This window comes from Cnephaeus nilssonii (genome assembly GCF_951640355.1).
Source record: "Cnephaeus nilssonii genome assembly, chromosome: 16".
In the NCBI taxonomy this organism is placed as follows: Eukaryota; Metazoa; Chordata; class Mammalia; order Chiroptera; family Vespertilionidae; genus Cnephaeus; species Cnephaeus nilssonii.
The window spans coordinates 36382317-36434668 of NC_137087.1; the positions used below are offsets into that span (position 1 = coordinate 36382317).

Below are 52352 nucleotides of genomic sequence, written 5' to 3' on the forward strand. Positions count from 1 at the left end.
TATATTCCCACCAACAAAGCACCAGGACTCTCTTTTCTCCACATCCTCAATGGCATTTGTTATCTCTTGTTTTGTTTTCATAGCAGTCATTTTAACAGGTATAAGGTGATTTCTCATTGTGATATTTTTATTTGTATTTCCTTGATTGTGCTAATGGTGAGCACCTTTTCATGTATCTGTTAAGCCATCTGTATGTCTTCTTTAGAAACTGTCTGTTCAGATTTTATGCCCATTTTTTAATCTGTGTGTGTGTGTGTGTGTGTGCGCGCGCTATCAAGTTGCATGGGTTTCTTATATCTTTTGGGTATTAACCCCTTATCAGATATATGGTTTGCAAGTATTTTGCCCCATTCCACAGGTTGCCTTTTCATTATGTTGATTGTTGTTGTTGTTGTTGTTTTGATGTGCAGAAGCTTTTTAGTTTGATGTAGTATCGCTTGTTGATTTTTACTTGTATTACTTGTGCTTTTGGTGCCATATCCAAAAATCCATTGCCAAGATGGATCATATCCAAAAGGTCATTGCCAAGACTGCTCTCAAGGAGCTTTTTTCGAACCATAGAGTAGCGAAGGAAGCTAACAGGCTGTCCCACTAGGGGGCGAGCTTGGCTTACTCACCTGCCCGGCCTGAGCTGGTCTGTGCTGGCCAGTCTACCTCTTCCACAGAAGCTGCCTTCTTATATCCTCCATAAAAGTCAGTGTTTAAAAAAAAAAACACACAAAAAAAAAAAACCAACACCATTTTTCTTTTGTGTTTCTTATTTGAAAAAGAACACACAAAAACTTTAGAAAATACAGAAAACATCAAAGAAAATAACAAAATTGCCCACAGTTTCAGAACACTGGGATTCCTTTAGCAATTTAGTGTGGAAGGAATTGAATTTTCTTTTTTAATTAAACTAACATCTGGCATCCAAATTCTTCTTTGGGAGAGAAGTTTTTTTCATATCTATTTCCATTGCTTTTTTTTCTCTCTTTTTGAGAAATATAAACTGACACATGTTCAGGATTCAGGGTAAGAACATGTCCCTTGGCATAGGAAGGAGAGAGAGGGAGTGTGGGGGCTGGGTGTCCTTTGACAAAGGGGCTTCAGAACTCCTCTTACCTCATCTTTGCAGCCCAGCGGGAAGCACGCTGTCCATGGCTTTATGAGCACATGATTTCGAGTCAATGGGCAGACATACACAATGGAAGTAAGCATGGGGGCTCTTCCCCATCCAGCTTCCCCCATTCTGAGGAAGCAGCATTCTAAGCTGACAGTTAAATCTGCTCCCACGCTGCTTAGATGAGCCCCAGGGAAGGTGAGCAATCTTGATTCCTCCATCCAGGTAACTGGACTCACATAGATTCTTTTCATGTATGACACCCACTGGGTTTTGCAAGAAGTATTTTGTATCAGCCACTGTTCTGCTTTCTGAAGCAGAAAGTGAGTGTGAGGAGGAGTGGAGGAGATGCGAGAAGGAGGGGACACGCTGAGCTTTTCCATGGCATGCCCTGGACCATGAGAAGATACTAAAGAAAGGAGGATGGGTTCTAGGCCTCCCTATAGGCATGCGCCTTTCCATGTCTGATGGGAGGGAGGTGAGTTCCCCGGGGACAGACTGTGTTAGAGCCCCCTTCCCCTCAGAACACACATAGACGCAGAATGACCCGGTTCGCTGGTGCTGCTGTTATTTTTAGAAGAGGCTTCGGGTGCTATGACTTCTTCTGCCATCTTCCCAGAAATCAAGACTGCATTTTATTCTTCTCCACCTTCTTCAGCTCAAAGGGCTTTCCATCTGCGGGTGGCCCAGCCCTCAGGCTCACAGAGCAGAGACTCGGTTAGGCAACAGCAGCATTGAGTGGAAAACTGTGGGAGCTTTGTACTGTGTCCACGTGGTTAGGCGGAACTGTGTCTCCCAGAACTTTCTTCTTTGTCTGATTCCAGCCAGGGTGAGTCAGGGGACATTTTTGCATGTGGTTTGGAGAGTGGAAAAAGACGCATTCATTTTGCTTTTTGTGCTTGGAATGGGAGGACGAGCGTTTTTGCAGCTCATGGCTGACTGTTGCTGATCTCCTGGCTCAACCCCTGGGTGTGCCTGGCCTACCACTGCTGCACCTCCCCCCGGACCCTCCTTCAGTGTCTCTGAATCCTGGGCCGCTGTGTGTTTAGCTCCGTGGTGAAGGGTACCAGCTTCTGCAGAGCCCACATCATCCGAGTTGGAGGCAGTGAGAGCTGACTTGCACTCCTGCCCACTGTTGTGGGGATGCGCACAGCCCGTGCTGTGGTCCTGCTGTCTTTGTTCTCCCACATCACCTCCACCTCCCCTTCTCCACGGCCTGCTGTGGACTTGAAGCTCGAGATCAGACAGGGAGACAACAGTCTCACAGACACTGCTTAGCCAGCTCCCCAACTGCATAAAACCAAAGGCCTGTAAGCAATACATGTACATTTCTCCTAGTGGCTCTTCTTCTCCCACCCAACCCTAACACACAAATAAAGATACTTCCTGCAACTGGGAATTAGTGATCTCGTTTTATTTCTGCTAATTCTGGTTCTGTCACTCTGTGGGAATTCTTTTATCCTTTTGGGACTCAGTTTCTTTAAAGTACAGGAGTTTGACCAAGTGATCCCGTTCCAGCTCCGGGGCTATCAAATGACGTGATGGTTCTTTGCCAAGCATACCAGACCCTGCGTAAATAGCTCTCTAGTTACAATATGCGGAGATTACATTACGACCTTATTTATTAACTTCTACCTTATCTCCAACCCTTAACTACACAGTTTGTGTGAACAATGCCAGTTCAGGTCAGAGTGTGACCTTTCTGCTTCGTGGTATGATTTTGTAGAGAATGTTAACCTGCAAAGGGCAGGTTTCACAAACATGGGTGCTGGACCCAGACAAGGCAGGGTAAGGGGAGAGAGGCACCAAGGGCACATCATTTAAGGAGACACTCATTCTCACCGCCATGTAAGTGCAGGGTCAGTGTTTATACCACCCTGAAAGCAAGTGTCCTTTTAAATTTCACACCCTAGGTGCCTCACTCACCTCACTCTAGCGCAGTGGTTCTCAACCTTCCTAATGCCGCGACCCTTTAATACAGTTCCTCATGTTGTGGTGACCCCCAACCATAAAATTATTTTCGTTGCTACTTCATAACTGTAATGTTGCTACTGTTATGAATCGTAATGTAAATATCTGTGTTTTTCGATGGTCTTAGGCGACCCCTGTGAACGGGTCGTTTGACCCCCAAAGGGGTTGCGACCCACAGATTGAGAACGGCTGCTCTAGTGCTACGTCTGGTTCTGGAGCCAGACTCACGGGTTGGAAGCACAGATCCAGCACTTGCTAATGTACAATTTTATGGAAGTAATTTAATCCCTTTGAGTCTGTTTCCTGGTCTCTAAAATGAATCACAAAGTGTATCATAAAGCTGTTTCAGAGATTAAAACACCATAGTGTGTATAAAACAGCTAAAACAATTCCTAGCACATAGTTATGGATCAATTAACATTAGCTATCTTTATATTTCTATTATATTCAAACATTAGAAGCATAGAAGAGTGTCTGGCATGTAGCTGAAATATAATAATCATTGAGTGAATAAATGAAGAGAGATAATGGATGGATAGACAGACGAACAAAATATTTATTCTGAGTTCAGCATCCCTAAATTTCCCCTCAGCTATTCAGAAAAATACAAATAAAACAAAGGGAACAATCACTGATAAAGTATTTTTTAATATATTTTATTGATTTTTTTTACAGAGAGGGAGAGGGATAGAGAGTTAGAATCATCGATGAGAGAGAAACATTGATCAGCTGCCTCCTGCACACCTCCCACTGAGAATATGCCGGCAACCCAGGTACATGCCCTTGACCGGAATCAAACCTGGGACCTTTCAGTCTGCAGGCCGATGCTCTATCCACGGAGCCAAACCAGTTAGGGCCACTGATAAATTATTAGTGATTGTTTTTAAACGAAGGAAACTATTTAAAACAACCTCTACTGATCATGATTGAGTTTAGGGAAATGACTGGGTTAGTGGCAGTAAGATGTCTTCATTCATTCATTCATTCTCCAAGTAAAGAAAGCACAACTCGCAGTTTGAATGCCTCCAGTGTCTTTTACTCTATGGTTTCTTTACACAAATAATAACCCCCTTCCCACTGTCTTTATAGAAATACCAGAGGCCTGGTGCACGAAATTGTGCATGGGTGGGGTCCCTTGGCCTAGCTGGTGATTGAGGCCGATGGGGGAAGGGACCACAGGAGGTTGGCCGGCCACGAGAGATTGGCTGTGGGAGCGACTGACCACCAGGGGGCAGCTCCTGCATTGAGCGTACAGTGTGCGTCATAGCAACCAGTCAACCGGTCGTTTGGTCACTTATGCGCATATATATATCTCCCTGTTTTTTTTATTTTGGTTTTGGTTTTTAAGTATCCCAGACTCACTTAACTTGAAAATACAGAGTGCTATAAAAATGTGAAGGACAAGAGATGACATTCTGTTGTTTGGGGAACCTGTTATACAGCCCTGCCTCTTTCTTCCCTCTCCCTCTCTTTGATCAGAATAAGTGCTGTGAATCGGGCTCAAGGTCAAAGTCCTGGTGAGGCCCCCATCAGAGTGACAACAGGAGAAAGAACCATTCGTACTCAAATAATTTCCTGAGTTTCTTTTCGGGAAGTATAAGGAGGATGGTTTCCTTTCCTCCGTTCTATTGGCTTCCTATCTCTGCTAAAGGAAAAGGAACAGGTGACAAGGCTAGTGATCTCTTTACACAAGACTTTTGACAAACAAGAGAAGCCATAGCTGGACTGATTCCAAAAGCTAAAGTCCAAAACAAGATTAGTTGGGATTTGAGTCACTGTGCCATAAAAGCTGCAATATAGACTTGTGAGGTAAGCCTCTCTCTGCTACAGTGTGTCAGAGAGGTGTGGAGAAAGTACACAATGACCAAGCAATAATATTTGTAATTAACTCTTATGAATAGTTTATGATTTGTCAGGCTTATGATTTGGGGCTTTTCTTGGTTTATCTTATGTAATCCTTCCAACAAATAAATGTGATAGAAAGCAGAGGCAGAGAGGTCAAGTAACTTTTCCAAAGCCACACAGCTAGCAAGTTGCCCTATTTTACTTCAGAACTGGAGAACTTGACAATTTAAATTGTTAGTTTAGAATATTGGCCCCAAAAAAAAGTATAAAGAGAGGCTCCAAAGAGTGCTTTATGCTTTGAAAAAGCAAGGAATCTCATAACATATCATTGAATTGTAAAAAATATAAAGTCTTAAGTTTAGATTAAAAACGTAATAATAGAGGCACACAGAATATATATTACTGATACATACACTCCTCATACAAATTTTATAGAATATATAATAGGATATTATATGATAGAATATATTATTTTATATATGACATAGAAAAAAGTATATAATATATAAATACTGTGTAATATTATTGATATATTTTATTATATTTATGTTATACTTAAATATTCTTTTATATATTTACATATTAATATTTATACTTTATAACATAACATTCATTATATGTTTTATAGAATGTAATTTAAAATAATATATAAATTATTTAAATATATAATAAGTATATTATAATAAATAAAATATATTACAGAGGAATATATGTACACATGTATAATGAAAACACAGAATGGGAGAGATTTTTGTCAACAACTGCTTCACTGAAGCTCATATAAAATACACTTGAGAGAATGTCTTCTGTGAACAATCAGTTGTTATCACAAAGAACCCCCTTTTGGCTACATTAATAGAAATAGAGTTGTTCAAAAAAAGGGAGAGGGTAAGTGTTCTAAGCTTACTGGCCATGAGATTCTGTTTGATGTGATGTGTCCATGTGAGACTCCAGGGCTTTAAGGATGAACCCAAACCTGACTCTCCCACCACCTTCCTGCCTTTTATGATAGACCCCATCTTCCTCCCTTCCTCTTAGCTTAATGAGTTTAATCTCCAATGAGTTGAGTCAAAGGAGACTATTCTGTAGAAGAGGATGGATGAAGAAATTGGGGGAGAGTTTGGAGAAGCATCCAGGATGACCTTTCTATCTGAGTGGTAAGTGGTGGAAAACAGGGCAAGATGGGAGTGGAGAAGGCTCCCACCTTCAGGAAGGATCTCAGATTTCCAGATGCACTGGTGTGAGTCACCTGCCATGGCCCTGGCTTGGAGCCCAGGGCTTCTACACAAAGCACAAGAAATGATAGAGAGAACCAACGGAGAAATGCCCCCATTTCCTGAGAAGGGGCTTTGAGCTGAATCCTCACAAACAATACATTTTCTTGGCCTTGAAACTTTAGAAGAAGGATGAAGAAACAGAATAGAAATGCCATTCACAGAGGCCTTTTAGCAAATCCCACAACTACAAGAATATTTTACAATGCAGGCAAATTTTAACACAGGACAGAAAGTCTGGAAAAGGCGCTGAATTATTTATAAAGGTTTATGAATTCTCACCAAAAATTGCCTACTTGCTTCACCAGGTCTAAGACTACTCTGGGGGAAAATTCAAACAAATTCAAATGCAAAAGCATATGAATCAAATGGAAAAGAATAAATCATACAGACCCTAAGGAGATATGCTACAAATTCTTTTTCTAATAAGATGCCTTCATTTTTATTTTTTCTTCCAGTTTTATTGACATATAATTAACAAACAATATTGTTTAAGTTTAAGGTGTACAGCATAATTACTTGACTTACATACATATTGTGAAATGATTACCACAATAAGTTTAGTTAAGAACCATTACCTCATATAGTTACCAATAAAATAGTTTTCCCTTATGATGAGAACTTTTAGGATCTACTTCCTTAGCAACTTTCAAATATACCATACAACATTGTTAACTATAATCACCATGCTGTACATTACATCCCCAGGACGTATTTATCTTATAACTGGAAGTCTGTACTTATAACCACCTTCACCAAGTTCCCTTGTACCCCTGCCTCTGGCAACCACAAATCTGATCTGTTTTTCTTTTTCTTTCTTTTAACATATTTTTATTGATCTCAGAGAAGAAGGGAGAGAGAGAGAGAGATGGAAACGTCAATGATGAGAGAGAATCATTGATCGGCTGCCTCCTGTACATCCCACACTGGGGATCGAGCCTGCAACCCAGGCATGTGCTCCTGATAAGGAATAGAGCTGTGATCTCCTGGTTCACAGGTCGGTGCTCAACCACTGAACCACGCCAGCCAGGCTGATCTCTATTTTTTATAAGTTTAATTTTTTTCAGATTCCACATATCAATGAGATCATACAATATTTGTTTATTTCTGTCGACTTATTTCACTTAACATAATGCCCTCAAGTTCATCTACATTGTCACAAATGACAGCATTTCCATTTAATTGCTGAATAATATTCCACTGTGTATATATAAATATGCCATGTTTTCTTTATTGCTCATTCATCCATCTATTGGCGATTGCATGTCTTGGCTATACTATGTAATAAAAGACTAATATGCAAATCAACCAAACAGTGAAATGACTGGTCGCTATGCCATGCACTGACCACCACGGGGCAGACGCTCAATGCAGGAGCTGCCCCCTGGTGGTCAGTGTGCTCCCACAGGGAGAGCGCTGCTCAGCCAGAAGCCAGGCTCATGGCTAGGGAGTACAGCGGCAGTGGTGAGAGCCTCTCCCGCCTCTGCAGCAGCGCTAAGGATGTCCGACTGATGGCTTAGGCCCACTTCCCATGGGGAGGGGGTCTATGCCGTTAGTCGGATATCCCCCAAGGGCTCCGGGACTGTGAGAGGGCGCAGGCCGAGCTGAGGCCCGCCCCCCCCCCCCCCCCCCCCGTGCATGAATTTCATGCGCCAGGCCTCTCGTTGTAAATAATGGTGCAGTGAGCATGGGGGCACAGATATCTCTTCAGCATAGTGATTCCCTTTCCTTCTGAGGTACACTCAGAAGTGGAATGGCTGGATCATCTGATAGTTCAATTTTTAATTTTTTGTCTGTTTTCTGTAGTGGCTGTACCAACAGTGTGTACGTGAACCCATGGAGCTCAGACCCAGAGCGTCCTTGCTCTTAGACTCCACAACTACAAAAGTGAGTTTCTGTAGTCGGTCAGACCTGGCCTTGCCTCCGTGAGCTTGTTGCTTACGCTCTCTGAGTCTTCTCTTAGTCCTAGAGTAAACGGCCGCCTCTCACATGGGCGTCGGATGGAATAAATTAGACCCATCCTCTAAGCCTGGAGCAAAGATTAAGATTCTCAAGCAGAAGCTAGGGGTGTTCCCGGTGAAAGCAGCTCTCCTGTAGCCACACAGGTCCAGTGGTCATTTGGGTTTCTCGTTCTCTGAGTGCTACCTTTGTGGTCCTCCCTCTAGTAAATTTTCCTCTACCTTCAACTTCCTTCCACAGGCTTCCTGCAAAACATTTTGTTCCAGTTGAAATCACAACCAGAAAGATCAAAGTTCCTCTTGCTAAAATTTCCTTTTTCCCCAGCCCCAAACCAGGGTAGCTGAAGGTTTGCTGTGCTTGCCAGGAAAAACGTCCATGTCCTATTCGCAAGGACACATAAAGGTATCCTTCATCACCAGCTCTGTGCTTCCTCTCCTCAGGACCTGCAGTCAGCTCAGGCAGACTCTGAGCAGCAACCAGCCTCCGCCAGACACTGCAGGCCAGCCCTTGGCCTACAACCATGAGATAAATGGTTTTTATCTTGTATTGGTCCCTTGAAATTGTGTCTAGTGTCTGAAAATCTTAAGGCAGATTTTTCTCAGGTGCTTGATTTTAGCATCTGCTTAAATATTTAATGTACTTTCATCTAGATACTAATCATTTCAGGAATTTAAAAGTCTGTAGCCCTTCCTGACTCACACGGGCTCTCCCTAATGGAAGCTTTTAGAAACCCTAACCAGCCAGTGGCCAGAGGCTGAAGTAGGAAGAGATGGGAAGATAGGGTGCTGGTGTGGGCAGCTTTAGGGGTGGGGGAGGGGCGAGTTTATTTCATTCTGTTGTGGGCAAATTTTATCAGTTAAGGATGCAAACCAGGCAGAAATTGTTCTTATAGGCTTTTATTTTTCTGTTTATTTGAAAGGAAAAGTTGGAGTTTGGGGTTATCTATCTATATAAAACCCTAATATGCAAATAGACTGAAAGGCACAATGACTGGTCACTATGACATGCACTGACCACCAGGGGGCAGACGCTCAACACAGGAGCTGCCCCTAGCCCACAGGCCCCAGACCAGCAGTGCCAGAAGTGAGGGGCGAAGCCAGTGAGTGGGAAGCGCCAGGCCAGCCAAAGTAGGTGTGAGCACCCCTTTCCCCCCCTGATTTCCCCACCAGTCACCCCACAGATCAGCTCTGATCACCGGCCAGGCCTAGGAACCCTACCCATGCACAAGTTTCATGCACCAGGCCTCTAGTTTAATTATAATTTTTAAAGGAAAGGTATCTCCTTATCAGAGCTCAGCAGTGGCTGTCCTAGTAAAGGGTGGATTTAACTCACTTTCTCAAAGAACCACTGTCAGGCACTAACCCTAATGCACATCTCGAAGAACCAAGTCCTGCTTCTCTAAATATTTAGAGAAGTGCCCATCCTCCCTTTCCTATTTTGTTTTTAAGCCTTGATGAGCTTTAAACAACAAAAGAACACTCATACAACAACAACAAAACTAAAATTATGAAAATCATTTCTAAGGATAAAAATACTATAAGTACACTAAACCCTCTGGAAAGGTACCAGCTAATATAAGGGGGGAAATTCATATCATCTACTTTACATAACCAACCAGAACTAAAACATCTCAACATTTATAAAATAGACGTGGGGGAATTTCTTTTAACTTTAGAGTGCATATTATTTATAGTTTCATCTTGTCTTTTCACTTAACATTGTTTTGTGAAAATCTTCCGGTGTTAATATATTTTTTAAAATACTATGATTCGAAGGCCTCAGAATAATGTTGCAAAGTATGGATGCATCATGATTTCTTTCCCTTTATTCTTTCTTCCCTCCCTCCATCCTTCTTTCTTTCTTTTCTTTTATTCCTCATTTTCTCTTTCCTTAGTTCTTTCCCTCATTCCTCCCTTCCCGATTTCTTCTTTTATAGTCTAATCAAATTTACACATTCACACCATTGAAATAGTCAACATGATCTACAAGGTAGGAGAAGTAACAGCCCTTCACCGTATTTCCCACTCCCTAGAGGCAACCATTTATAATTCTTTTAGTGGCTATTGTGTTATTTCCTTGTACTAAATAATATGCTTATCTTGGAAATTCTAGATATTTTAAAAATGGTTAGGCATTATGTATTGGCTTTCCACCCCTGAACTGCCTCCCCCAACACACACATGCACACACAGCGCCGCTCCCACATCCTCCCCTGCCAACGGCATTGTCTTAGATTAACATCCAGTATTTAGATTATTACAACCACATGAATGCTATTGACAACTGAGCCATGTCTTGTTCTACAATGACCTTTGTTTTCCTGTATTTTATTTCATGTTTTTCCCAAGTTAAAGGAAACAAAAAAAACAAAAAAGTAGTTGTGTTGTTTCCTTTCTTTCTTTCTTTCTTTCTTTCTTTTTTTTTTTATGGTTTCTAAGTAATGGTCAGTATCTCAGCCCCAACCAAACTCTCCTCCAGTTGAATAGATCTCCTCTCCCCATTTTCAAATACTAGGTAAGCTGACATTTTCACATTTCCGTGGAAACCACTCACAGGACATGTGGCCGGCTCCTGTCTACACTGGTTCCTCTTGAGATCTGTGGCAAGGATTTCCCTTCCCCCTCATTTAGGGTTTCCCTTCACCTCCCTCAGGTCCTGGACCGCCCCTTGCACTGTATCCTGTGCTTCCTAAATCCCATTTCTTTATTTCCCTGGGTTAACTCCTACTTTTGATGGGACGTCTCCTCCCAGCTTCCTGAGGAACCGTACATATAAAGTAAATATTTTACTTTTATGTATACAAGTGTCTTTATTTTTTCCTCCCATTATTTGGCTATATTTAGAATTCTAAGTTAGAAATTGCTTGCCCGCACTATTTTGATGACATTTCTCCCTTGTCTTCTAGCTTTTACTATAGTTGTTGAGTCCAAAAACATTTGGGCTTTATTTTATAAATCCCACCACCACCCCCGCCCCCAGCTCCAGAACATTTAGAATTCTCTTTGTCATTAGTGTTCTAAAAGCTTACTTTGTAAAGGTTTATTTTTTCCCACTTGGAAACTTACAGCTTTCAATCAGGGAAAATATATTGGATATTTTCATTGGCTTTTTCATGAATATTTTTTCTTTCTTTCTTTCTTTTTTTCCTTCTTTTTTTCTTTTTGTTCTCTGTAGAACTCCTACTATTCAGATATTGATCCTCATAGACTGATCCATGCCATTAATTCCTGAGCCTTTGGTGTATTCTGCAATCTAAATTGGGTTGATTCTTGGACTTCCCCCACTGCTGACGGATGTATTTTTCTCAAGTTTAGTACAGCATGAGGAAATTACCGCTTGTCTAGCTCTTTCAGAGTTTCCAAGATTTTGTTGCCCTTGTGTTCTCTACTATTCTCTTCTCCTTGAGGATTTGATTTGAGGAGAAAGCTAAAACAAACTCATGTGTTCAACTGATAGTCCCATAATGCCTTTAAGTATTTTTTATGAACCATCATTTAGTTCGTTTACATTTTTAAGCAGTTGTAACTAATCCTGCAATAAACATCCTTTGTTCATAAACCTCTGTATCAGTCAGGATTCAACCAAAGAAGCAGAAGCAAAAAGATGTATACAGTAAGAGATTTAATGTAAGAAATTGGCCTATTCAGTGGTCGGCAAACTCATTAGTCAACAGAGCCAAATATCAACAGTGCAATGATTGAAATTTCTTTTGAGAGCCAAATTTTTTAAACTTAAACTTCTTCTAATGCCACTTCTTCAAAATAGACTTGCCCAGGCCGTGGTATTTTGTGGAAGAGCCACACTCAAGGGGCCAAAGAGCCGCATGTGGCTCGCGAGCCGCAGTTTGCTGACCACGGGCCTATGCGATCGTGAGGGCTGGTTACACAAGTCCAAATCCATAGGGCAAACCGTTAAGAAAGGCAGGCTGGGACTCTGGGGCATGGGCTGCCGCTGCCGTCCACAGGCAGCAGCTCTACATCAGGGAAGCCTCAGCTCTTCTTCAAGCCTTTCAACTGATTGAACCAGGCCCACCCAGGTTATCTAGGATGATCTCCTACTTAAAGTGAACTGATTATGGCATTTCATCACATTTGCAAAATACCTTCACAGCAACATCTAGATTAATGTTCTGACTAACCACAAAATAATAGTTGTGGTTAAGAGGTCAGGGAGAGCACACACACACACACACACACACACACACACACACACCTGGTTAATTGATATGGCACTGTACTTATTGTGTAAGAGACTCTGTCTCTCAATTTCTCATCTGTAAATGGGATACCACCTGGCTCCTGGGGCTGCTGTGCATACTAAATGAGATGATTCCTCACCTGATTAATGTTTAATTGTTGCTCCACATAATGATAATACTAATAAAATCACATTTTCAGATGCTTCCTATGTGCCAGGAAATGTTAGAGGCACTTCTCAGGTGTTATTTCATTCAGTCCTCAGAAAAGATAGGAGGAATCTAATCTCAGAAAGACTAAACAGCTTACACCGGGTCACAAAGAGAATACCCTAATTTCATCTGCCTATTAGTCCTCAGACCCTGGGTGTTTTGGGTTTTTTTTTTAATATATTTTTTATTGATTTCAGAGAGGAAGGGAAAGGGAGAGAGAGAAACATCAATTAAGAGAGATCCATCGATCCACTGCCTCCTGCACGCCCCCTACTGGGGATCGAGCCAGCAACCCAGGCATGTGCCCTTGACCGGAATCAAACCCGGTACCCTTCAGTCCACAGGCCAACGCTCTGTCCGGCAAACCAGCTAGGGCTGGGTTTTGGTTTTTAAGGTTTCCTCTTTTTTTTTTTTTTCTGTATGTCAGGTTCCTGGAAGGAAACTGATGTGAAACTCAAGTTGAGTAATTCAAGAAAGTGGACTATAGAGGTGGGTTGGATTTAGAGACAATACGAGATTATGCAATACTCTGGGGCTAATGACACAGGCAGCCTGAAGGAGCACGAGAAGGGAGGAATTACAGGACCACTCTGTAGCTGATGCAGCTGCTCAATGGCCTTTGCTCATTCTGGGAACAGCAAACAAGGTCTCTCTCTCCCTTAGTCTAGGACAGGTTGAGACAGGGGCAGCCTTAGGTCCAGGTAAAGACAGACAGGAATATTCGCAATAAGCAGAGTAACAGGAACTCTCGCTGTTTCGTTTTCCTCAAAACAGAAACAATTGCCAGGAGAGAGTTGGTTTTCCTCTCAGTTTTCCTCAGTTTCTATTTTGCAGTCACACCATGTACTCTCACTCTGGCCCGGCAGCCAGAGCAGGTGACTCATCCCTGCTGAGGTGGATCACACACAGACTCTGGCCATACAGACTCGGGAAAGGTGGATCCGTACATCTAGGCACGTCACAACACAGGGACCACGTGCTTTCTCTGAGCTTCTCCCCACCCAGCACCTTCAGGAATAGGATTGAAACAGACATGTCTATCTAACAGTTTCCTGAGTGCCAATTCCAAATAATAATAATAATAATAATAATAATAATAATAATAATAATACAAAACCCACAGTGTTCCTAGTTTCCTATTTCAGCACTTCTTGCACATTTAACAATACATTTCTATAAGTACAAAAAAGAACTTGTAAATAGAAGTGAGACCTAAAAGTACTGATTTCCAACTGGGATAGGCTTAGCTGTGTAGCCTAAAAAAGGGTAGAGGATTGTCAAGAAGCATAGTTTCCACCCAGTCCTGGGCAGAAAAATGTGCAATAAATCACACTTCCTCCAAGTCCCAACCACCTGGCTGGTCAGCCTCAGTCTGACGGGAGCGCGTGTTTCTGTGTAAGTTCCCGGCCTCAGAGAAGCCGGTGCTATTAGCTTCCCCTCCTTGGGTCTCTGTACATGGTAATCCCTGTGGGATTAAGGGTATGAATAAGGAAAGGGCAGAGAAGGTACACTTCCTCTATCATGACACACCGCTCCGGCTGCCCATTGCGATGTGGGGGTGCAGAATACCAAGGTGACCCACGAGGGTTTGCAAGGTTGGGGAGCTCAGCGAAGCCAGCGATGTGTAGAGAGGTCAGGAACTGTTAGCCTTGAGTCAGTGACAATGATGGGTCATGAGATGCCAGAGGGGAGAAAGCTCTGGAAAAAGCAAACGTCGCAAGTTTCCCTTCTGGTCTCTTTGGTTAATGTGCTGAGTTATTCATTAAAATAAAAACTACTAACATGTACTACCCTGACCGGTTTGGCTCAGTGGATAGGGTATCAGCCTGAAGGGTCCCGGGTTCGATTCCGGTCAAGAGCATGTACCTTGGTTGCGGGCACATCCCCAGTAGGGGGCGTGCAGGAGGCAGCTGATTGATGTTTCTAACTCTATCCCTCTCCCCTCCTCTCTGTGAAAATTCAATAAAAAAATATATTTTAAAAAAAAAACACTACTTTTGAATGCCTGCCGTGAGCCATGTATTGTAAGAACCGGAGGTTCGGCAGTGAATGAAACTGACAAAAGACCCCCTTCCCATTGGAGGTTACCTAACCGCTCCTGGCCGGGGCCGGCCAGTCCTGTGGGCGACCAGGGAGGGCTGGGTGAGGGTGGGTGCCCACTGCACTGAGGGGGCAGGGGCCTTGGCAACTGGATCCTCCCCGACGGGCTCCCTGGATGCCAGCTGATGCAGAACATCAACACAATTCACCAAGCGCCGTTCCCTCTGACTCACCGCCCAGGAGGAGGGCCCCCGGCTGGCTCTTCCTCAAGCTTCCTTTCCGCTTAGAGCCCTGACTAGTTCACTTTCCAGTTTCAGTTTCTCTTTACCCAAGCCCTGGGCCGGGAAACGAGGGGAAGGCACGGGGGCGGGGGGGGATGCCTGCACACATAAGTGTCCTCAGCACCGATTGCAGGCGGAGGAGGAAGGCGCTGAGGAGCGAGCACCGCAGCCCTACCGGCAGCCGCACAGCAGCACCGCTGAGAAGGGGCGGCGACCATGAGGTAGGCAAGCCCTGCGGCTGGAAAGCCTGCCCAGTCTTGGGGTGGAGTGCAAATCCTCAGCGGCGCTCCCCAAAGGCAGGGGCCCCGCAAGCTTTGGCTCCGGTTTGTTTACAGCCTCTGCCAGGCTCCCGTCTCCAGGCTGCTGGCTAGTTGACTCCCGAGTCGGTTTTCTGGGAGCTGAGCTCCTAAGGGAGTGAGGGAGGCGGGAGGGAGAGGACGGGGGGGGGGGGGGGGGGTCCTCTGGCAGGTTGTTCACTTAAACGCGGGTCCCGCGATTGCTCCTGGAGACTCCTTTTTGTTCCTTTATTTGAAGAACTACGTGAGGAGTTTTTAAAATATATATTTTATTGATTTTTTACAGAAAGGAAGGGAGAGGGATAGAGAGTTAGAAACATCGATGAGAGAGAAACACCCATCAGCTGCCTCCTGCACACCCCCCACTGGGGATGTGCCTGCAACCAGGGTACATGCCCTTGACCGGAATCGAACCTGGGACCCTTCAGTCCACAGGCCGACGCTCCATCCACTGAGCCAAACCGGTCAGGGCTACGTGAGGAGTTTTTCATACGATTCTTACTTTAACAAAATAAGAGCAGTGTTTAGAGTGTGTGGGCAGTGGTTGTTTTTGTTGTTGTTTTTGTTGAGCAGAGTTTAAAATGCACTCAGGGTAGCAACCCACTTCATGTGAAGGTGGAATTTATTTACTTTTTTGTGTTCAAGTTCTGTTATGTTTGTTTGTTCGTTCGTTGTTAATACATCATTCGTATCCCGTATGCCCTCTCCCACCTTCCCCCTCCTCTCCAATCACCACAGTATTGTCTCTGTCAATAAGTTCTTTCCCTTTTTTGCTCAATCCCTCTGCCGGCCCATCCCCCATTCCTCCCCCCCCCGCCCCCCCCCCCCCAGCTGTCAGCCGGCTGGCTATGAGTCTGTCTCTATTTTGCTTGTTGGTTATTTTGTTCATTACATTCCACATATGAGTGAAATCATATGGTAATTGCCCTTCTCTGTGCTTACAATTCATCTCAGTCTGCATCAGGACAGACAAAATGCATTCATTCATTCAACAGAAATAGAATCCACCCCCAAATTCAGCTGATTGGCTAGAGTCATTCTATCTGAAGTATGAATTGGAGATGATCCTCAGAAACAGAAGTTTGCCCTGAGGAGGAAGTACTAGCTTATTGGGTAGGAAGAGAGCTTTCTTTTTTCTCCAGTCTGAGGACGGGGTGACCAGACGGGACGCCCCAGCCTCGTTCCTGGGAGCTCCAGAATCCAGGGACACCGGCCCCAGCATTCCTTTTGGAGGTCACATTGCCATCCTTCTTGAAGTTTCCTGGTCTCTCTTCTGGAAAGATATTTTTTTCTGTTAGTCTCCATGTTTGCCTGATAGAAAAAAGAAAAGATTTGAGACATTTCCAGAATTTCAGCGTGGTCTTCTCATCGAATCTTTCTTATGATAATACAGGCCCATCAGTCTCTCTTCTCATTTGATTTTTAGCTATAGGCACCCTCACCAGGCATTGCCCCCACCCCCCACCCCCGTGCTCTAAGACAGTGGTTCCTGTATTTGAGCTCGAATATGAATCATCTGGAGAGCTTGTTAAAGAGAGACTCCTGGGCTCCACCCCCAGATTCTGATTGGGTCGAGCTGGATGAGGGCCAAGGGTGTGCATCTCTAACCGGGTCTTCCTTGGAGGGGCTGCTACTGCTCTCATTCACTGCGGGGCAGCACGCGCTCTGGCCTGGCGAACAGTGTCCTGTGGATTTCCTCCAGACCAGAAGCAGGGCGAACAAATTGTTGTGCTGTAAACACTTAGGACTTCCAGGGGCATTAGGAGCATACGTCGCAAGCATAAGTCTGGGAAGCAAGTATTGGGACCAGCTTCTGATTTACCGGTGGACAAAGTAATCCATAATTATGCAGTGAAATTGGTTGCCTTTCAAAGGGCTGCTCAAAGGGATTGTATGTAAGTGTGTACATTAACTGTCTCTATCCTGCAAATGCACAGCTAACTCTATGTCTGAGATCATTTCAACTGTAGTCATTCTCTGTGTTTCTGTTATAAAATGAGAACGGAGCTAAGAAAGCTCATGTGCTTAAGGAAATCTCCCTGTGATCTCACTGAGAAGGAAGGCAGGTGAGATTGGACGTCAGCGTTCCAAAGGGAGGCTGCTGCCATTACAATGCAGCCGCCAAGCAAGTCACTCTCCTGGGCTCTGCCCCACCCTCCCCGTGTTACACAGGAGACTCAGACAACTAGCCCTTCGCTAAGACCCGCCTGGTTCCTTCCCTGAGAGGAAATCCCTACCCACTTCCCTCCTATATTTTGTTTATTCTACTTGGGGTAGTTAAGTTTCCATTTGCTTCAAGTAACAGAAATGAGCAGGTGCTGATTTTAAAGTTCCTGGAATGACTCCCAGAATTCCACACAGAGGACCATAGCAACCCCAGGAGGACTAGAACAGGACACTGGGGCGCTTGGGGGACCCAGACTCTGTCCTCTCCACATGCATCAGAGTCCCTCTCTGCAGTACCTAATGCAGAATGTGGTCCCATCAGACCCCCAGCATGCACAGCTCCCTTCTTAATGTGTGAAAACCGCCTCAGGCCCCCTCGTTCCCTCTCAATTCCATTCCCAGCTTCCCCTTGAGTCTGGGTACCCAGCCATGGTCCAATCAAATTGTGGGGTGGAAGGAGTTATACAACGTGAAAGCTGGGGGACAGGAGCAAATGAGGGAATATAATCTTTCATTGGGGCAAATGTTTCAAAAGTGATCGATCCTTGCCACATTACATGACTTCCCATATTGTCTATTGGCTGCTCATGTGAAAATCCATACTATTTAGAATATCAGCTCTTTGATAAAAGGGCCAGCAAATATATATCATAAAAAAATTTTTTAAGTGAGAAAAAGCAACATTTCAGAGACTCCAGTGTCTAGGCAATGTAGAAAAACAATTTGATGCTATTAGTGAGTTATAACCTATTCATTGGCGAAGTTATTCAAGACAGGATTTTTTGTCTGTTTGCTGTTTCTGATTGGTTGGGTTTGTTCATTTGTTTGTTTGTTCTAAGGACCAACACTACAGGGAATGAGAAATGTTTCTAGAAGAGTTGGAAGGGTGCCCTAAGTGAAAGAGAGCCTTTCCTGTGAGAGAAGAAGCTGGCTCTTTTGTGAGCCTCCTCTTGTAGCCACACATCTAACACCTTGTCATGAAAGCAAACCACAGAAGAGTGAAAGTAAAATTTCAAAAGAAAATTATTAAACAACAAATGCAAAATTATTACTAAATCAACTCAACAAAACATGTTAAGAACAGAAATCAACAACCTAAGAAGTTGGGGGTGGGAGTGATTATCTTTATTCCACAATATCAGTTTAAGATATTGCTAATATATATACTAGAGGCCTGGTGCACGAAATTCATGCACGGGGTGGGGTTGGGGGTGGGGTCCCTCAACTCAGCCTGCACTCTCTCCAATCTGGAACCCCTCAGTGGATCCCCAGAGGGATCAGGCCTAAACCGGCAGTCGGATATCCCTCTCACAATCCAGGACTGCTGGCTCCTAACCGCTCGCCTGCCTGCCTGCCTGATTGCCCCTAACCGCTTCTGCCTGCCAGCCTGATCGCCCCCTAATCACTCCCCTGCCAGCCTGATTGCCCCCAACTGCCCTCCCCTGCTGGCCTGATCGCCCCCAACTGCCCTCCCCTGCTGGCCTGATCACCCCCAACTGCTCTCCCCTGCCGTGACCCGCATCCTCCACACGAGGTGGCGGAGATGCCAGGCCCTGCCTCCGCTGTGCGTGCGGCCATCTTGTGGTGGCCATCTTTGTGGTGGCCATCTTGTGGCGACATTGCACGCGAGGACCACCTAGGCTTTTATTAGTTTAATCAGGTTAGAAGGTAAAAAATACAAATGTAGGGGAAATGAGTAAAAATTAAGAATGGTTGAAATTAAGCCTGACCAGCATGGCTCAGTGTTTGAGTACTGACCTATGAACCAGGAGGTCATGGTTCAATTCCTAGTCGAGGCACATGCCTGGGGTGTGGGCTCAGTCTTCAGTGTGGGATGTGCAGAAGGCGGCCCATCAGTGTTTCTCTCTCATCATTATGTTTCTTTCTCTCCCTCTTCCTTCCTTTCTGAAATCAATAAAAAAATATTTTTAAAAGAATGGTTGAAATTAAGATTTAAATGGTTAAAAAGGAAAATTTCAAAACAAGACTATAGAATGTCAAAATAATAAGACAAAACTGATTTGATCTAAAGGTTTGGCTTAAATAAAGAAACTCAATTAAGTATATATGAAAAGCTCAAATAATTAGGCAGGAAATAGAAAGGAATAGAGATTAAAAAAGACAAATTAAGGGAAACTAAGGAATTAAAAGTGTAGATGCTAATATAGCATTGAATCTCAGAGGAGTAGCCAAGATTAAAATCAGGATGGCAAACATTAAAAGAAGAGAAAATTATAGCTACAGTTCAAAAGTGAATGTCAGCCCTAGCCGGTTTGGCTCAGTGGATAGAGCATCACCCTGCGGACTGAAGGGTCCTGTGTTCCATTCTAGTCAAGGGCACAGGCCTGGGTTGTGGGCTCGGTCCCCAGTGGGGGGCGTGCAGGAGGCAGCCGATCAATGATTCTCATCATTGATGTTTCTATCTCTCTCCCTCTCCCTTCCTCACTGAAACCAATTATATATATATATATATATATATATATATATAATATATATATATATATATATATTTTTTTTTTTTTTTTTAAGTGAATGCTAGGTAGGAGGAAGAACAGAAGCAAACAAAAATCAATTACCTAGCCTTCCCAGAAAGTACAGGAAGCCTCCACTGGAATCAGTTCCCAGCTTTGGCCCCCCAAGAAGAGAGCAGAGCGCTGGCCAACCTGACAAGCTGCCTTCCTTAGGGAAACCTGCCCACTGCCCTCTCCCTAATTCTCCCGTTGCCCAGTCACCTGATTCCTGCTTCCCCGTGCTTGAACACATATGCCAAAATACAGAAATTAAAAAAAGAAAATGTTTTTAAAAAACTATTTTTATTGATTTCAGAGAGGAGGGGAGGAGGAGACAGAGATAGAAACATCAATGATGAGAGGAAATCATTGATCGGCTGCCTCCTGCCCGCCCCACACTGGGGATCGAGCCTGCAACCTGGGCATGTGCCCTGACCGGGAATCGAACTGTGACCTCCCGGTTCATAGGTCGACGCTCCACTACTGAACCACACCAGCTGGGCAATGTTCTTTTTTCATTGGGGCCCACGCCCTTCCGGAGGAGGAGAACTGCGTCTATCTTGCTCCCTGCTTTGTGCCGGGTGAGTCTGTGCTGTGTCTCACACGTCCGTCTCTGCTTTCCCCCACAGCGAGGCCACTGAGAACTCCCTGGAGAGCAGCCTGCGGCGGCTGAAATGCCACTTCACCTGGAACTTGTTAGAGGGAGAGAGTTCCTTGGATGATTTCGAAGACAGAGTGTGTCACCAGACGGAGCTGCAGAGTGGGGAGTTCAAAGCTACAGCGTGCAACTTGTTGGCCTACATTAAGCACCACCGGGGCCGAGGAGAGGAGGCGCTGCAGTGCTTGCGGCAAGCTGAAGACTTAATCCAGCAGCAGCACCCTGACCAGGCAGAACTCCGAAGCCTGGTCACCTGGGGCAACTACGCCTGGGTCTACTATGGCATGGGCAGACTCTCCGAAGCTCAAGTCTACGTGGACAAGGTCAGAGAGGCGTGCCAGAAGTTTGCCAGCCCCTACCGAATGGAGAGTCCCGAGCTGGACTGCGAAGAAGGGTGGTCACGGCTGAAGTGTGGAAGGAAACACGAGGGAAGGGCAAAGGTGTGTTTTGAGAAGGGTCTGGAAAAGTGCCCGAAGCACCCAGAGTCGGCCTCGGGACTGGCGATTTGCAGCTATCGCCTGGATGAGTGGCGAGTGCCCAAGAACCCCATGGATGCGCTGAGGCAGGCCATTCGGCTCAATCCGGACAACCAGTACATTAAGGTCCTCCTGGCTCTGAAACTGCAAAAGATGCAGGAGGAAGGTGAAGCAGAGAGGTTAGTGGAAGAAGCTGTGGCGAAGGCCCCCTGTGCCGTAGACGTGCTTCGCGGGGCAGCGATGCTGTATCGGAAAAGAAACGACGTGGACAAAGCTATCGAGCTGCTTACGAGGGCTGTGGAGTGCTCGCCGGACAACCCCTACCTGCACTGCCACCTCGGGGTGTGCTACAGGGCCAAAGTCCTCGAGTGTGAGAAGAGAGGCCAGCGTGGACGGTACGGGGAGAGAGAGGACTACCAGGAACTGATCAGACACGCCGTGGGGCATTTGAAGAGAGCTGATGAGCTCAACGGAAGTCTCGCCAATGTGGGCTCCTTTCTGGCCTGCCTCCACTTTCAGGCGGGCCGGTACGAAGAAGCAGAATATTACTTCCAGAGAGAATTCGGCAAAGAGCTCACGCCTGTAGAGCGGCAAGTGCTCCATCTCCGCTACGGCAACTTTCAGTGGTTTCAGAAGAAGTGCGAAAGCAAGGCCATCCACCACTTCATGGAGGGGGTGAAAATAAACCAGGACCCCAAGGCCACAGGAAAGATGGAAAAAAAGCTGCGAGGTATTGCCAAAACCAGGCTTATCAGAAACGGAGACGACGATCCCGAGGCTTTGCGCATCTTGGCATGTCTTCGGGAGCTGAATGGGAAAAGGCAGCCAGCAGATGAAAACTCTGAGAGGGTCGTGAGCTCCGGACGCCTCAGCCCTTCAGCGCCTTTAGGGGAGGAATGAGGAATCGGGGTGTGGCGCCACCGGGCTACTCCTGGGAGGGAGGCAAAACCCCTCCTTGCAGTTGGTATCGAAATATTTAACTACGAGTGTGGCATAGGCGTGGACTAAGAGAGTGGCCACAGTACTGGATTGGGTTGAGTTGCTCAGGGAGTTCCAGAAGAGGGACTAAATTGGGAGGTGGGGGGGGGGGGGGGGCGGGCGGCGGAGCATAAGGTCCTGTGGCTTGGTAAAGGGGCCATTTCCCAATTGACATTGGTAACACTGGTCCATTTTTGCAATGCTTTTCCATCACTGGTGTCATTTGAGATCCTCTACAGGAATGTTCTAGGTTCATCCAAAGGCTGGGGACCAAAGCTTAGATAGGGCTGGGTTTCTCTCTCTCTCTCTCTCTCTCTCTCTCTCTCTCTCTCTCTCTCTCTCTCTCTCTCTCTCTGCCTTCCACTGCCCCAGGTTATCCTTAATCTAGATTGCCCTACATGACAGCAGTTCAATCGTCCTATTAGCTGAGGTGGTACCATAGTTTGAAAACTAGAGAGCAGAGAATAAGTCAAATCCAGAAGGGACATATCTCCGAGAAGTAATGGGGTCAGTCAATCACACTACAGCAGTTCGAGAGGCTCTTGGGGGAGATTTTGCCTTCACTCTGCTCTCCCTGTAATCGAAATACAACATGTGGAGAATTTTTTTTTTAAAGGGATTCTGGCCCTCGTCAGTGTGGTATCGTCTCATGCACTGAAAGTTGCTGGTTTGATTCCCCATCAGGACACTTGCCCAGGTTTCCGGCTTGATCCCTGGTGGGGGCATGCAAGAGGCAGCCAATTGATGTTACACTCTCACGTCGCTGTTTCTCTCTCTCCCTCTCCGTTCCTCTCCAAATAAATAAATAAACAAACTACTCTTTTAAAAAAGGATTCTGTACAGTATGCTAGAAACCAAAATAATACCTTTCTTTAAAAATAAATGTCTCACCCATGGGGATAGGAACAGGGTAGGCAAAAGAGAGCAAGAGAGAGGAATGCTGGTTTGTCGTAGATTGTAATCATATGGAGAAATTTTAATTTCCTTAGCCACTATTAGGAAAATTTATTTGCTTTGTGTGTTTTTTTAAAATGCTTTGATGACCCCCAGGTTCAAAATGATAGGAAAGCAGAACAGGGAATCATTTGGTGGCTAAGGAGCTATTGAAAGGTCTTGGGAAATTTCATCCGTAAAGGAAGGGTTTCCCACTATTAGAAATGTAAATTTGGTTATATAAAAGTTCTCTTAACCCTGAAAATTTTTATGAAAACACCCAAACTAATGGTATGTTTGGAGCAATTGGAATTTTCTAGGTAGATACTGAATAGCCTGCATGTCAAGTTTTGTGTGACCCAAAACAGAATAGCCTGCATGTCAAGTTTTGTGTGACTCAGCTGACCCAGCACGAGACCATTAGTTATTCTCTGGGTTACAAAATGTTTGTCTGTTTGAATTCCTTCAAATTTAAAAGATGGTTATCTGGGGCTGGGGGTGGGTGGATAGAAGAGATGCTGTTTAAGGGTACAAGCTTGCAACTAGTAGATAAAGAAGTTCTGGAAATCTAATGTACAGTGCAGTGAACATACACAATAATATTGTGTTATAATCATCAACCTTGTTAAGACACTAGATCTTAATTATTCCCACCACAAAATATGTCAAACAATTGCAATCATATTACAATATAGAAATATATCAAGTCAACATGCTGTACACCTTAAACTGACACACTGTTATATGTCAAATATGTTTCAATAAAATTAAGTCTATATTAACATGTTTATCCAGCAATTAAAACATTATATGTAAATCAAGGTTCTTTTTCTATTAAAATTTCCAACTACTGTAACAATGGCTTTTGTGTTATTTTCTGTATCAGAAATAATGTGTGCCCTGAGACCATCTGTATGCACAGTATGGATTCCTAAAAAAAAGTCATAGATTTAATTAATACATAATGTATATGTGATGGGACATAAAGGGGTGTTGTGGTTTTTCTGAAAGTTTGGTGTACCTTACCACTTCCAGACTCAGGTACAGATAAATGAAATGTCACACTGGGTATGAACTGGCTCCAATACCCTAGGCTGGTCTCACATCACAGCCACTGAAAAGAACATTTTCCCCTACAGCTTTCTTAAAAGAGTCCAGGACTTCAGCTTACACCCTGACACCCACCACCATGCACCCTCGTGCACACAAACACCTGCCCCCACACTGACGGGGGTGGGGGGGGGGTGCTGCCTTGCTCTCTGTTAAATCTTATTAACATCTTCTTCTATCCACATTCTCTCTCCTTGTCTGACTCCATCATGAGAAATGAGGAGGTGCCCCTGATGCTGTGTTATGCCCCACCCTGGAGGCAGTCTCAAGAGATAATACATAGAGGTTTTTTTGATAAGTAAAGAATACAAAGAAACACGAAGCCCTGAGTCTCTCCTGTTTTTCAAGGGGCCCCTCTGGTGGAAAACATGATTCGTACCAGCTGCCAAGGTAAACTCCTTCCATTGTACGGAATTGTACAGGTGTATGTTCCAACGGAAGGTTTAGCTCACTTTGCCTGAGTAACCAATTACTGGATCTGGTGCCTGGGGAAGGAAACTGGGCATGTTCTATTGACCTTGAGTGAAGACCATTGGCACCTCCAGTGTGCTAAAGAAGGTACACCAGGTGTATGCATGTGTGTTGCTCAAGGATGTCGTACCACCAGGAACAGAACCCTAAAAGGAATAAGGTGGGACGAGTAGGCAAGAGATGTATGACATATTACACTTAATCTTTACTTGAGGACTTAAAACTAACAGAGACATTTGGAAAACAATAAAGAACATTTTGCATATAACTATGCTTCCTGAAATGTCACTATCCCGGGAACAAAGGGAGCCACATTAGTTGTAATTCCCTGGCTCTTCACCACATCTCCCGGGGGCGGGACATCCCACTCCCCTCACATGCTCACCCTGGTCAATAACCTGCCCCCAAGAGGTGTCTCCTCAGTGCTGATGAACTAGTCGGTCAGAATCAGCTATTGGCATGCTTCCAGCACCCACAGCCCTCAATGTCTTCTCAAAAAAAGGGCTTCAACATATCTCATCATTCCCTGTATTTGTTTGCCACCCGGGGGGCACCCATATCCCTGCCAAAGATACTCTCAAGTGCGTCACCCCCTCGAAGGGATGGGGAGAACCTCTCTCATCCTCGTCTGGGTTCCAAGTCCCACTAATGGTTTCTCAGCCGCAGAGTCCTCAGCGAAAGGTTTGTCGTGCTTCTCCCGCAGAGCTCAGTCACAGCCCGTGGAGGCAGCAGACCCGAGTCACGCTCCAGACTCATCTTCCTTCCCACCTCGTGTCAATTTGGTAGGGGGACGTATAATCGGATAGACAGAGCACCTGAGTTCATCTGAAAAATAATCATATTATTTTGAAATTCTAAAATACATATATGTATGGGAGCAGAGGGTTACATTTCTTACATGGGAACAGAGGGTTAAATGTTTTTTTCTAAGTTTCATTTCTCAGGCCAGTGGGCCTGCATACTCACTCGCATCCCGAACAAAGTGATGGAGGAGGTGATTCAGCTGCAGACATGTACACCGTACCCAGCTCGCAAGCACAACTGTTAAGCATGATCAGGCCAACCCCACCAGGAGCCAAGCCATCATCTCATCACCTGACAACCAAGAACAAGGGTTGACGTCTGCTGACTGTCAGGACTGCATGTCATCACATTCTGTTCCCAGCCTTAGCCCAGTTCATTTTCCCTATACAATCCTGTCCCCTGCACCTTGCTGTAAGACAGTTTGGGGACCTTGTCTTCTTGGTTGGCTGGCCTTCTCAATAAACGCCTTATATGATTCAACCCTGCCTTCGTTATTGGACATTGCGACAGGCAGCCCGAGCCAACCGGGGGTGGGTGGGGTGGGGATGGGGGTGGGTGGGGGTGGTAGTTTCCGGTAACAAACTGGCTTGCACAGTCTATGTCTGGAAGTGAGACAGTATTAGAGTCCTGAAGATAAGAACACAAACAAGACTGTGTTCGGATCCCCGCCATCTGCACAATCAACCTTGGATTTCAACCTGGGAAATGTGGGTTCCAACTGGAGACCATAAGCTCCTGTCTCCTCCCGCCCTGCCTCTGCCATTTCCCCATCATTTGCTTTGGGGAAAAGGCAGTAAGTTTGTGATAGGCAGTTAGACAGACAGGAGCAGAGCAAGGACGATGGGCCAGGTACAGAAGGTCCCCAGGGTGGAAAGCCCTGGGTGCCTAGCAAAGGACAATCGTAGGGTGGGACTTTATCCCCAGGGTGACCTTTCCTCCCTTAGCATATCGCTGGTCCTGCGGTTTGAACCCCCTGACCTTTCCTCATCTAGGCCTCAGTCATATTTCAGCTCCAGGCCCAGATAAGCAACAAAACCAGTCACAGCTGACCTCAGGACCAGCTGCATTGAATAATGACCCCCTGCCCTGGTGCCAGCCAACCAATCAGTGGAGAGAGACCACACCCCTGAAAGGACACACCTGGAAAGCTGCTAAATATTCTATTAAGATCTTTCCCTAGGACCTCCCCTAAAATCTCCACCCTTAAAACCCTTAGGAAGGAGGACTCAGCGCCCTCTCCCTTCTGGGAGCTGCCAGGAGGCTCTGCCTTGCCTTTTTCCCTCTCCCCAAGTCCCCCTCTTCCTAGGCGCGTTACCATTATCTCCCTCACTCCCAAGCTCCTGGGGCCCTTCCCTTGCCTCCATAACTTACTTCCTCAGCCCACCTCTTCTGTGAATTACTTCTTCCATCTCTGCAATTTCTAAATAAATGTTCTCTTAGAGTTGGAGTCTTGGCTCTGAATTCTGTCCTAGCCAGAACTCAGGTTCAGAGGTTGCTGACCCTGGGTCCAGTCTGACCCCACGGGTCTAACACTCAGTGCCATTCCCACTGCCTACAACAACTTGGTTAAATGAATTAGAAATTTTCTTTATGGTTGACAGTGCTACTGTGTTATTGCTGGTAATCTATACCTTATGGGGAGGCTGCAGGGCAGGGGGGGATCATTAACGACTAAAATCCTTAATGTAAAATGGTGCGGCAACTTTGGAAAACAGTTTGGCACTTCCTCGAACTGTTAAACAATGCATCACCATACAACCCAGCAATTCCACCCCTAGGTATGTACCCAAGAGAAATGAAAACATATATTCACATAAACCTGTACCTGAATGCTCATAGTAGCATCTTACCTTATAATAGAGAAACATGCAAATTGACCGCACCTCCGCTATGCCCACGATTGGGCCGGCAGGAGGCTGGGGGCGGGACTCCGGGTGGCATATCCGCCGTTGAGAAGATCAAGATGGCGGTGCCCAGTGGCCGGGCCCATGCCGCAGCTCCCCGGAGTGCCTGGGGCGATCAGCACCCCTGAGGGGCGTGGCCGGGCCCATCGGCACCCCGGGGGGGCGTGGCCGGACCCATGCCGCAGCTCCCGGGGGTGCCTGGGGCGATCGGCACCCGGGGGGGCGTGGCCGGGCCCATGCCGCCACTCCCGGGGGTGCCTGGGGCGATCAGCACCCCTGAGGGGCGTGGCCGGGCCCATCGGCACCCCGGGGGGGCGTGGCCGGACCCATGCCGCAGCTCCCGGGGGTGCCTGGGGCGATCGGCACCCGGGGGGGCGTGGCCGGGCCCATGCCGCCACTCCCGGGGGTGCCTGGGGCGATCAGCACCCCTGGGGGGCGTGGCCGGACCCATGCCGCCGCCGCTCCCCGGGGTGCCTGGGGCGATCGGCACCCCAGGGGGGCGTGGCCGGGCCCATGCCACCGCTCCCGGGGATGCCCGGGGCGATAGGCCACCCGGGGGGCGTGGCCGGGCCCCTCCCGCCCCTCCCGGGGGTCTGGGGTTCGATCGGCCACCCGGGGGGGCGTGGCCCGGCCCCTCCCGCCCCTCCCGGGGGTTCCGGGGGTCGATCAGCCACTTGGGGGGCGTGGCCGGGCCCCTCCCGCCCCTCCCGGGGGTCCCGGGTGTCGATCGGACACCTGGGGGGGCATGGCCGGGCCCATCCTGCCCCTCCCGCCGCTCACGGGGGTCCCGGGGGTCGATCGGCCACCTGGGGGGGCTTGGCCGTGCCCATCCCGCCCCTCCCGCCGCTCCCGGGGGTCCCAGGGGCCGAGGCTTTCAGGGCCTTGGGCACCAGCGGGGAGCCTGCACCGATCGCAGGAAACCACTGGGGGTCGGCTCCTGCGATCCTTAGCAAGGATGTTGGGTGCCGCCGAGCCCAAGGCCACCGCCCTGGGCCAAGCCCCGACCCTGAAAAAGGCAGAAGGCGGTGGCCACAGCCAAGGCCTGGGTCCCTGGTGCCGGCAGAAAACTGGTGCAGGCAGCCAGGTGAATGAAGGTCTATTGCACGAATCTTCGTGCAAACGGGCTACTAGTTATTCATAATAGCCAAGAAGTAGATCCATCAACTAAGAAACTGATAGATTAAAAAGGTATATCCTTACAGGGGAGTGGTATTTGGCAATAAAAATAAATTAAATACTTACTGATACATGCTACAACATAGATGGACCTTGAAAACATTATGCTAAATGAAAGAAGCCAGTCACAAAAGGTCACACACTGTATTCTTTTTATTTTTATTTTATTTTATTTATTTATTTTTAATCCTCACCCAAGGATATTTTTCCATTGATTTTCAGAGAGAGTGGAAGAGAGAGGGAAAGGCAGAGAGAAACATCTATGTGAGAGAAACACATTGATTGGTTGCCTCCTGCATGGGCCCTGACCAGGACTTGGGCCAGAGAGGAGTCTGCAATTGAGGTACATGCCCTTGACTGGAACCGAACCCGGGACCCTTTGGTCCACAGGTCCTCTATCCACTGAGCCAAATCGGCTAGGGCTGTATAATTCTTTTTTTTTTAATATATTTTTATTAATTTCAGAGAGGAAGGGAGAGAGAGATAGAAACATCAATGATGAAAAGAAACACATTGATTGGCTGCCTCCTGCATGCTCCCTACTGGGGATTGAGCCCGGAACCCAGGCATGTGCCCTTTTAGACCACAGGCTGACACTCTATCCACTGAACCAAACTAGCTAGGGCTGTATGAGTCTTTTTATATGAAATGTCCATAGTAAGCGAATAGAGAACCAGAAGGTAGATTAGTGGTTGCTGAGGACTGAGAGGGAGAGTAGGATTGGAGGTACCAACAAATGGGGTGTGGAGTTTCTTTGGGGTTAATGAAAATATTCTAAAACTGACTGTGCCCTGGCTGGGTAGCCCAGTTGGTCTGAATGTTGTCTCCATGTGCCAAGGTTTCTCATTCAATCCCAGGTCAGGTCAATAAAAAATCAACCAATGAATGTATAAGTGGAACAGCAAATCAATGTTTCTCTGTCTCAAATCAATAAGAAATTAAAAATAATAAAAATTTTAAATGTATTGTGATGATGGTTGCACAGCACTGTGAAATGCTAAAACTATTGAATTCTATACTTTAAATGGGTGAGTTGAATGGTACGTGGACTACCTTTTAATCAAACTTAAAAACGAGTACTCATTACAAATGTGTATAAAGAAAGCAATCTTTCCTTCAATCACCTTCTATTTTTAAGCTCTGGGTTTGCTTGTACTGTCTTGTTTCTATCTAAATTCTTTTAGGGAGTTAAGGGAGAGGTCAAAGCTTTTCTTGAGTTTGCTGGGTCTTCATTGTCTTCAGCTTAAAACAGTCCACAGGCCAAAGTGGCACATTTTGGGGAGGTTCATTCTGAACCCCTTCAGAAATTTTATAAAAATAAAAAAATAGATGTGTCTTAAGGTAGTATTCCTCCTTCAGAGCTCAAAGAATAAATACAGGCATGTAAATTTATCGGCTAACTAGCCAGCCACTATACAATATCATGTGTTACTACTTCCCATTTCACAGCTGGGAAAACTAAACTATTATCTTAGACTACTCAGAGATTTAAACTGCCAAGGTTCTCTCCAGGGCTTGGCTTTTTATATTTAGTCAGGGGCAAAACAGAAGATTAGGGCACGGTGGTGTGATTCATGGCTAACCCAAGTGCTAGTCAACTGAACAAACAGAACTAAATCCAGGTCCCCAAGCGCAAATTGTCTCCCACAGATAAAGTGGAAGAAACTACTTTTTAGAAAATATTTCTGGAACAATTTTTCACATCATGTGGTCCCAGAAACCCCTGGAGTCTGAATCTCCTACAGACTATTAAAAATGCAGTTTCCTGGGACCCACCCCAGGGAGTGTGAGTGGAATTTAAACAATGTGCTTTGACTGAGTCATAGCAGAACTCATTTTCCTCCTGGTGATGTGAAATCACTTTCACTTTCCAGTTTCTCTTCCCTCTCATAAAGGCAATCTCTTAGAAACGGGGAGCAAGCAATTGCTCAAGCCTTCCCCCCACCCCCACTTCCCCTTTTAAATAGCCCATTCAGCATTTATTTGCCACGGATAGGGAAGATTACCCAAGAGCCAGTCAGCTTGGACCCACCTTTTGAGACCTGCAGAGAAGGGGTTTGCAGTCACGAGGTCAGTGAGATAACAATGCATAGATACCATTGATCTTGAATGAAAAACAGCATTTCTGGGGTTCAGGCAAAGTCCTGAGTTGTCCTGTTACTTAGGAACTAAATGTGCCTTCATCAGCATCACACTTTTTATTTCTGGGGCTTTTTCTGGAGTAGGAACTCGGCTCTCTAAACTTCTAGAACTATTCCCTGGAACAGCTGGTGGAGCTGGAAGCTGGGTGAGGGTGGTTTGGCAGGAGTGGTTAGATCCACTGAGGCACAAAGTTTGCTGATTCAATGTCAGAGCTAAGGAATTCCTCTTTATAGGGTTTTGTTGTTGTTCTCCTTTGAAGGACCGAAGGCCTTCTTGTCATTTTCTTTTCAGCAGACATTATTAAAGATGGAATTGGTAGTCCAAACCCAACTCACGTTGAGAGGAATTTCGCCCTGAAAGTTTAATCACTTCAAGGTGGGAATTCTTACAGATGGGCATTTATTTTTTTCCATTTCTTATATGAAAACAAACCAAAGGCTTAGAGTTGATTTTTATTGCTGTGAGGAGAGCTGAAAATCATTTCTCTTCAAAACATAATGGCCTAAACCAGTGGTCGGCAAACGGCAGCTCGAGAGCCACACGCGACTCCTTGGCCTCTTGAGTTTTTAGCAAAGGCCAGCTTAGGAGTAGCCTAATTAAGTTAATAACAATGTACCTACCTATATAGTTTAAGTTTAAAGAATTTGGCTCTCTACTAGCAGTTAACAGCTGTGGGTCACTACAGGTTGCCCAGGACCAAACCAGAGAGGGTCAGACCTGCATTACCACCATTTGTCCACCATCCAGAACTGAAATGTCATGGCTGACATGTACACATAAGGAACTGTTTGACATTGAAATTGAGTCTCAAAAGAACTGTTGGCCCAGAAAGAAACTCACTACAGACTGATTCATTTGCCTGTCAGCATAACCATTTATGCTGACAGGCAAATGCTGACAGGCAAATGCTTGTCTCATTTTCGGTTCTTATAAGTGTATTTCTAATAGCACATGATCTCACTCATCTAGGGGAAATGATGAACAACATAGACTGATGAACAAGAACAGACCCAGAAACAAGGAGGCATGGATCAGACTGTCGGGCCTCAGAGGGAGGGTAGGGGAGGGTGGGGGTAAAGGGGAGAGATCAACCAAAGGACTTGTGAGCAAGCATATGAGCCTAACCAGCGGTTAAGGACAACAGGGGGGTGGGGGCATGTGTGTGTGGGGGTGTGGGATGGGAATGGGGGGAATAAGGACAAATATGTGATACCTTAATCAATAAAGAAATAAAATAAAATAAAATAAAATAAAATAAAAGAATTTGGCTCTCAAAAGAAATGTCAATCGTACTGTTGATATTTGGCTCTGTTGACTAATGAGTTTGCCGACCACTGGCCTAACCTCTTGTCTAATACTGATCTAATTGCTAGTGGTAGAAAGCAGAGACATGGATGCCAGGGCGTGGAGGCGGGTGGGGCTGGAATCCACTAGGAAGGCACACGGGAAACTGAAGACCATGCAGATAGTCTACAAGGAGTTACTGCTGGTGGTTACTTGGGTATATACATTGGGCAAAACACATCGAACTTTCCACTTAAAATGGGTGCATTTTATTGTAGGTAAACTATATATAACCTTAGCACACGATTTCAAAAAGTGCATACGGACCAGTTGGAGCTCTGCCATCGCACAGAACCTCGGAAGAGAGAGGGCAGAGAAAAAGAAGCCTTTCCCATCAAACGGCTCCGGGAGGGATTGGTTGTCTGGGGAGGAGGGATCCAAGGGACCACCCAGGCAGCGAGGAAAGGAAGACCCAAGGGCTCCCAAATCCTCTGCAGCGGGAGAGGAGGAAGAGGAATTCACTGCCCAGCGCCTCGGGTCACCTTTTCCTATAGAATGGGCTCCTGGCCATGAGTAATATTAACTGTACCTGCGTGAGTAAGGGTGACCAGAAAACCTGGTGCTGCCCAGAGCCTCGGTCTGTCCAAGAGGTTTAGCAGCGACCTGTGCTTGGGGGGTGTCCAGAGCACTGACCTGAGGAAGTCTGAGAGGGGCATGCTGGAGTATGCTGGACTAAAGCCTCTGGGAACGTGTCCTGTTCCCTCTGGGCCACCGGAGTTAGGTGCTCCTCCCCAGCAGTGCTACACATTGTCCAAGGGAGAGCCACATGGGGAAACACCCAGCACCTGTCAGCTGGTTCATGGGTGCCCTCCTCTGTCCCAGCCACTGAGAAACTCGGTGGCCCCCTTCACCCCCTCAAAATCCACTTAAAATTGTAGCACTAATTTACCAGTAATCACAGTTGTACCAGTTTCTACGTGATCAGTAGTAGGTAATGTCCTGTTAAGTGCTTTATATGCATTATCTCCTATCATCTTTCCCATAGCTCTAGGCAGGAAGAACTGTTATTTTTTTTATTAGCCTCATTTCCTAGGTGAGTAAGACGGGGCTCAGAGGGCAAATTACTCACCCAAGAGTTTACATACAGTTAGGTCATTAATCCAGTGCCAAGCATTTCCCAGCTCCGGGCACAGAGGCCAACAGGGTGAAATGTCTTAATGCTTTCAGTTATGCTCACGTTAGAGAGAGGGGCAGGGACTGGGAGGACCAGGCCCGCAGGGTTTTTATTTGGAGGGTGAGAACCACCCTTTGATGGCCACTCACTCCTTAGGGCCACACCTTAGATGAAGGTAAGAATGGATCTCCCCATGGCATAGTTTTCTATCATTTGGATGGAAGGAAAAAGTCAATTCATTCTAGGCCATTTTAAAAGTAAAGAAATGAGGCTCAAGAAATATCCCAGCGCTGATCAAAGAGATGGCCTAAATCCAGGTGTCCCGTGTTTATTTTCCTCTATTCTGGATTGTCTGATTCACTACATTATCTCTTGCAAGTAAACAGGAAACTGCTTTTCCAAACAGCTCTAGGACAGTGTTTCTCCATATGTGGCACAGGGACTCCTGCAATAGAACAGAGTCCAATAGCACGGCGCTCGCGGAGCCAAACGCTGGACGCCGAGAACTGCAGGGGAGAAATACTGGCTCTTTTATGATGAATGGTGCCACCCAGGAGGACAGGGAGCTTTTGAGCAAAAGCCCTACCTCCCAGATGGTGTGTAGGTTACAGATTACTCAGGGCAAAAATCAAGAGACACGACGGGTTAGGGAGCTCCTGGGTCCGAGGTGAGGTAAGGATCATGAGTCATTTCTTCAGGCCTTGAGGACAGCTCTGAGGTTCTTGCTGGCATCCCTCTGTCTGGTCTTCTGGGAAAGTAGCCAGAGGGCCATTCCATCTGAGGGCTCAGGAGCTGAAACAGAACTAAGGTCAAGATGCCGGAGGCCCCCACACTGTGATCATTAGTCAAATTTGGGCTCCTGTCTTCTGCTACCTCGGGGGATTACCTGGGGGACAGGCTCATTTCTGAGGGGTCTATCTATAAAGAGAGAGATGATTTCTAGAATTAGGATTTCAAGTTAAATTTAATCAAAGTCATAAGTGAAATATGGTAGCAACTATACTTAGGTAAAAACTGCTGTTTAAATTTTAACCCTGCTATTCTGGCTTCTGCACTCACTTACTTGCTTAAACAATAGGGTAGTTACCTCAGCTCCAGATTGAGACCTGGAAACTCACAAAGGTCATTTTCCTGTGCCTGTGGACCAGAACCACAGAGGATTGATGCCCACTGACTCAGTGGCTCCAGGAGTTGACCACCTTTAGAGATTATTAACCCTGCTCAGTCCTGCTTTTGTACAATCTGCTTTTGCAAGATAGATCCACATTCCAATGTATTTAGAATTTAGAACAAAGGGAAATTCTTGTGGTTTAGACCTTTAAAAGGACTGCCTACACCTAGGATGGCGCGGTCGTGAGGGTGGCCACCTGCGTGTGGTGCCCTCGCGGCCGTCCTGGCCAGTTTTCAATAAATCCTTGCCTGCTTGTTTTAATCAATTAGCAGCCTCCGGTGGTCTTATTTTTGACTCCAGGGTTCGACCCCACAACAATAAGGACCCTGGGTTTCACTCCTGCAACAGTAAATCCAGGGGGGCGTGTAAACATGCAGATTCCTGAGCCCCAGCCCACCCCCAGGTTGGATCAGGTCTCTGGGAGTAGGGCATGGAACCTGCAAGCCATCTCTAGTGCCTTTTCCAGTCGCTCAAACACAGTTTCAGACCCTGGGTCGAACAATATTCCCGGGTGGGCCAGAGTGAGCTCCGCGCTCAGACCTTAGTTTCATTTCTCCTCACCAGGAATCCTGACGGCATCGCCTCAGTTTCAGTTTCCATTTCCTCTCCATAAAAGCACAGACCGCAGCGCCAGCGCCAGGGCTTGCAAACCTCATCAGCACTTGCTTGCGATCCACAAGCGGAACGTCACTTCAGCCTGGACCCCCGCATCTCGGAATCCCAGGGACATCGCCATCATGAGGTGAGGATGCCTGGCTTCTCTGCTCGCCAGCGGAGCATTTCTCACAAATCCTGTTCTGGCGTGCAGCTCCCAGAACCCTCCTGCTTCGGTGTGTGCTTACAGATGAAAGATGCGTTGCTCTTCACTTGATCGTGAACCTCTCTGACCAGTTAGTTCATGCCTTTTTATTTCTGTGGCTCCGTTGACTGAGTCAGGCAGTCTGAGGACACGGAAGGAGGTGCTCGCAGGAGCGCTGGCGGCTGGCAGCAGGGCGAGGACTGGAGTTTCTTGAGGGAGCCCCGAGGGACAACCTGCTCCGCTCCTTCCAGGCAAAATCTGGGCAATGGGGAGGGGCAACGGAGGTCCTGGTTCCTCTTTCGTGTCTTAGATTTTGTCAGACTAAATAAACCAGCGGTTTGTGAGGTTTGTGAGCTCCGTGGTGGTGGTGGTGGTGGTGGTGGTGGTGGTGGTGGTGGTGGTGGTGACTTTTAAAGTATGCTTGCTTCTCAGCAAATGTGCTAATGACTAATTAAGCACAGCAAAACTGCAATCTAGAATGAGGTCGCTTCTACCCTCCAATTGGCTCTCTCAGAATTGAGGAATGTGTCTTCTTAGCGACCTGCCAGACCTCCCCTGTGGGCAGGGAGAGAGTGTTGCCGTTTCAAGCTGTGTTGCAGCTGGCGGGTATAATAAAGCAGAGCGCTCTCTTAGGATGCAAATTACGGGGCCCTGCATTCTGAATTCCCAAGCAGACTTAAAGCCTGGGGAGGGAGAGGAGGGACAGAATACATATTTCAAGAGGACCACAGGTACCTCCCAGACACACTCAAAGCTCCCTGCCGAGTATGTGCGCAAACGGGAGTGGAGGAAGCCCAAAGTGGGTGTGGGAAGGGTGTTGCCATAAAGCAAGGCTTGCCTGTTTTAAGGGCTCTTTTAGGGATGAGAAACCGGTGATTGGAAATCACTTCCAAAAAGTGATTGGGCCCTTGCTACTCACCGTGCGGTCTGAATCCAACACCCCCCGAGAGGTGGTTATAAAGGCAGCATCCCGGACCTGCTGAACTCAGAAGTGCATTTCAGCCAGGTCCTCAGGTGATGTGGCCCATGAGCAGGTGAAGGTGTGAGACGCCCTGCTATGGAGAGTTCCTTGGCTCACTTTTTGAAGAGATGGGCTCCTTGGGTTGTGCCTGTTCTGACCAAATAACTGGCCATGACTTCTTCCTGTCCCTTCACAGCATCAGTCCCTGTACAAGCTGCCTCGGAGGTTTCTCTGGAAACACTCTTACCATTTAAACGGGGCCTCTTTCGGGAAATTTCAAGAGTCTAGTCTAGTAATGGCTTTCACCAGGCCCTGGAAGGAGATGAGGCGTCCTTGCTGGGGTCTGTGGGCAGCTCCAACAGGCTGTCTGTCACCATCCAGATAGGGGACCAGGAGAAGGAGAAAAGACTGTGACTGTAAATGGGTTGATTCTGGGTGTTTCCCAGTCACTTTTTGGACGTGATTTCCAATCATCAGTTTCTCATCCCTAAAGGAGCCCTTAGACAGGAAAGGAGTTGCAGTGCTGCTTTTATCTGCTTTGGTCAGCACAACCTCAAGGCTGCCGTTGGAGGCCATGAGAAATCTCTTCCTGGACCAGAGGGCCTCCCCCTCCCCAATGTTTTCTACTAGATACTTAGTCTCCAGGGAGGAAGGGCATTCACCTCCCCATATTTCACCTGAATGGAGACATTCTTTTTGTCAAGTTACTGCAGCCATCGTTCCACCTGCTTGCTCGTCCTCCCTTCCAATGTCTGATTTAATTATTGCTCAGTAACTTACCGAATTGTATACGTATACATATAAAGAGTATTTAGAGCAACTTTCAAACACATATGATAGAAATTAGTAAGTGAGGAAAGCTTGGCCGATGGAGCATTGGTTTTTAGAAAGGCAATAGTATTTTAATTAAATTAGAATTATCTTCAAATGTTTTATTTGTATCTACTCAGTTAAATATGTTAATGGTATCCTAAATGAGAATTACATAGGAACATGTAAACATGCCAATAAACAAATAACAAATATATAATGAAAATTTGAAGGTGAAAAAAGCAGAGTATTTCATGTACTTAAGTTCATTCTCTCTGGGATCTGGGCTGTTGGGGAGACTGCTTCAATCAGGCTGAAACCCAGCTGTCATGGGTCCCGTGTGACTGGCGGGAAGTGGTGGAGAAGAAGAAGGGAAAAGACTAAATCCCACAGAATGGTGGCAAACATTCCCTGGGTTTTCATGGCTCCATCTAACCTGACTGTGAGCTCCTAGGGGCAGAGACAGCCAAGATATAACCTTTATTTTCTTAGTATTCCCCAAAGCTCACAAAGTTCACAAAAGGTAGCCCTGCAGAAGGTCATTGGATAGCTAAATAACTCACTCCTCAGAGTGTGAGGACTGAGCCCTGACTTAGTGACTGAGCAGCACAAGAGAGATCCCAGTTCCTCTCACCATAGGTTTCTCGTCTCATCCACCTTACCCCACCTCCTGCATATCTATTCACGTAGTGGAAGGGATATGCTTTGTGGATTTTTACACAGACCATAGCTACAGAAAGGTGAGTCCAGGAAGCAAGAGGAAAGTACCTGCTCTTCTGTCTGGGAATACTTAGGGGTGTGTAGAGTCAGAGTTCTCCAGAAAAACAGAACCCATAAGAGACACACAGATATGCGGCAGGTTGATGTCAAGCCCAACCCACAAAAGCTGGGAAGAGGAAGCAAGTATTTGCTAAAGGTTGTTCCAGGCTCTTCCGTGTTTTGCTGGCCAAGAAGTAACGTATTTTGAGCACTGCAATAGCGGACGTTCAGTCAGGCAGAACCCAGACTTCACTGAAGGCTTGTCTTTCTACGGCTTGCACTTGAAGGTGAATGGCGGACGGAGAACTCTCAGCTGTTGTACCATCAGCTCTGCCTTGCACTGTGGTCATCAGCTTTCCGTAGATCAAAAGCAGGCAGATACAAGTAATGGGCTTGCAGCGTTTGACCTCAAGTTATTTCTAAGTTATTTTGTACACTTTCAGCTGAGAAACCAAACTAGAGCTTCATCTTGATGCCCATTTCTTACAAGGGAAGAGGCTTTATACAATTGGATGTTTTGCTTTTCCTCTTTGAGAATTTTAACCCTCTTTTGTATTCTACCTAATTTGTAAACATTCGTTTTTTTTTACCTGCCTTTTAAAGTACGGCTCTTATTTTTTTTTTTAAATAAAGATTCTCACCTATGCTGGTATACATACATACATATGTATGTATACATATGTGTGTATACAGAGTGGGGCAAAAGTAGGTTGACAGTGAGTATGCGAAACATGGTTTATTCTTATATTATTATTTACCAGTTATTGTATTATTTTCCATAGGAACAACTATAAACCTACTTTTGCCCCACCCTGTACATATATATGTAAATAAGCTAGAGAGAGAGAGAGATTTATTAGGAGGAATTGGTTCACATGATTATGGAGGCTGAGACAGGCCGTGACTCACTGTCTGCAAGCTGCAGACACAGAAAAGCCAGTGGGATAAGTCCCAGCCTGAGGGGATGTTCCAGCTCAACCAGAGAGAGAAAATTCACCCTTCCTCTGCCCCACCCCCCAGGCCCACAATAGATTGTATATTGTGGAGGGCAATTTACTGTACTCAGTCCACTGATGCAAATTCTAGGCTCTTCTGGGAACACAGATATGCCCAGAACTGATGTTTAACCAAAAGTCTGGGCATCCATGGCCCCAGTCAAGATGACACACACAGTTAACCTGTGATTGCCTCACACGGCACGATGCTTGGCAGGTACACCTCAGAGTGACCATGTTTATTTTCTCCACAGTGAGGTCAACAAGAACTCTCTGGAGAAAATCCTTCCACAGCTGAAATGCCATTTCACGTGGAAATTATTCAAGGAAGAAAGTGTCTTCTATGATCTAGAAGACAGAGTGTGTAACCAGATTGAATTTTTAAACATGGAGTTCAAAGCTACAATGTACAACTTCTTGGCCTACATAAAACACCTAGGTGGTCAGAACGAGGAGGCGCTGGAATGCTTGCGGCAAGCTGAAGAGTTAATCCAGCAGCAGCACCCTGACCAAGCAGAAATCCGAAGCCTGGTCACCTGGGGCAACTACGCCTGGGTCTACTATCATATGGACAGACTCTCCGAAGCTCAAGTCTACGTAGACAAGGTGAAACAAGTGTGTGAGAAGTTTTCAAATCCTTACAGTATTGAGTGTCCTGAGCTTGACTCTGAGGAAGGGTGGACCCTGCTACAGTGCGGAGCAAAGCGAAATGAAAGGGTGAAGGCGTATTTTGAGAAGGCTCTGGAAGAGAAACCCAACAACCCAGAATTCTCCACTGGGCTGGCAATCGCGATGTACCGTCTGGATGATAAACCACCGAAGCAGTGCTGTGTCAGTGCTCTGAAGCAGGCCATTGAGCTCAACCCCGACAATCAGTATGTCAAAGTTCTCTTGGGCCTGAAATTGCAAAAAAAAAATCAAGAAGCTGAAGGGGAGCCACTGATAGAAGAGGCCCTGGAGAGAGCACCTGGCCAAACAGATGTCCTCCGCAATGCAGCCAAATTTTACCAAAGAAAAGGTGATCTAGACAAAGCAATTGAACTGCTTCAAAAGGCGTTGGAATCCTTGCCCAACAATGCCAACATCTATCGCCAGATCACATGCTGCTATCGGGCAAAAGAGAAACAAATTCAGAGCACAGAGGACCCTGAAGCTGGTGGGAATAGAGAGAAGATGGAAGAACTACGGAAATCTGCTATGGACTATGCGAATAAAGCTATTGAGAAGGGACTGGATCCTCTGTATGTCTACTCTGATCTCACTGAGCTGGACTCAGAAGAATGTTATCAGACAGCTTTCAATAAGGCGGAGAGAAAACCACTGCATCGGGGCCATTCCAACTTTCAGGAGCAAAATGGGAAATCGGAAGACACTCCTGTCCGGCATCATTTAAGCACAAAATCTACTGCGAACGGAGCTGAAAGGCAGCTTCCTCGGAATTCTTGGCATCTCCAAGGATTAACTCACAAGCTGAATGGAGATCTGCCTCGAGCAGCGGAATGTTTTGAGAAGGAACTGGGCCGCCTCCTGAGGAACAGCCCTTCGGGCATAAGCAGCTTTTTCCTGCCAGCAGAGGAGCCTGCAGAAGGCAGAGGAGAAGCGGGCCAGGGCGCAGGCAGCTCCACGCTCAGCAAGCTCTCGGACCCCTTAGCTGACACAGAGGAGTGAACAGAACAGAGAGGAGGAAGCCAGGAATGGTGGTTGTGAGGGGGAGAAGGGTCGGAAGGCAGGAGTTCCCTAATCTGAGCTTTGATGAGCGAGGTGGTCTTGTTCATGGCTTTCAGGTATATTGTTAGAGAGTTGTTTTCTCATGTCTGTCTCCCTTGTTCCATACCAGCCACACCCAGTTGCCTGGTAACGGATGACTCCCAGGAACAGTGCTTCAGCCCTGGGAGATGTGATTATCTCAGTTTGCACTCAGTTCACCAGAAATCCCCTATTTCTGCCCTTCTTGCCAAGGGTCCTAGCTGGTAGACTGCCTAGCAACAGAATCTCACCTCCTCACCCCATTACTGTTTAACTTTCTGGGCCCCCTAGAAGACTAGCGTTTGACTAACCCTGCAATATTCCTTCCATGTTGCACGTGACCTCAGCCATGTGTATGTATGTATTTTTGATAGCGATAACTATAGTAAATATGTATTGTTGCTAGTAATGCTACAATAAATGTCAAAATTTCTACTCAGGACAGAACTGTGTGGTTTGCATGTGTGACTACGAGTAATATTATTTCTCCGTTTCTCTTGTTAGGGATGGTGGGTACTTACTACAGCTGTGACACCCTATTCTCAACATGTCCATTTTAGCTCCTCCATGGAACTCTCACCCCATAGCCGGCCCATCCTAGGCTTCCCCGTCGCACTTAGGGGAAGGGGGGAGAGAGAAGGGGGTCCCTGGACCAGGCCCGGGACCATGCTGTGCACACACGAATACCTTGGCAATTGCTTCCCTGCTAAATACCAGTTCACAGTCTTCTCCCCCCCCCCCCCCCCCCCCACCATACACACACACACAGGCACACACACACTCACCATGGTTATGGAGAAACACTGACTCCAATTTGAGATACTAAACAAAAGAACTTTGATGTCCCTGCTCCTTTCCCCCTGCTAAATTATGTGGAAACTTACCTGCAACTGGGATCTACCAGGAGATAGACTCTTATCCCAGGTATGCCTAAGTATTGATGCTGTGTCCCTAGCCCGTGTTCCCATGGTTTGGGAACCTAAGAGCATGCCATTTGTGAAAGGAGAGTCTTACAGGGGGAATCCTCACAAGAAACTGGGTAGGTTAGAGAGAGATCCACACTTGGCCAGTCTTTGCCTGTCTTTCCTTTGCTCCACCAGATGGAGATAGCATTTCCTAATCACTGCAGCATTGTTTTTCCAACAAGAAGTCTGAGAAGTCAGCAACAGAAATCCCCAAGACAGTTCATGGGTCTGGCGGTTTTCACTAGAAGGATTCATAGACCTCAACACAGTCATATTCACGGCTAAGATTTATGACAACAAAAAGATACAGAGCAAAATCAGCACAGGGAAAAGGTGCATGGGTCTAAGAATTATGAAAATGAGGCACACGTTTCCCGGAGTCTCTCCCAGTAGGATCATACAGCACCTGCTTGATTGCTCCAACATCAAATTATGACAACTCTTGTGAGCTCGTTAAAGACTCCATGGCTAATGGTTTCATTGGAGACTAGTTACATAAGGACCCTCTACTTAGCACTAACAAAACCCAGACTCCCAGAAGCAAAGCAGATGTCAGCGTTAACCACATCATTTGCACAAACAATAACCATGCTTCTCGGTTAGGGAATGGTGAGAACACTCAAAAAATCAAAGTTTCCAGATGCCAGCTAAGGGCCAACCTTGCAAGCAGGTCTTTCTAAGGTCATGGTCTCTGGCTTAATGCTTATCTGCATAGTCCATCCCCTTGGTCCTTAGCCAAGGTGTCTTTGCCCTCCAAGTGTTCTCAGTAGGATCCCACATGACGGGGGAGACCTTACAGTATTGGCCTCAGGATGCCCTTTAGGGATCCTGAATTTAGTCATCCTACTCATTAATAACGTCTGTTTTTTTGTCAGGTCACTTCCTTCTTGAGTTTCTTTTCTATCCCTTTTACCTGGTGGCACAGCACAACCCTGACCAATACACTAACGTTGGCTGCCTTCCATGATCATCAGATACACACCTAAGAAGTACAATCTCAGAAGACACACGTGGTGCCCCTGGAAACAGAATCTACAGTTGTTTAGTTATCCCAGGCAGGACATGCCTCAGGCAGTCCAGGTTACTAGGCTCCCCAGGTGTGGCCTTCCACTGTAGGGCTGCCCGTCCTGGGGTTTCAGTCTAGTCTAAAAAAATCAGTCGAGCCCTTGGTTTTATTTTATTTATTTATTTAAAATATATTTTATTGATTTCTCACAGAGAGGACTGGAGAGGGAGAGGGATAGAGAGTTAGAGACATCAATGAGAGAGAAACATCGATCAGCTGCCTTCTACACACTTGCAACTGAGAATGTGCCCGCAACCAAGATACATGCCCCTGACCGGATTCGAACCCGGGACCCTTCAGTCCGCAGGCCAATGCTCTATCCACTGAGCCAAACCGGTTAGGGCTCGAGTCCTTGGTTTTAGAGGGACGGCCTGACAGTTCCAAACATTTGCTCATCCCTGATACCAGTTCATTTGCCCCATGAGTAAAGATGACATCTAAGGTTTTCTGGGTGGGCTGTTCAGGAGCCGGCCCCCAGCCGGCCACCCCATTGCTGTCCTCCATGTTCATCGGCTCAGCAGTCTGAATTCAAGCACTAGCATACCAGTAAGTTGGAAAGGTCAGATTTCCTTTGGAAAGGAAGGAAAGCTTCCAGGAATAATTCTGAAAAACAAAGATCATTAATGCCCCTCCCTACCCCTGTCCCTCCCTAAATGCTGAATTTTTATTTTTCTTCATTGTTACAAATCAAAGGGCCTCATTCAACAATCATAACTTTTTTTCAATTATCCCCCACTCTCTTTCACCCAGACCTTTCAACTCTGACGGGCTGTTTGCAAGAGGGACGAAAGTGTTTTCACAGGAAAACATTTTATGCAACTTAACCAGAAAGAGGCATTGTATTTACAAATGAGTCAAAGTCCTGAATTTAAAAAAAAAAAAATTCAAAACGGGTTTACATCACTCCTCACCTCTCCATCCTGATCATGTATCTGGTGAGCCTACAAAAGAGGGACTGTTATCTGGGGTCACTTGCATTTACAATCAGACTATGCACCTTACGAAGGTGTGCATACTAGGACAAAGGTGAGGGCCATGGAGTCGGGCTATCAATCCATCCTCCCAGACCTCAACTATTGGGAAAAGTTGAAAAGAGCAAGTCAACAACATTGAGAGAGCCTGGAGAGGGGTCAAGAGTTCAATCTGTCAGGAGTGGGAGGAGATGCTTGTTTAGGAGGACACATGACGCTCCCTATCATGCGTCCTCTCCCAACTTGCAGCCTTCAGCAAGAATCACTGGTCAGGCCCTAGCTGGTTTGGCTCAATGGATAGAGCGTCAGCCTGAAAGGTCCCAGGTTCGATTCCGGCCAAGGGCACATGCCTGGGTTGTGGGCTCGATCCCCAGTAGGGGGTGTGCAAGAGGCAGCCGATCAATGATTCTCTCTCATCATTGATGTTTCTATCTCTCTCTACCTCTCTCTTCCTCTCTGAAATCAATAAAAATATATTTTTAAAAAAAGAAAAGAAAAGAATCACTGGTCAGCAATGCAACTAGGCTCTGTATCCTGAAGCCTATTTGAAAAAGCAGACACAGGATGAGCTCCCTGCCCACCCCTCAGCCTGAAAGCAGAAGACAAATTGCCCATGTAAACATCCCCTGGCACCCCCCCTCCCCCCACCCCCACCCCACCCCCCACCTCGAAATCTGGCTCACCCCTCAGATGAAACACGCACTGGAATGCCAAACAGTCCCTCTCAAAATCTCACTGAGGTCAAGAGAAAATATTTCCTGCTCAGCTGTTGGATCTGGCCAACCATGAGCCTCCATGACCCTCCTTGCCCACACCCAGCTCTTTCTAGCCTTGTTTACTCCACAGAAAACAAAAGCCCTTTTCTGACTAATCCTTGAGACATTTGCAGACCTTATGATCAGAGCCATCCTCCTATTGCCCGTCCCCTGTTGCAGTAGTCACCCAACTTTATTGCAACAGTCATTTTTTTTCCCACGTAATAAACTATCTTTAGAGCACTTTTAGGCTTATAAAAAATGCACAGAAAGTACAGTTCTAATATACAACCTGCTCTACACCCTCACCCACTGTACAGTTCCCCCTAAGATAAACATCTTGCATTCTGGTTTTTTTTTTTTTTTTTTTTTTTAAATATTTTATTGATTTTTCACAGAGAGAAAGGGAGAGGGATAGAGAGCCAGAAACATCGATGAGAGAGATACATCGACCAGCTGCCTCCTGCACGCCCCCCACTGGGGATGTGCCCACAACCAATGTACATGCCCTTGACCGGGATCGAACCTGGGACCCTTGAGTCCGCAGACCAACGCTCTATCCACTGAGCCAAACCGGTTTCGGCTTGCATTCTGGTTTTGTAGTTCCTACTGATGAACCAGTATTAATACACTATTACTAAAATCCATTGTTCACACTGGGGTTCATTATTTTGGTGGTTGGTTTTTTTTTTTGTTTTTTGTTTTTTGTTTTTTTTTGTATTGTACAAAATAAAGCCACTCCAAACATTCTTGTGCCTGTTTTGTGTGAACCTGTTTTCACCCCATTTGGGTAAATACCTGGGGACACGGTTGCTGGATTGATAAGGGGATGTTTGTTTAGTTTTGTAACAAACTGCCACACTGTCTTCCAAAGTGGCTGGACAATTCTGTATTCCCACCTGCATGAATCAAGAGCTCCTGTTGCTCCACATCCTCATTGGTACTTGGTGGTGTCAGTGTTAGGGATTTTAGCTATTCTAATAGGTGTGCACTGATATCTCACTGCTGTTTTAATTTGCAACACCCCAAGAACATGTAAAGGACATGCACCTTTTCGTATGTTTATTTGCCATTTGTATATCTTTTTTGGTGCAGTGTCAATTAGGATCTTGTGCCCATTTTTAAATTGTTTTTATTTTGTTTTCTTGTTTAGTTTAAACAATTATTTGTGTATTCCGGATACAAGTCCTTTATCAGATATTTGTTGTGCATATATTTTCTCCCACCCTGTGGCTTGTGTTTTTATTCTCTTAACAGTGTCTTTCACAAAGCAGAAGTTTTACTTTAAGTAGAATCTAACTTATCAATAATGAAGTCCAACTTATCACCAGCTTTCATCAATGGTGCTTTTGGGTATTGTATCTAAAATCTTATAGCTAAACCCAAGGTCACTTTGATTCTATCCTATGATATCTCCTTTGCGTTTCTATGTAGGTCTATGATCCATTTTGAGTTAATTTTTGTGAAGAGTATAAGGGCTGTGTCTGGATTCTTGTTTTGTTTTTGTAGATAGGTATTTAGTTGTTCCAGCACAAAAGATTATCCTTTCTTCATTGAATTATTTTTGTCCCTTTGTCAAAAAATCAGTTGTCTATATTTGTGTGGGCCTATTTCTGGTCTCTCTATTCTGTTCTCTCGATCCATTTGTTTCTTCTTTGGCCAGTATCACACTGTCTTGATTATTGTAGCTCAATAGTAAGTCTTGAAGTGGGGTAGTGTCAGATCTCCGACTTCGTTCTTCTTTAACATTGTCTTGGCTATTCTGGGTCTTTTACCTTTCTGTAAAAACTTTAGAATCAGTTTCTTGATATCCACACAATAATTTGCTGAGATTTTGATTGGGATTTTTAAAATAATGTAAATCATTTTGGGGAAAACTGGCATCTTAACCATACTGACTCTTCCATTCGATTAATATGGAAATAGCCCTTCTTTGATTTCTTCCATCAGAGTGCTGTACTTTTTCTCATATAAATCTTTTACATATGTTATTAGATTTATCCCTAAGTGATTCTTGTGTTTTTTTTGGGGGGAGGGGGGATTGATGCTACTATAAGTGGTTTTTGTTTTGAATTTCAAATACTAATTGTTCATTGCTGGTATAAACGATAGTCAATGGAGGCAGCCGATCAATGATTTTCTCTTGTCATTGATGTTTCTCTCTCTCTCTCCTCCCTTCCTCTCTGAAATCAGTAAAGAAATATATTTTTTAAAAAGTATAATTGTGACTAAATCTGATGCTAGCTATAGGCTTTTTGTAGGTGTTCTTTATCAAGCTGAGGAAGTTCCCCTCTGATCCTAGTTTCCTGAGAGTTTCTATCATGAGTGGGTGTTGGATTTTGCTTTTCTTAAATCACTTGATATGACCTCAGAAGCACAAACTTACATAGCCAAGGCAGAAAGTACTGCAATAAGTTTGCAAGTCTGAGAATCCAGCATGTAGAGATTGCTTGTGAGAAAGCACTGGCAGAATAATAATATGGAGGAAAGTACAATGAAAGGGTTAAGATGTGTTTCAAAAAAGTTCTGGAAGAGAAGCCCAGCAACCCAGGTTGTTGGCATTCCAATGAACTATTGCCCAACCCTAAGAACTGGGCCATGGAGCTGAGTCCTGAAAACTGGTATGCTAAAGTTATCTCTGTCAAGAAACTTCAAAATGTTTATGAAAAAGCTGAAGGAGGGAGGTTCAAGAAGCCATAGGGAATACTGTGGACAACAGATCATGTTTTTTCTTAAAATCTATCTTTATTGTTGAAAGTATTACAGATGTCCCATTCCACACACACACACACACACACACACACACACACACACCCTCGCCCCCTCTACTCTGCTCCAGTCCCCTTCCCAGGCCTTCCCCGTACCATTGTCTGTGCTTGGGCTATGCATATATGCATATAAGTTCATTGGTTAATCTCCCCACCAACCCCCGCCCTGAAATACGCCAGTCTATTGCAGATCATGCTTTTTAATAAACGGGCTACCTGTTCTCTCTACTGCCATCATCTGTTACTTCTAAGCAAGTTCTACCTGGAGTAATATGAAGTCTTGAGACACAAGAACACAGATCTTTTAAGTGGTTTTTATTGGAAGAAATGGCAGAGAGAATAGCATTACTAGTCTCCGGTTGAGCAGGGATACATATGTGTATTTCCCCATATACAGCCAAAGATCACAGTGCCCAGGAAATGTGGGCAGTTGCTTAATGAACTGCATAGGATGTAAAAGCTGCACTTTCAAGAAATTGACATCTCCTAAATCATCTGCTGTTTCCATCAAGGTGGGTGGAGCAAGCCAAGCACCTCACAGTGCAGGCCTTTATCTAAAGCTATGCTGTTCATTCCTAGAGCCACTACATAGGTATTTAAATTAATGAAAATGAAATCTAGAAATGAATTCTTCAGATCCACAGTTTCATTACAGGTACTCAGTAGTAACCTGGGCTGGTGGCTACCACATTGGACAGCACAGGTTTAGAACATTTCCATCACTGCAGAAAGTTCTTTCAGAACAAATGAGTGTGTCTCGGTCTTGGCACTATTGCCATTTGGGGCCAGATAATTCTTGGTAGTGGGGGCTGTCCTGTGCATTGTCGGATGTTCAGCAGCAGGCCTGGCCTCTGCCCACTAGAATTCCTTAGCATCCCCATCTCCACTTGTGACCATCAAAAATGCCTCCAGACATTGCTAAAGGGTCTCTGGGGGGCAAAAAACACCTCCTGTCGAGAATCACTCTTCTAGAGCAATCACCAGCCCTGACAGAGATTGGCCACTCCCCCCCCCACCCCCCGACGAAGATAGCTCAGGCATATAGAGGGTGTCCCCAAAAAAATGTATACACACTTCTTTTTTTCTTTTTTTTCTTATAGCTCAATTGATGTTTCTTTCTTTTCAGGTTTAAACCATTGGCATTGTGTATACATTTTTTGGAGACACTCTGTATATATTTAAAGATGCACACGGAATTTTCTAGTTTGCAACCGGGATTGCAAACTATTGCCCAAGGTCAACCTATCTACTTAAATGATAAGGCAACTAATAGAGTTTCAATTAAATCAAATTCATCCAGTTTTTTAGCCAAACACAGAGCTGGTCCTTGAATCCTGTTATTGAACTCATAGTTTAGTGCTTAAGTTTCATTGCTTCAGGTAGGAACCTTGTCTATTAGGAATTATTTTTCCCTCTCTAGTTTCCATTGCTCTTTTCTATTTGTAAACACACACAGACACACATTTACACACTTGTTGGCTGTTTTCTCTCTTCTTAATGCTACTCTGTCCTGTGTGGTTCATGGGTCTGTTTATGCCAGAGACACACTGTGCCGCATAGAATCAACTGATCAGCTGAGCCAGAGTCCCACAGAATCGGGACTGCTGCCAAATCCACACAGGCACACACATGCTTCACTGGGAGATATTTCTTGGCCACAGGTAGGTGGCGAAAAGGAAGGTCACTGAATGTCCTCACTTGAGTGGTCAACCACTCAGGTATGACTTTAAGAAAGAACAAACTCCGATCAGGACATCACCTCTGAGGCCTGGGGAAGGTGGCTTGGCAGTATGGGGAGTTTTGAAGTCAAGACTTAGGGAGAAATGAGATAGTCATACTGAGCTGCCAGCTGTATTTGCAAAGGCAGTAGTATGCCTGAGAATCCTCTGCTCACCTGGATTTATGGCTTTTCTCTCTTCCGTTGTTTTAAAAAGCGAATGTTACATAGTCTGTTTGTGATTAGATTACAGTTATATATTGTGAGTCAGGATGGTAATATTTATATAAAAATTGCTATCCATTGAGATAAAAAAAATTCATAAGGGTTCCCTCTGGGATCTTTCCTTGGGACTAATGGGTGGAAGATACGTTGAGTATGGAATATAAGGTAATTGGTTGAAGACACAGATGTAATATAACTACATAGGATGTGAGGATGACCTTTTCAAGTATTAGATTTATTTCTCTCCTCTCGTGTTCTTGGAAGGAAAATAGAATATCAGCCTACTTCAGAGAAGGAATGAATGGAAAGAAAACTTCTTGTCCCACTGACTCATTATTATTCTTTCTTTCCCCTGGGTAGCTAATCTCACTGTAATTGTTGAGATTTTGAGTCCCTGATAATAACTATGCTGCAAGGTTACCTGACAGCAGGCTCACTGAATTCCAAAAGTGGAACTTACTACTTCCTTGCATAGGCACATCTGTTCACTCATCCCCCTACTTCTGACCTGTGCATGTGCAGTAAGTTCATCATTAAGAGATGGTCCCACCAATTTTTCAATCTCTCAGGAATTGGTTGAGTAAGTTCACTCAAGCATAGATGTCAGGGTAGTACCACAATTCTTCACCCCAGTTTAAGTATTCATGAAACCATATTTGGTTCTCATACCGTATTTTGCTCAGGACCCTTTCTGGGAAGACAGAAAACCAAGCTATGTTTATATGTAGGGGATATGGAAAAGATGAGTATGGAATCTACCCTTCTGTGAACCCTCTGTCCACATTTCTTCAGACAGCATTAGTGATGCACTACAATGTTGAGAAAGGCCAGGAGAGATGGGCTTTGCAGTATTGAGGGTGGTGCTGAAATTATTCGACATGAGAAGAACTAATCTCTTTGATTGCTTTCTCATAATCTTCATGGCGGAACCATGACGTGATTAGCATTTTCCCAAGGTTTTTAAGTCAACCTGCTCTCTGTCCCAGTGACACCATCATGGAGCCCTAGGAGGTGCTCTATGATAATGAATCAGGAACACGTGGGGGTAACATTTGACTACTCAGAGTTCTGGCTTCATTTCCAAATGCTCCTAAAACACTACATATAATTACTGTCTCTTTTTACAGTGATGAATTAAATGACAATCTCATTGAGGACAAACTTGTTCAACTGCGATGTCACTTTACATGGAAGCTGCACATTGAAGACACTGAACTGCATGATTTAGAAAACAGGGTCTTGGATCAGATTGAGTTCCTAGACAACAACTTCAATGTGGGCATACACAACCTACTGGCCTATGTGAAACACCTGAATGGCCAGAATCAGGAAGCCTTGGAGAGCTTGAAGGAAGCTGAAGACTTAATGCAGGCAGGGCACATCCGCCAGTCAGACGCGATAAAGCTGGTTACCTGGGGCAACTATGCCTGGCTGTATTACCACATGGACAGGCTGGCGGACGCCCAGATTTACCTGGACAAGGTGGAGAGCACTTGCAAAACGTTTGCCAGCCCCTCCTGCTACACAGTGGAGTGCCCTGAGATGGACTGTAAGGAAGGATGGGCCTTGCTGAAATGTGGAGGAAAGAATTACGAACGGGCTAAAGCCTGCTTTGAGAAGGCTCTGGAAGTGGACCCTGAAAACCCTGAATGCAGCACTGGGTATGCAATTGCTGTCTATCGTCTGGATGGCTTTAACAAAACACCACGCTCTCGTAAGACATTTTGTGTGCAGCCCCTAAAACGGGCCATCAGGCTAAATCCAGGAGATGCATATATTAAGTGTCTCCTCGCCATGAAACTTCAGAATATAGGACAACAAGCTGAGGGAGAAAAGTACGTTGAAGAAGCACTGGCCAACATGTCTTCGCAGGCCTATGTCTTTCGATATGCGGCCATGTTTTACCGGAAAAAAGGCTCTTTAGGTAAAGCTCTTCAGCTCTTAAAAATGGCTTTGCAGGCAACACCTTCCTCTGCCCTCGTGCATCACCAGATAGGGCTTTGCTATAGAGCACAAGTCCATAAAATAAACAAAGCTACAAGCTGGCAGCCTAGAGGACGGGATAGAGAAAATATCGACAGAATAACAAAATTAGCCATATCTCATTTTGAATTTGCTGTGGAACAAAAGCCAACATTTGAAGTTGCTTACACACACCTAGCAGATATGTATTCATTTGCAGGCAATAGCAGAAAAGCTGAAGAGACTTATCAAAAAGTGTTCTGCATGAAATCAACTGAAGAAGAAAAAATGCAAGAGATATATTTCCAGCAAGGTCGATTTCAGGAATTTAAAAGGAAATCTGAAGTTGATGCAATTATCTATTATTTAAAAGCAATAAAAATAGAAAAGCCATCATCTGTGAGAGACAGAAGTATCAGTTCTCTGGAGAGAGTGGTTTTAAGGAAACTTCAAAGAAACCCAGTAGACATAGAAAGCTTGAGCATCCTTGGGTTCACCTACAAATTGAAAGGAGAAATGAATAAAGCCCTGGAGTACTATGAGCGGGCCCTGAGGCTGGCTGCTGACTTTGAGAACCCTGTGGGACATGCTTCTTAGGTGCTGAAATATGGACCACTTGGACATTTCATTTGATTTTACGTTTAGGTGTACTAATTATCTTTTCTGCTTGCTGCTTTCAGAAACATGTAACTTTTGAACAATCACTCAAGCCTGATAAAATACTACTTGTATTCCAAAAAGAGTGAAGTAGAATATATATGTCTCTGTGTGTGTAAGAGAGGAAGAGAGACATAAACCATGTCTCTGTGAATGTTATGTAACAGAAATAACAGTTTTTTAAGTAAATTTGTAGCAAATAAAACACTGCACTTACATAAAGTAAAATGACTCATTCATTTGATCAACAAATAGATACCAAACATACTATGGTGATGTAAGGAAAATTCTTTTCCTCCACCCATATTAGGGTTCTTGACTGGGGCCCCATAATTTAGACTGAGAAAGACAGAATAAGAAGAGAAAAACAAACAAAACTTTATAAACATGTGCATCTTACATACACATGGGAGTATCCAGTGAGGAGTAACTCAAAGAGGTGGTTAGATCTTGGGCTTGTGTAGCATCTTAACAAAAGAACAATACATTTTCAGAGAAGTGACAAGACAAAGGAAAAGAACTGAGTTTTTAGGGTGTCACATTGTAGGAAGGTAAATATATGGGACTAAACTACTGGAAGATAGCTGCTAGCTAGTAAGGTTTGTTATCTAGGCTCGTTTGGTAGTGAGTCTGGACTGAGAAGATAGTGAGTCTGGACTGAGAAGGACCTGGAGTTGTTTCAGGCGGTCCCTCCTCTCTGGATAGAGGAGGCGGGGGAACAACTTTAGGAAATTATGTCCTGCTTTTTAGGCAGATAGGGAGATGGCGGAAGTGTTCTTTACAGCCCCTGCCCCCATGGAAGAGTAAAGCATTTATTTCCATGAACTCTTTCTTTTTTTTTAAAATATATTTTATTGATTTTTTCACAGAGAGGAAGGGAGAGGGATAGAGAGCTAGAAACATCGATGAGAGAGATGCATCGACCAGCTGCCTCCTGCACACCCCCCACCGGGGATGTGCCCGCAACCAATGTACATGCCCTTGACCGGAATCAAACCTAGGACCTTTCAGCCCGCAGACCGACGCTCTATCCACTGAGCCAAACCGATTTCGGCTCCGTGAA

At 45.4% G+C, this 52352-nt stretch overlaps 3 protein-coding genes across 3 annotated transcripts; all 3 read left to right on the plus strand.

Annotated features, from left to right (window-relative positions):
• Positions 1-14909: 14909 nt before the first annotated feature.
• On the plus strand, positions 14910-23789 carry IFIT2 (interferon induced protein with tetratricopeptide repeats 2). The gene is made up of 2 exons (XM_079794127.1): positions 14910-15101; positions 20482-23789. Exons 1-2 carry the CDS (start codon positions 15097-15099, stop codon positions 21884-21886), a joined length of 1410 nt encoding a protein of 469 aa, XP_079650253.1. The 5' UTR covers positions 14910-15096; the 3' UTR covers positions 21887-23789.
• A 10961-nt stretch (positions 23790-34750) lies between these two features.
• On the plus strand, positions 34751-40722 carry IFIT3 (interferon induced protein with tetratricopeptide repeats 3). The gene is made up of 2 exons (XM_079793382.1): positions 34751-34875; positions 38712-40722. The coding sequence occupies exons 1-2, from the start codon at positions 34871-34873 to the stop codon at positions 40123-40125; spliced, it is 1419 nt and encodes a 472-aa protein (XP_079649508.1). The 5' UTR covers positions 34751-34870; the 3' UTR covers positions 40126-40722.
• Positions 34761-51307, plus strand: LOC307112606 (interferon-induced protein with tetratricopeptide repeats 1-like). The gene is made up of 2 exons (XM_079793380.1): positions 34761-34875; positions 49798-51307. The coding sequence occupies exons 1-2, from the start codon at positions 34871-34873 to the stop codon at positions 51227-51229; spliced, it is 1437 nt and encodes a 478-aa protein (XP_079649506.1). The 5' UTR covers positions 34761-34870; the 3' UTR covers positions 51230-51307.
• Positions 51308-52352: the final 1045 nt, after the last annotated feature.